At 40.3% G+C, this 59860-nt stretch overlaps 5 protein-coding genes and 1 long non-coding RNA gene across 10 annotated transcripts; 3 read left to right on the forward strand and 3 right to left on the reverse strand.

Annotated features, from left to right (window-relative positions):
• The first annotated feature begins 1954 nt into the window (after positions 1–1954).
• LOC104418131 (protein TRIGALACTOSYLDIACYLGLYCEROL 2, chloroplastic) lies at positions 1955–5447 on the forward strand. 2 transcript variants are annotated; one of them, XR_005546637.1, is made up of 5 exons: positions 1955–2832; positions 2981–3310; positions 3601–3727; positions 4854–4944; positions 5061–5447. XR_005546637.1 is itself a non-coding variant. In XM_010029374.3 (5 exons), exons 1-5 carry the CDS (start codon positions 2293–2295, stop codon positions 5151–5153), a joined length of 1170 nt encoding a protein of 389 aa, XP_010027676.2. In that variant the 5' UTR covers positions 1961–2292; the 3' UTR covers positions 5154–5447. The 2 variants fall into 2 exon arrangements, 1 of the variants encoding a protein (XP_010027676.2); XM_010029374.3 differs by having other exon boundaries at positions 1961–2832; positions 3612–3727.
• Positions 5448–7227: 1780 nt separating this feature from the next.
• Positions 7228–8960, reverse strand: LOC104418133 (chitinase 2). Its single transcript, XM_018862319.2, has 2 exons — positions 8762–8960; positions 7228–8183 (listed from the first exon to the last, which is right to left on the reverse strand). Exon 2 carries the CDS (start codon positions 8170–8172, stop codon positions 7360–7362), a length of 813 nt encoding a protein of 270 aa, XP_018717864.2. The 5' UTR covers positions 8173–8183; positions 8762–8960; the 3' UTR covers positions 7228–7359.
• A 175-nt stretch (positions 8961–9135) lies between these two features.
• Positions 9136–38982, reverse strand: LOC104418132 (anaphase-promoting complex subunit 2). Of its 2 annotated transcripts, XM_010029375.3 has the most exons (17): positions 19367–19640; positions 18181–18267; positions 17830–18061; positions 15188–15462; positions 14905–14976; positions 13953–14197; positions 12778–13194; positions 12426–12627; positions 12202–12316; positions 12019–12101; positions 11470–11589; positions 11156–11244; positions 11006–11087; positions 10304–10495; positions 9922–9990; positions 9642–9828; positions 9136–9550 (listed from the first exon to the last, which is right to left on the reverse strand). In XM_010029375.3, exons 1-16 carry the CDS (start codon positions 19583–19585, stop codon positions 9706–9708), a joined length of 2622 nt encoding a protein of 873 aa, XP_010027677.2. In that variant the 5' UTR covers positions 19586–19640; the 3' UTR covers positions 9136–9550; positions 9642–9705. The 2 variants fall into 2 exon arrangements, with proteins under 2 accessions (XP_010027677.2, XP_039157351.1); XM_039301417.1 differs by lacking the exons at positions 17830–18061; positions 18181–18267; positions 19367–19640 and adding an exon at positions 38944–38982.
• Positions 20401–23701, reverse strand: LOC104428706. 2 transcript variants are annotated; one of them, XR_005546339.1, is made up of 5 exons: positions 23550–23701; positions 23316–23458; positions 22635–22754; positions 21130–21231; positions 20401–20990 (listed from the first exon to the last, which is right to left on the reverse strand). It is a non-coding gene; the product is annotated as an uncharacterized LOC104428706 (long non-coding RNA). The 2 variants fall into 2 exon arrangements; XR_005546340.1 differs by having other exon boundaries at positions 23555–23697.
• On the forward strand, positions 30994–35698 carry LOC120288088 (UPF0481 protein At3g47200-like). Of its 2 annotated transcripts, none has more exons than XM_039301420.1 (2): positions 30994–31265; positions 34025–35698. In XM_039301420.1, the coding sequence occupies exon 2, from the start codon at positions 34103–34105 to the stop codon at positions 35552–35554; it is 1452 nt and encodes a 483-aa protein (XP_039157354.1). In that variant the 5' UTR covers positions 30994–31265; positions 34025–34102; the 3' UTR covers positions 35555–35698. The 2 variants fall into 2 exon arrangements, with proteins under 2 accessions (XP_039157354.1, XP_039157355.1); XM_039301421.1 differs by having other exon boundaries at positions 34030–35698.
• A 2157-nt stretch (positions 38983–41139) lies between the features above and the next one.
• Positions 41140–46012, forward strand: LOC120286256 (O-fucosyltransferase 38-like). Its single transcript, XM_039302288.1, has 10 exons — positions 41140–41196; positions 41293–41415; positions 41967–42045; positions 42900–42967; positions 43313–43401; positions 43491–43716; positions 44525–44653; positions 44971–45107; positions 45285–45498; positions 45641–46012. Exons 1-10 carry the CDS (start codon positions 41140–41142, stop codon positions 45875–45877), a joined length of 1359 nt encoding a protein of 452 aa, XP_039158222.1. The 3' UTR covers positions 45878–46012.
• The last annotated feature ends 13848 nt before the right edge of the window (positions 46013–59860 follow it).

The raw sequence follows: 59860 nt of genomic DNA on the forward strand, positions 1-59860 counted from the left end.
TGTTTCCTATTTCCCAAGAGACTTCCTGATTTTCCGCTGTGCAACTCCACCTACAGTGGCTATAATATTTTTGTCCAACGATCATCCTCACATGGCCATTGTTCAAATATTACCAATGACATGATATCTTCAGTATCGACATAAACATCATCGTTATTTAATCTTTAGGTCCGTTAGTGCTGCATATGTGGACGACTTGTGATCAATCATTTAATAATCCTCTAAAGTATCTTAGTTTCCAAATACATTGCCTTGATGAAAGATTGACCATGGCACCTTCACCCCATTATGAACACCTCATTACTTTTGACTTGTTCTGCTCCTTATGATGATCCTCATACTTCATACCTAGTCTTCGTTGAACTCACGTAAGTCACTAATATTATCACAATCTTCCATCTCATATATATAATATGCTGCTCCGACAACAATGCATTGTACCTGATAACGATAATGATCTTTTTGGTCATTTCAAGGATATTGGCAATTTCAACTCTACCAATTTATTCATCTACACAGTCCTTCCAAGTTTTATCAAACATTATTGTTTAATGCTTGTTCAACATTACCAAGTCCATCCAATCTGCTCGCTCGATCTTTGTACCTCCAAGTCATCATGAACATCAACGTTCTTTTTGGCTTATTTACATTTGATCAAGGTCCCTCCAGGTCCCTCCAGATGTTCATTTCATCTAAAGATTCTTCTAGCTTATAAACATCTTCATCTCCTAATATCCTATTCACCTTAAATATTGGTAGAGTAATATTGACAGTGGCAGAACACTCCTCACATTTGAATATTATGGGCCTGCATGTTTGTTTTTCTTTTTTTATGTTCATGAACAGATTTTTTGTTTTTTATTTATTTATTTCCGGAAACAAAAAAAGAACATAAACGCGTTTGTTGATGTTTTGTTCAAAATCCGTTTTTTTGTTCCGAAAACAAAATTAGAATAGAAATTAAAAACAAAAAAAAAGTCGTTTTTTTTGTTCCAAAAACACTTTTTGAAGAATTGAAAGAACAAAAACACAATAAACACTTTTATGTTCTTCTTTTTCTTCTTCTTTTCTTCTTCTTTTTTCTTTGGCTGGTCGCCAGCCTCGGCCATGGCCGGCGACCGGCCGTCGAGGGCCAGCGACCTCATCGAAGGGTCGCCGGCCCCGGCCAAAAGAAGAAAAAAAAAAAATAAAAATATTAAAAAATGAGAAGAAACAAAAAAAATATAAATTTACCAAACATGTTTTTATTTATTTATTTTATTATGGTAACAAGTTTACCAAACGCGTTTTTCGGTAAAAATTGTTCCTTGGAACATAAATAGTTTTTTATTTTTGTTTAGAACAATTTTGAACGAAATATAAACAAACACACCCTATCATATTATTTATGACAACATATGTATTTTGGTTTGTACATGTATCATCTATTATTACTTGACTAATACACATGTTAGTAACCTTTAATTGTCTTTATCATTGTAAAAACAATAGAGGGGTTTCCTTGTCACATTTGCTTTGGAATCATTCGCCACCTATGTCGATATGTATGTATTTTAAGGGGATGTAAGACGAAATGTAGATAGAGAGTGTAGTTTGGGTCATAAGTATCTATTTGGATTTTGTGAGATGAAAATTAATTTGAAATAAATATATCGTGCAATACCAATTAAACACTTTTTATATTATATCTACTACATCGAGTACAAAATTTCCCCTCTATAGTCCTATGCAAAAGTACTACTAACTATATTGCCCTTTGATTGACAGATGAAGCGTATAATTCGGCTCCATTTATTTCGCAAATGGTCAACAATTTCAAAAATATTTTCAGCATACGTTATATTTTCATTATTGACAATAATTATATTCAAATATTTTTTGTTCATTTATTTTTTTATAAGTGATTATTCTTTTTGCCAAATAAAATGAGTGTCGGGAATATTCTCAAACTGCCGTCCTCGCGTTGCCTTTCAGTCAAACCAATCACAAAAAGAAGAAGAAGAAGAAGAAAGTGTCCCTCCATTTCATCTCCATTGTTGCTGTAATTCCTTTACCTTTTGCCCTTTTCTTGCCTTTGTCTTCTTCTCCTTCGTCTCCTCCCTCGCGATTCCCGCCGGCGTCCCCCCCTAGGTTTCCGATGGGATTCCGGCGATGACGGGTTCCGGCGAGCCGGGGCTCCGATCTGAGGCGCGCGCGCGGCTCTCAAGTTCGCACTTTTGATCCTCCTCCGGCCGGCGCTCGCCGGGTTCTGATTTGGGTACCGAGGTTTTTCGCGGGTTTTTGAGGTAAAAGATGGCCGGACGCGCGCTGGTCCAGGTGTCGGCCGCCGGCGGCCCGGCGGTGCTGAGGCTGGACGCCCTCCCTCGCGGCGGCTCTCCGAATTGCCTGCCCTGCCTCCCCGCGAAACCCCAGGAGCGCGGGCGGCGGCGGGGTCTAATCCGGGCGGCGTCCGCCGACCCGGGGCACGCGCAGCAGTCCTCGTCGTCGGCGGCGGCCGAGAAGAAGAGCCCGATCGCGGTGGTGCTGGACGTGCCGCGCACTATCTGGCGGCAGACGCTGCGGCCGCTGGGTGATTACGGGTTCGGGCGGCGGAGCGTCTGGGAAGGCGGGGTCGGGCTGTTTCTGGTGTCGGGCGCCGTGCTCTTGGCGCTATCTCTGGCTTGGTTGAGGCAATTCCAAATGCGGTCCAAGTTCAGGAAGTATTTGGCCGTTTTCGAATTCGCGCAGGCTTCGGGAATCTGCACGGGAACGCCCGTGAGGATAAGAGGAGTGACTGTTGGAGAAATCATCCGGGTCAATCCATCATTGAGAAGTATTGAAGCAGTCGCCGAGGTAAATACGATATCTCATCCAATTGGCTTTATGTTCTGCTGAGCATTCTGAAGAAATCTATGCTGTAGACAGTGTAGGGGAAGGTCGAAATGTCTGTGGTGCCGTGATGTAATGTGTATATTGCTTATGTCTATATTCCACGTTGTAGGTTGATGATGAGAAGAAAATCATACCTCGAAATGCTCTTGTCGAGGTGAACCAGTCGGGTCTTCTGATGGAGACTATGATCGACATTACCCCTCGAGACCCCATTCCGACGCCGTCGGTAAGTCCTCTTCATCCAGAATGTGATAAAGAGGGTCTCATCATCTGTGACAGGCAAAAGATAAAGGGATATCAAGGTGTGAGTTTGGATGCTTTAGTGGGGATATTCACCCGGATTGGACGTGAAGTCGAGGAAATCGGTGTTGCTAGAAGCTATTCACTAGTCGAACGAGTTTCCGCAGTCATTGAAGAGGCAAAGCCACTCTTGGCCAAGGTGTGACATGCTTCTTCTGCTCTTTTGTTCGGTTAAAGTGTCTATGTAGTTTTTGGCTACTTTATCTACTATTTTCCCTTGTTGCAAATGCTTGAAGCCTGTTACTTGGGAAACTTATGCAATTGCTCGCGAAAGATCTACACATTAGTAATTGTCTTTATTACTAGACATGTTTCTCCACAGTTCAAAGTGTCATCCTTGCTGCTTGCTTCCTGCTGCTGTACCTATGGTTACTTTTATTTTATGTCTTAATGAAATTCTCATGCATATAATTAGCTTTTCCCACGTAGCAATATTTCAGATGGAAGCCATGGCCGAAGATGTCCAGCCTTTACTTGCTGAGGTTCGCAATAGTGGTTTGCTGAAGGAGGTGGAGAGTTTGACAAGAAGCCTTACACAAGCCTCTGACGATATGAGGTGGGAGCTCCCAGCTTACGACCCATTTGATTCATATGGATTCATTCGCCAGTTAAATGTGATTGACATCCTTGCAGATTTTAGCATTTTAACATTACAAGACCCCATCCAAGTTTTCTTTGATTTTATCTCAGCTTCTGTGGGCCCCAATTAGTGGAGTGAAGAAAACAGAATTGAATTTTTGATCTAGAATCTGGCTCAGTTTTCACAATTTTGTCTTGGTAGTCTTAGTCTCCTTTATCCTTTTAAGTTTATCCTCCGCTTGGCTTTGAGGGATATCGCTCAATTGATAGAGTTTGAGCACTTAGTTCAATGTTGTTATGGACTAGATGTCTTAGTTTTTTAGGGGGTAGTGATGGTATTTTGTGCCTAAATGAGCTGGCGTTACTTTTCCTGTAATTAACCTGCTGTAAGGCTTGTGGTAAAATATAAAATTCATTTTTATGGTATCTTTAAAGGACCTACGCAAAGAGAAAATCGTAGTTGGTGGTGTTCCATATAAAGGCATGGTTGGAACAAGTCGATGCAATTATCACTGACATGTTTCATGATTTGAGGACCTGAATATTCTTCAATTCTCTTCTGCCAGTGCAGCAGCCATTTACCACTGTCCCATGCCATCGCTATTTCATTTTTAACTTTTTCGTTCTTGTCCTCTGCCATGCTATTGTTATCTTGTTTAGTGGAACCTGACCAGATAACCTGTATTTAATGACCAAGAACACAGCTTTTGCACGCACCCATCTCTCTAATTTAAATGCTTGCAAAAAAATTCTTCAATATTTCTGTTGTCTGAGAAAGTGACCACCACTTGTCTAGGGATGAGGAAAAGCTGCTTTTGATAATGTGCTTGGTGGTTTGATTGAAAAAGTTGCATGATGCCCATTGCATGATGATCTTATGATTAGGATTGTAGGTTTAATATAAAAAGAAAAAGAAAACGCTTGGGGGTGTCATAAGCAAGATTTTACCTAGTTCACATATTTTCATGCTTGCAATTAGTCTTTAGAAATACCATAAGTGCTTACCCATGGTTGCAATTAGCATCTCCTTCTCTTAGACTGTCCTGTGTGTGTTCACCCACCAAGTTCTGGGAGCCTGAACTGTTTGTTTTTTCTCTCTACAGAAGGGTGCACTCGTCTATCATGACTCCAGAGAACACCGAACTGATTCAGAAATCCATCTACACTCTAATTTTCACGTTGAAGAATGTTGAGGTGAGTCTTGCTATGAGCTTTACAGAGCTGCAATCAAACCCCATGAAGTTCATTATAACTTCTCCTGGGCAAATATCTATACGGGAATTCACCTTTCTCCTCTGTGTATTGTGCAGAGTATAAGTTCCGATATTTTGGGGTTCACGGGCGATGAGGCTACAAGACGAAATTTGAAATTGCTTATCAAGTCCCTCAGCAGGCTACTGTGAAGACTTGCCTACAAGACAAAGTGATATTCTGAAGGTGGCAGACCTCGTACCATAATTTTTGGGTTCTGTTTCAGGTAATTAGGCGGGTCATGTGTCTGTATACTCTGTTTTTGAGGATGGATGGGAGGGATGGCTCAATTACTATTTTTTGGTGATCGTTTGGGAGCACGAGCAGAGTGTTAAGAAAATGTTATTCTGCTGCATCAATTACCTTATCGTGCTTTTGTTTGCTCGAATTCATTTTCCTCTATGACAGACAATTTAACATCATTTTGGCTGCATTTTTAACTGACATTCATCCTGAGCTTTTACAGCCTTTGTGGTCCACTTTTTGATGTTATAGATTGTGGAAGCACCTACCATGTTGACCTCCCTCGACTTGCATGGCATGCTGGTCTTTTTGTATGCATTAACTCGATAAACCCTATCAAATGATTCCCTAATCCTGATTTATTATTCTACATTTTGAAAAGTCTGCATCATGCGGGTTTGCGCCAAAGTCAATTCCCATATATCAAGTCAAATTGAAGGTGCTGAAATCGTGGATGTCATGAATTGTAGCTGGGAAAAGTCTAATCCTTTGTACAAGACTGATAGATTTGTTGGATTAATCTCGCATTGGTTACTTTCCTAGTGATTTACTGCAATTGGGAGTGACATTGATTTTGTCATTGATTCGTTCATTAGGGTGTGGTGACTTAACTGAAAAAAAGCTCAAAACCGCTTGAAAAGAAGCTGCTAGCCATAATCGAGTTTTGAAAGTACTGAAAATGTTTCTTAGGCTCCGTTCGTTTCGCGGAAAACAACTTCCAGGAAAATATTTTACGAAATTTCCAATGTTCGGGTGGACGGAAAATACACGGTTAAGGAAAACATTTTCCGGTCAACGGAAAATCCTCTCGACATTGTGGAAAATGATTTCCTCTTTTGAAAAGAGGAAATCATTTTCCTGGCCTCTCTCTCTCGCTCTCCCTGCTGTAATGGCTTGACGACGTCCTTCTCCGGGATTAGCCTCCGCCCTCCCCGGCCGCTCCTGCCCACTTGCTTCGGCCGAGCGCCGCCGCCGCCGCCGCCACCGCGCTCCGCTTCCCCGGCGGCTCAAAGCCGCTCGGGAGGATCTAGCTCAAGAGGGAGCACCGCAGCGGCGCCGGGAGGCTCGCGGGGAGCCCGCTGTCCAGGCCGCTCGTCGTGCGGTGCGTTGGATTTTTCTTGCCAAGTTGTCGTTTTTCGCCAAGCTCTGTCACCAGATTCGACGAGCTCGGGTGAGATCGGCCGAGCCTCAAGCTCGCCGGATCTGGCGGCGGAGCTCGCGGCTCGCCGGATCTAGCGGCAGAGCTCGGGCTCCCGATCCAGGCGAGCTCGGGTGAGATCGGCCGAGCCTCGAGCTCGCCGGATCTCGTGGCGGAGCTCGCGGCTTGTCGGATCTAGCGGCAGAGCTTGGGCTCCCGATCCGGGCGAGCTCGAGCTCGTCGCCAGATCCCGGCGAGCTCGGGTGAGATCGGCCGACCTCGAGCTCGCCGGATCTAGCCACTGGGTCTTGGTCGGCACGGCCGGGCGGCCGCCATCATCGAGCAGGAAGGAGGTTGAGGTGGCGGCGGCGAAAGGAGGAGGAAGGAGGTGACGGTGGAGGAGGAAGGAGGAAGGAGGAAGGAAAAGAAAAAGAAATGATAAATAATAAAAATTTCGATTTTTAAAAATATAAATAATTAAAAAATCATTTTTTTAAAATATAAATAAATAAAATAAATTTTTTGATCAATTAAAAATATTAAAATTCAATTTTTGATAATTTTTTCCCGAACTAACGAACGGCGGAAAATATTTTCCACTCAAATTTTAGATTTTGGTAGAACACCGGAAAATAGAGTCATTTTCCTGGAAAATAGAGTCATTTTCCTAGAAAATGACTTTCAGGAAAATATTTTCCGGAAACATGATATTTTCCACGAAACGAATGGAGCCTTAAATTTATCTTTTTTTTGTAGTTCTAGAGATTTGACTGGAAAAGAGATACCATTTCATTCTTTCAGATAGTTCATTTTGCTGAAGAGAAATAAACGTCTTCCCTCTTGGAGAAATGATTATTTTTAATGATGGGAATAGGAAGTACAATATGCTGAAATTATTACAACCTCAAATTGGTTGATAGTCACAGGATAGGAAGTACAATATGCTGATATTATTACAACCTCAAATTGGTTGATAGTCACACACTAGTCGTATTAAGTAGGAACTGCTGTGATTTTCTCTCGTAGAGAAAGCCATCCGACAACGACTCATCGGCTGAGAAGATCATGATCCCATTAATTTCGAACCCGTTCTCTTGCAGAAGATTCAGAGCGTCGAAAAACGCGTCCCCTTGAATCCCTCTCCCATTAACTTCATAGCTAGGGAGCAGCTTGTCCTTGTCGAACTGACTGGCCCGCAGCTGAAACGCCTCCAAGTACCCCTTCGGGGTGCTGACTTTATCGGTGTAGAATTGATGGTTAACATAGTCAATGACATCCTTGTATCCATTGAAGAGCTCGATGTAAGGACCGGTGGTGAGGTGATAGGGCGCGATGGTCGCGGTGCAGATGACGCTCTGGTTCTTGAGGAGGGTGATGAGCTCGCCGATGCAATAGGCAAAGCTCGTGTTGCCGTGCTTTGGGAAGTTCTCGTAGTCGATGTCGATCCCATTGAGATGGTATGTGGTGGCTAGAGACTGGAGAGATGAGAAGGCATTTGAAATCCAGGTTGCAGCATCTTCCGGGTCATACCAGCGGAGCACGTTGGGGCCTAGGCTCCATCCAGAGAGGCTGGCAAGCACCTTGACATTGGGATGCTTTTGCTTGATGGAGGCAACGGAGTCCGGGGTCAATGTGGATTCCCAATAGGGTGAGAAGACCCCATTTTGGGGATTGCCCGAGGCGTCGGCATCAATGGCAAAGCCAAGGATGAAGTTGAAGTCTAGGCCATCGTCGATGGGCACAGAGTCGAACTTCACGGGCGCCCCTGTGGCTCCAATGTACTCCATCATCACCTTCCCATCTGGAAGAGAAGGGGATTATAATGATGCATCACACAAATAGGAGGACAAAAAAGAATAAGGAGAAGGCGATGTCGATGTCGATCATCATTCATCTATTTAGCATATTCGCCTACAATGCGCGAATGTCAATCATTGGTTGTTGGGACAAACCTCGATATTGACAAAACCGGTGATCGACACACAACAAGATAAAAGGAAAAGATCGATATGACAATCTCCACGGAGAAGCAGGAGTACCCGAGAAATGCTGAATATTGAAAAGAAACAGGAGGAAGAACAGCAGACTCGACTCACCGCAACCGATTTGACTGACGAGAACCGACCCGAGAAGGCAGAAGATCAAGTGATGGAAGCTGACCATTCTTGATCCTTGTGTGATTCGGTATGTGCTTATACGTGATGACTGAATAACGAGATGCAGATTTATAGTTTCAAAAATCAGCAGGGATTTGCCGGCCTAGTCTTAGTAGTGGACTCGGAGATATCCGAATCCATCAAGGCACGCGAATGAAAACAACAACAATAGAAAAGCGGCAAAGAACCACGTCTTGAATAAACATTGATCCTAGGTAGTCACCTTGTTTCTTTCATGTGGAGTTGTCAACGTCACTTCTGATGCTGTCGACAGACTGCACGAAGCTAGCAATATGCGTTTGTTTTAGCTTGATTGAGGGCGGACCGGCCGGATTTTGAAGCAAGAATGCCACATAATCACCTATCCGACAAACAGAGTCGGGTTTAATCTAATCCTAAGGTGTTCTTGGAGGCTCCTTTAGATTAAGCACGATATTTCCCTATGTCCGCCTCTTCGAATCTTTGACTTTCGGCCACATCCTAGGCTCCTTTAGAATAAGCACGATATTTCCCTATGTCCGCCTCTTCGAATCTTTGACTTTCGGCCACATCCTAATTTCATGTGCGGACAATTTACAAATGAAAACTTGTTGGTCGTATTGTAATCACTTAGGAGGATTGTGTGTTATCAGACAAAGTCTCTTCTCTATTCTAGTAAAGGAATGCATTGGAATAATAAGCTTCTAGTACTTCTACATAATTAGGAGAGCTTAGCATGCTGCAGTGCATTCATAAAACAACTTGAAAAGGAAATGAAATAGCTCCACCGAGAGAAGAAATATCTGGGATCTCCTGTTGCTGCGCTTCATTTATGATTCTCTGTTATCTGAAGTCGCCAAACCAAAGTAGGACAGCACACTGATTGGAGCGATAATCAGAAAAGAGCAGTCCAGCATATCTCGGCCAATCTCATGAAAGGCCTCCGTGCACGATCCATTTCTAATCTTCCTCACAATTTGAAAATTCGAACACCATGCTGATTGAAGCAATCTCGCTCATCATTTCCTTCAACCTATAGGAGTGGAAAATGACTTTTCTCTGTCATGCATGCGAGGTAAGAAGTGAAGAGGCCATAGTGAAGGACAAACTCCAGGAAATCTCACCACTTATGTCGTTAATTGCCCCTTCACGAAAAGATTTCTTCAACGTTCTAGTTTCTGTTATACTTTACTTCTTCAGACAGAACATCCCGTCTCTAAGCTCTAATTTCTCTTCAACAACCAGACTGGACAAGAAGCTTTGCAGTTGCTGAAGTGACTTATCATATGGAGGATCAGCCACACAGAACATCTGCAGCAATGATTTCAGAATCTGAAATAAGCATCCATCCAATGCAAACTATACAAGTATTGAGACAAAAAGCATAAAATAAACTGCTCTTACCTTTAATGTATTGTGAATTCGATCCAATGCCATGCTGCCAAAATTTGTGAGCATGCCCACAATGTATTTCTAAAGGGGAGAAGGGAAAAAAGGAGAAGGATTACCATACTTGAGATACACAGGACATGCACAATCAAACTAAACCTTTTGCTCAACTCACACACTCACTTTTCAGTTGCTGTTAACCCAATCTACCTCAATCTCCCCTCCTTCCCCCTCCTCTATCCCCCCCCCAAAAGAAAGATATCAATTGAAAGAAAAACAATGAGACCTTGCCACTTAAGGTAAAGCTAGGGAACTTTGCCATAAGAGGCAAGCTTTTTAATAGCACCTTAACCTTACGATAGAAAGAAATTAGAAATTCCTGAGATTCACTGCTAACCTCATAAACAGTCATTTCCTTGCGAAGCTGATCCTCTGAAGAGGCCACAGCATTCTCTCCTTCCTCATCACCAGCTAAAGGCTCCTCGAAGCACTCAGTGTTACCGCCATTTCTGCTAGTGTCAGCCCCGCTTTCCAACAATGAGAATATGCGGTCATCAGAGTCCGATCCAACTGATTCTGTAATAATTCCCTGGTGACAGAATGGTAGATGAATCATGAAGCTTATTATTCACCAACAGATCATTTAATCATTATTACAAGAGCAAAAGTAAGACCGGAGAAAAGGAAAAATCAGTTCTCTGTTGAGTGGTGCAGAAATGAAGGCCAATTCCATGAAACCGCAAGAGTGAAATGGACAGAAAATGGCAATGCCGATGATTTAACTATCATTGGAGAATGAAACTGTTCTGCTAAAGGCGAATCAAAGAAGAGGCTCAAAGACATGCAAGGCTGCCAAATGCAACCAGTCAGCCAGGGTATCTTGTAAAATACATGTCAACAAAAGATTTGCCCACACGGCCATCTGGTACAGGTAGATATTCAAACTATCAATCAATTTAAATCATGAATGTGCACACTTAGCCTGTACACCCTCAATTCACATGTTTCCTTCACGGGTCACTAAAGCATCCCAGCAACATAGTAAGAAAGTGAAGAATAATACCAAAGAAAGGTGATGAAAAGAGCTTGGCCAATGTACCTTGCTTATCCAAAAACTTATCCTCCGATTGAGTACATCCACAGGAACCCCCATTGCAATTGCAAGATTCTTTGAGGTCCAACTGATAGCCAAAAAGTTAGTACACCACTATATGATAGAAGTGCTACATAATTTCACACTGGTGATTACCTTTTCTGATCTTGAAATTGCATAATAATTGCAGCATGCAAAGGAGCCACAGTAAACTGCATCTCTCTATCTTCAAACTGCAGCTCCAACTGAAAATAGCAGAAAATAGATGAGGAATCATATGGTGTCAAGCTGCATTAACATAGAAACTTAAGCATGTGAATAAACTAACTTACAGATACACAATAAAAAAGGCCAAATAAAATCCATTTGCTGCCTATCCCTTAGGAACAAGCAACATGGTTTATTGACCAGAATGGAAAGACAATAACATGTAATCAGTGGCACGCATATCATTTTGAGCGATTGATAACCTTGACTGTTCCGATATTTTTCTTCCACAAAAGCTTACGAGGGGTCTTGATTTCGTTGTATCTTCTTGCATAATCAGAAAGCAACTGATCAACAGGTTCTGGCAGATTAAAGGTCTCCTCCTGCAATATCTTCCTTATCAGTTGACAGCAGCCAAAGTTACCCCTTAAACAAATGAACTCTCAACTTAGTTAACGAATTATTGTAGAGCTGGTTTTCTTTGACACAAGAAAGGAAGGGGCATGGTCATGTATTATGTAGCTCCAGTTGGCACAGTTTGCAAATAACCTACATGGCACTAAAAGTTATCTGTAAAGCCTTTAAGCAGCATTGACAGATGAATCTGTTTTCGGAATAACTTTAGGCAGCATAATTCACAGGCTTATAAATAGTACTTGGCAGTCAGTGATGTTAGCCCCGTCTAGTGTAATGTTTGTAAGATGTACTAGCTTCTTGCATTGAGATATTGACATGTAGATTGTGAGAAATGTCCAAATTATCACTTCAGAGCAACAACTTTTTAATAGCAAAAGCAGAAGTCACTGCCATACCTGGATGGGAGGCCAAAAATTAGAAGATATGATTGTAGAATCAAGATTATCCAAAGAAAACCCATTGTCTTCCAAATCAGCACCTGAGGATCATTTAGGAAAAAGTATGTTTAGGAGCCAAAGAATACCATTGTATTAGAGAAGGATTAATGACATCTCTGAGGAGAAAAGTAGAAACTCAACTGGTTTGAGAATTCTTGTTTATCGTTGCCTTTATATTGCCATTTGTCCTCTTGGAATCAATTAGATCATTAAGCATTATTTCACACTTCAGCATGCTACTCTCACCAAAATGTATCTAGAGAGTTAAAGGAAAAGGGTGATTACAAGAAAATAAAATAATGCGGCACAACCAACACAATACACAGGCCAAATAGCATTTCCGCCCAGAAAACCAGATTACTTGCCTTGAGGAGTTCTAAAGTGCGTATCTCTGAGTCAATGTCATAATCTGACTTGTTGAGAAGCTTTTCAGCCAGCATGACGCGGTATTCGTTAACCAGTTGATCTTTGGAACCTATAATTCCAACAATCATTCCTAATATATCCACCTTCCTCTGGTTCCTGCTACCCTTAAGGGGGTCAGCCTCTACTGGATCAGGCTCCCAGCTGAAGGTAAAAAATTAACCAAAATGAATAGTCAACTCAGATAAAGTCGGTAGATGAACAATATGGCTAGCAGAAGTCAACAGTATTCATATGACATTGACAAGATAAGAAATCTCAGCGACATTCATAGTCGCGACTGAATAAACCTACCTTGCAGCGTTTTCCCAGGCTTGTTTGTCATCAGAATTGAAACCATCCTCAAAAACACTGTTCTCCTGACTTTCTTCATCCCTATTCAATTCTTCGAGAAGGCTATCCCCAGCATTTCCTGTCCCATCTGGACTGCCACCAGACCCATCCGTAAGCATTGTAACAATGCATTTGATAGTATCTTTCCTGCCCCTTAAATACTCCCTTATTGGTTCACCAACCGCCTCAAGGAAAACGCCTGCTGGATCAATTGTTCGGAGTGCTTTAATAGTTGAAACATACTGATGCAATATATCATTGGTTGATGCGCCTGCAGTGAGCAATCGATATTGTAGTGCAGATATAAATGACTTGACCAGCTTAGAGTGTTGTCCTGTGTACTCAAGACATTGTTTCAAGTCTTCAATTGCAGGGGCACTGCAGAATTAAGAAATTTATTAAGAATCCTAAAACGAGTTATAAAATACTTGGATAATGATATGACCAAGATCCAGAAAGTGATTCATTGCAGCTTCTCTGAGAAGGAGACTAGTCCAACAATTTTGTTTTTCACTGAATAAAGGCAAGCTCAAACCTTTTTTGAATCACGAGGTTATGCATATTTAGGGATACGATTACAAATACAAGTTCCTCAAAATTACGAACAAAATTAAGCAACCTGAAAAGCATGTCATTAGTGGCATGAGAATGGAAGGAATTGCCCCCGCTATATAAGGCAGCAAAAAAGAATTAATTGAATGATTGCTCCAACAAGAAGATGATGTATAACACTTTGGAATTCTGTTGATGTATATATAGCAATTGACTCATTTTGTCTCGTCTCCATTGGTACCCAATTTCTCTAGCCAATAATAACATATCATGTTAATATAAGCCAATACTGTAAGATAACACCATTGCACAAGTGATAAAAGTACAATTTAGTGACGCATAAACACATTGCTAGTTCAAATTTTATGAGTGTTGAATATCATGGAAACATTTTGTTCATCTCATCACATAGCACTGTTCATAGTTGTTTCCTAGAAAAGGTAATAAACTAAAGCATCATCTCTGATTGAGGAATAAAAATTTGAAACAATCACAAGTATTGTATATCTTATTTGGCAAAATCAAATTTCATAATTCATGTCTGCAACCTTGAATGAGAGAAAGGGCAAAGATTAGCAAAGTACCTATCGGGGTAATCCACTATAATCTCAAAAAGTTTGGCAATTCTTAAATCTTGTAAGGTTTCATAAGCAAAATACTCTAGCCGTAACTGCCATCGAACCAATCCTTCTGAGGGAGCATCAATTCCAGGATAGCATGAAGATGGTCGTGAAGCCAAGGGTGATTTGAGACCAGATGATGGACTATCATAATCATAAGAATCGCCAAGATAGGAGAGAAGGGCTTTGAAAAATCGAAGAGGCACAGCCTGCAATCATTTGCATCTAACTTTCATCAATACAGCTGGGTATACTCAGTTATGAGAGGAAAAGAGAATGTAAGACTCATAGTGATTCAGGAACTTGCATGAATTCTAGCATGAGAACACAAGTCAAATTGTGTGCACAGGGAGAGGAGGATCCTTCTTTTTGGCTATTAATAAGTATACATATTACAGACCACTACTCCTAAAGAAGTCATTTATCTGGTCAAATAACAAAATCTCCTCAACCATGTGCAGCATTCAAGCATAAATTCATCTGAAAAGACGAACATGGTTGGCAAAAACATATAATATGTTGGAAAATCTCCTATAATCTCTCCCAAATCATTTGGGATATTATGTGATATTATTTGATTTGATTTAATTATGTGATATGATTTTGTTAACTATAAATTGGCTACCCACAGAGATTAGGTCTTCTATTCTTGATTTTCTCAGTTAATTTAGATCCTCTATTCCTGTATATATATGCCGTGTAATCACTCGATGATGATATGAGAAAATACAGATTTTTTCTACATAATACAAGAGACAAATCACTTGGCTTTCTTCTAAACCATGTATATGGGAAGGGAATTAGAACAATGAAGGTTTACTCACGTACAAACAAGACACCACCACTAAGCCTTACCCACTAAGTGGATTTGACTACACAAATGGCACAAAAAGAAAAAAAAAAAATCAATACTCACCTGAATCCAGCCTTTAACGGCCCCCAATATTGAACTCCTGAAATCATCACCAGCTAGATTATGTACTTTAGCCTGCATGCAAACAAGGCATGTGACTTGTATGGCAACATATGCATAAATCATGCATAGAAGAATGCCGCATTCTTTGTGTGCAAAGAGGATGAGCCATCTGTGTTAACTCTACCAAGACAGTGATAAACAAGTATTGCCAAAAGGGAGATAAAATGTCAATTGAAGGTCTACACTGGACAAAAGCTTACAATGCTGAAACATACATACAAACCTTTAAAAGCAAGAAAATGGCGGAAGCATAAGCATCTTCTGTCATCGATGTAAACCCAAGACCTCTAAGATCACGGACAACCTTCCCAATATTCTTTACCACTTCATCAAGAAACTTTCCCTGGTGATAACCTTCATCTATATCCATCTCTCCAGCTTTAATACACATGCTTTTATCATCTAAATCCATGTCATCTTTATCCGGAGAATCAATACCGTCATCCATCATTGTGCTTATCTCTTCCAACCTTCTCTTGAAATACCAGTGAAGTATCTCTAAGAACACCAATAAAGTCAGAACAAGATTCCTATTCTGTCAGGTGATATAAAAAATGATTTTTTAACAAACAGGGTAAAAAAACAGATTAAGCGAGAGGATGCTACAATATTAGGTGAAACTTTGATGCACAAGCATAATTTTTTCCGTGGTAATTTTAAGTGCCCTTTCTTTTTCTAAGGCTTCTTCTCATCTCATAAGTTCTGATGTCCTGTGATATGGGTGTGAATTTTAATGAAGTTGGCTTGTTGAGATACTTGAGATACAAAGAATGTCCAAACAAGGTTCATATCTAGTTGAGTCTATGAGCCCAGTGTAAGAATGGTTTCTATGACACCTTGTCATCATCTGTCTTATTCTGAATAAACATATTTGTTGTTCTGTTCTGAACCCTTGAGTATCAATTTTTTACGCCAGCTTTTACTGTAGCCAATTTGGCCTTCATTTGGGTTCTTTTTGCAGTCTTTTACATCTGTATCCCACTTGATGACTTTAGTCTCTAAACCAAAGGGCCAACAAAAGTATAACGTCTTAAGTGACAATAGCTTTCTGAAAAGAGAAATTTCAGACAGAAATTGAGAAAACATTATGCAAGTTCTCCATCACACCAACAAACATTTTGTGAAATTAGGTAATAATAAAATGTCACTAGACAACCTAAGCAGCAACGCTTAGATAAGTGGATAACACGATGAATATCAAAAATACACTATCACATTTCTTCAGTATTTAAGAAATTTCAGTAAACATCCTAGCAAATAATGTAATTGCAGCCAAGGACAAAATAGCCACTACGCATAAACAAAAACCATTGGTGAAGAATCTATAATTGTGCCTAGAATCACTAAGGTCCTGAACTTAATTCTCTAGGATATCTTAAGCCGTTTTCCAAAATCTCCAAATCCACCTTAAGTTTATAAATTGTTATGATATTTAATTAATAAACTATGCCTTCATATAACAGCTTAAGCTTTTTGAATAGTTGGTAGTGGTTTCACAAAATCCCATTTGGTATCAGAGCGTGGGTTGCTAACAAGTCTAGACCTATCAGTCATATGGGAGAGTTATAGATTGTTGCACATCCGACCCAAGCCTGATGTGAGGGAGAGATTGTTGAAGTTGTCTCACATCGTTTGTGAAACGGGTTAATGGTTGGTTTGTAAGCGTGAGATAAGGCGCTAGCTTTTGGGGTGAGAGAAGCCCAAGACCCCCCAATACTAATCTTATTGTTGAGATTATCTAACATTGATTGTGAAAGGTGCTGGTGGTCAATTTATAAATGTGAGGGATAATCTTACCTTTGAGCTAGCTTTTGGGGTTAGAGAGGGCCAAGACCACCCAATACTGGTATCGGAGATAGAGATCTTGAGTTTGACTCTTTTTGGGCCCCATTTACCTCCCTTATCAAATTTCCATGCAACCAAACTAAAGTGTGAGTGGAAATGTCATAATATTTAAGTAATATAAACTATGCCTTCATCTATTAGCTTAAGTTTTTAGAACAGTTAGCAGTGGTCTCACAAATCTCACACAAACCAAGTTCACTTCAAATTGGGAATGACTTCCTAAATCTAAGCATGATTACAAAGTCTAGTCTTCTAGTCTTCCTTCTCTTTATAGTAGTATTAGAGCAAGTTCTTGGGTTAGAGGTTGCTTGACTAGCAGATTTTCACATTTTTTTTCTGCTAAAATATTTGATAGCAAATATGCGACGCCCAAGAGATATTAGTACTTCTTGAACAAACTAAAGTTAACACAAGGACACAATATCTAAAAGATTTGCTTTACAGGTGTCAGCAGAAGCAGCCGACTGGACATACCTCATAGCTTTCTATTTCTTAAACAACAAACATTAACTTACATCGATACCCTCTACGAATTGTACGATCCATGTTATTGCTGAATTTTCAAACACAAACTGCTGATAACCTATACAGACCTGCTCTTTCAAATTTTCAAAGATTCAAGTGAGTCCCATGTCATTGAAGCATCTAGTGCAAACACAATTTAATATATTTTGGAGTGGCTTGCTGAGTATTACAAACCCACTAAGACCCCCAAAAGAGCAAGCACATGACTTCTAAATATTCAAATAATAGCATCAAACAGGAGAGACCTGACACAATGTCCATAGTTCCAGTGCAAGAAGAGTAAGAATTATCCTGCATTAATTATTCATTATCCATTACCATAATATAGCATAAGTCCTGATAGCAGAACAATAAGAAAAATTAAAATTGGTGAAGGATCCATAGCACATCATGTCAATTTGACTAGAACACACAACATCAGACACATTTACATGATGAAAACACACTTCTTGAAAGATGAGATTAGATTTCTTAGGTCATTCCTCATGTACATACCAGGAAAACATTGGGGAAGAGATGCCATAAGTATTGAAGAGACTGCTAATTGATACTTGGAAAAGAGAAAAATCCGATCTGCTTCTGCATCATGTTTTCCCTGCGACGTGTCTCCCTCAAACGACTGTAAAGCATGAACCAATATCGACAAGCATTTCTCCTGATAATGTTTTTCTGAAGAAATCTCCTCCAGTGCATTGCACAATACTCGCTGAACTTCATCATCATGAATCTGCTTATACGCATGATAAAAATAGTGGTTCAGTTCATGAATTAGATTTATAGTTCAGAGCCTTCGGTCAGGAATTCTTATTGATACAATATATTGGGTGGTGGGTGATGTGTTCATACAAGAGACTTGCTTTCGAGGAGTGAAAACTCGCTATAAGGTTCAAAATGCCGCCAAAACTTCAATGAGCCATTTCTTTCAAAACTTTCCTGCAATTAAACCAATGAGCGGCTGCATCAAACAACAGACAAAGCACCAGCAGCCTTTAAGGCATAACACAGAACATATGACTGACAGCTAATTCCAAAGTGCTCCTATACTTAAAGCATTATTTGGCTACCAGAGAAAACTCCATCTCTCACTTACTCTGCATTATACTCACAGACAAATTATAGACTTAACGGAGCTTCACTTAAAGGAAGTCAGTTGAGACAAAATACTGTAAATTTCCAATGTAATAATGAAGGAAGCGGTGTTTCTATCAGCTTCAGTTTCCACACACCATTCATGAATTCTTGCTCTGTTTGGTAAAAATTGAGGAGAGGAAATGGAAGGAACATTACAAATTTCCCTCCTCTCCACCTCACAAAAGTTTTGAGGTTTACCCCACGTTCCTCACCCACCCCTCATTTTCCTTTCCCTCTCTTCCTTCCTGAAAAAAGCATAAATGGTGGAGCTGTAAAGTCAATTCATTAAGTTGAATTAAAAGGTAAGTTTTGGCAGTGATTAATTGGAATCGGGGAGCAGTTCGAGCCTAGTCTTGAACTTTCAGGAGTGCATGATGATCATCAAGCAGGTCCTGCCGTGACAAAACAACCACCCCCCACCACCCCCTCCCCGCCATGGGGCCTTTGTAGGCCTGCCGCCTAGAGTAGCCATTAGCAGTTACCCCAAAAGGGTATAATTCCTCTCAATCCTTCCAATTTTCGTTTTTGTCTGTTAGAAAAATGCACTTTCTATACCTTATTAGCCGGTAAAGCAGCCCTATTCTATGGAACGAACCCAATAATCCTCTGCACCATTCTCCTCTTCTCCCATCTGTTCTATTGCTTACCTTGCAAAACGGAAGCTAAAAAACACAGAAACCACCGCAGAATCTGCAGATATCTCAAGCGAACCAGACGAAACCCCCAGCAAACACAATCAAACGATCGATCAACCTCATCTAGAAAGACAAGTTCCTCAATCAAACCGCCAACGTAGTTCCACAGAGAACCTCCATTTCGATTCTCGCTCATCTCCACATGACAAAGTACCTCAACAACTAGACCGGAAGTTACGTTCCAGAGAAAAAGGTCGCCGGAATACCTCGAGCGCGCGGAGGAAGTGGTCCCGGACGAGAGACAGGAGGCCGTGCTTGCAGAGGGAGCAGGCGTGGGCGACGAGGTCGGTGCCGGCGGAGAGGTCGCCGGAGCCGGAGAGGAGGGCGTCGGTGGCGGAGCAGAAGCCGGCGTGGCCGCGGACGATCTCGTCGACGGCGGCGTCGCGGAGGTCCGCCTCCGCCGGCGCCGGCGCTGGCTCGGCCATCGGCGAGAGCGGCGCGGAGTGATTTCCTTGTTTTGCCGCCACTGGCGAGCAGATTGAAAATTGCGGACTCGGAGGAGAACGAGGGAGGTCTGTAGTGCTGAGTAAGTGACGACAGCGAAGAAATGCTTACGTCAGCATTCGAATTTTGAGCAATTAAATATATTAAGAGTTCTAAAAAAATACAATCAATTTCTAAAATTTATGATATTTATATAGTTAAGTCTTTTCATTAATATTTTGCTACATGAAATTTGCTGATGTGATTTTTATTTTTTCTATTCTATATGATTAAAATATGAAGACTTAAGACTAGAGTGGCACTGTTTTGATCAAAATATGATTTTTTATTCTAAATTTTATTTAAATTAAACTAAATAAAAAAAAAAAGGAATAGGCAAGAAGCCATAAGACGACGAATATTGGGCCCTCGCTGCCGTCGCCCCACCATTGCCCTAATGGTCCGATTAGTGGTGGCAAGGCCTTACAATGCCTTGCCTCTATTTGAAAAGGGTTGTTGAACCTCATCTAGATCTGGTTGAGGGTCACCAATGGCAGCCGACCCTCACCAACGAAAGCACTCGGCCAAATCTTGGCAAGGACCGAAAGAATTATCTCTCTTTTTGGCTGCTTATTTTGATAATAACCAAAAAAAAAAAAAAATCATACTAGAAATGTCCATTCGATCTTTTCATCATTCATTCCTTGTAACCAAAGAAAGAAATGCAATTAAGGGCCATTGCGCAGGTGCAAAAGCATGGGTGCTTTGTATCCCTTGAGCCAAGATAGATTGCACTTTGCATAGACATCGCTTGGGATGGCTTAAAGTGCTCGTGGCATCATTCCGATCAATGCCGTGAAAGCCGAATCATTTCTTCCAATAGCGGCAACGGCGGAGATGGGATTCAAATAATAGAGAAGGCTATCTAATTCAAAACAGTTCCTCAACCAAATCCTAATAATTCTATCCGGTTTCGTTCTTAAATCCAATCCCATCATAGCACATCCTTTCATGTATAGGTAGAGTGGTATAAGCATGACTATGACAAAAAGATCTTCAAAGAGAACCTTTTCTCTCTTATTGAGATGCAACGGCAATGTCATTATGCTGTGAGGCTCCAAAAGCAAGCCAAGAACTCTTCACTTTGAACCACTTCAAACTCTAGTAGCCACCTCCTCCCATTCTGTACTGAGCTTCAGCTGCCTTCTCTTCTTTCATCTTCTGGATTATTTTGCGAATTTCGGGATTATGGAAACGATCCCAAACATACTTTCTCTCTTCTGCTTGTATCTCTTTGATAGCACTTGGGTAAGGATTAGGAGGAGGCCTCTTGCCTTGGAGCTTCGCAATCTTCTTCAGCTGAACATATGCCTGCTTCTTTGCCTTCTTCTCTAGTCGGTATTCCATCTAAAAATCCAGCAGTGATGCCGTCATTTAAGGATCAATAACAAGCAAAATGAAAGATGAATAATTGAATAAACAAAGGAAGGAAGATCAAATTATCTACTGTGAGGGCAGACTGTAACCCAAGAAGGCAACAACTTACATCTGCCACGGCCATAGCCTCTTCCTCACTAACTCCTGTTTCCTTCAACTCAAGGACTCGTTGACCGAAAACACGGGCTGGAGGGGGTCGAAACCACATATCCTATTTCGACAGAAGGTCTCAAAGGAGTTAACACTTCTACAGAATTAAATGTGAATAAACCATGTGCCTCAACAGCCATAAGAAACAGACATATAAAGCATTTGTTAGAAAGTGATGCATAAGTATCATTCTATTTTATTTACTGCCTTGTTTATACAATTTCTCTCAGTTCCAATGCCATAGTGCTTTATTTAGTGACATGCGATTTTAAAATCCTTTATATCACGGTCCTTATTTAGAGTTAAGATAGATATGAGTTTACTTTTCTTTGAATATGACTGAATAGACAATTTAGCCAAAAAACCATGCTAGTTACAGAGTAAATTACATGGAGAGACTCGTGAAGGCTCCTCAAGCTCAGAGGCGCAACATGAAGTTGTTATGTCTGGTTAGCTCAATGACAGAAAATATGTTCTTGTAGCTGAAAATGTGTGAGCTATCATTTATGTTGTGCAATATATTCTTGTAGTGGGAAACATGTGAGCTATCAATTTAGTTGTTAAAGTGCAAGTAGAACTGTAAAGCATTAACAAGATGAAAAAAGGTAGTCTGAATCAAATTACAGCCACAACAGGTCTCACAGCAGTAGCAGACATATCAACCAAACTGTTCTATAAGTATGTTGTACTGAATGGACAATTTATCGAAGAAACCATACAGTTGTGGAGTAAATCACTTGGAAAGACACGAAAATAAGGCTCCTCAAGCTCAGTAGCACAACATGAAGCCTTGATGTCTGATTGGCTCAATGATAGGCAAGATGTATTTGCAGCCAGAAATATGTGAGCTATCAGTTAAGTTGTCATTAAGGTGCAAATAGAACCCAAAATCTTAAAGCATTGACAAGATGAACAAAGTAGTCTGAGTCCAATTACAGACATCATAAGGTCTCACAGCTGTGGCAGACATATCACCAACCCTTCGGCTACATTGATGCTTTAATGCCGATACATTTTGTTATGTCAAAACGACACTAGAAAAGTAACCAATTTAGGCTATTGCTAAAACAACATATTCCTTTCCTCAAAATCTTTCAGCAACTTTAGTCGTGTCCATAAAAGTGAAAATGGTCTCTCGAGACTATCTATATAAAAATATGTATACACAAGAATAGCACATGGAAGGAAGAAGGATGATTGCAGAAAGCAAGGACCGCCATCACAAACGACACATGTTTACCATTCCAAGGCTCAATACACAATCTTATCATTCACCAAGCTCATGAAGGCAGGCCTAAAGTACTCAGTCAATTGGCTCTTCCTTAGACATGGCCAGTGCTACTTTCTCACATCCACAACATAACAAAGATAGAAATGGAAAAGGAAATGTCATACTTTAGCAACAAATTCAGAAAGAAAAATAAAAGCTATGGAAAAATACATAAAATAAGGAAAGAGATATACTTGATTGCATCCTCATGTTTTGAGTCCGGATATTTCTGGAAAAACTTTTTAACGTAAACATCCTCAGGGAGAGTGATCTTCTTGATTTCATCGGCACGAGGGAAAACTGCAGGTGGCGCCCTGCATAATGCCATAATCACCAAATAAGCGATGCCATTGGATTCTAAGGCACTTGACGGGTTCAAAAAACTCATAAATGTCTATGACTACTGCACAAAAAATCATTCGATAGCCAATGCTTTTGCAGTAGTCCAACAATGAGAAAGAGTATTGAGCAGTACAAGTGCGCTCATCATGGTACCATCACATTCCTAAACCAGGTTTTCCAAACTTCTCGACAGAAATTCTTGCGAAATCAAGCTACACCGGTTGACAAATTGGCAAAACAGGGATCCCCACCACGACATCACTCTTTGACTACACCGCCAAACAAGAACCTCCCACCATCTCCGCCGGCATAGCTAATCTCAATCCCAAGAAACAAAACGCAGAATCATCAATGCAACAGCAAAGTGCATCGAGTTCCAAAACTCTCCCACCAACCTAATCCAATCAATGGTGGCAAAGATTGAAACTTTCACAGAACAAGCAAGTACCCTCTACTCCAGCATTAAGTAGGCCATTACAGCACTACGAAAAGCACACGGCAAAGGGGCGAAAAAGAGATAAAAATTGACTAACTGCTGCATGGCCTTGAGCCAAACAGGCTCCGCCTTGGCCAATCCCTTGACGAGCTTCGTCGTTCTGGTGAGCAGATCTCCCTTCATGAACGACATCCTCTCGCCCTTCCGACCTTCTCTCCTGCTGCTGAATTCGGCTTCAACCTGACGGAACCGAACCGGCGAGACGGTGAAGCATTAAGCCGGAGAACGATTGCTCGCGAACATCGAATGAAGAGCGAAAAATCAACCAGACCTCACCGGCGGTGCCGAATCTGCGACGCCGGAGAGAGAGATAGAGAGAGAGCCGCCGCCGCCCGGAACTGAGCAATAGCTCGCTGCTGGTGATGGCGTCGGGAGGATTAAGCAAATGTAAAAACCCGAATTTTCAGCGTCGTTTCGATTCCTATAGCTTGGAATTTAACAAGCGCATTATATTTTCTTTTCGAAATCTGAAAATTAAAACCATCTTAAAAATTGCAAATATTTAAATAAGATTATATATCAATAGATACGTTACGGTGTAAATACATTGTTTTTTGTGTGTGGGGGGGGGCAAATATAAATTATTTTGTTCACATGTCCTTGAACTTTTCCAAAATCTCGAGTGAGCTCTCTCTCGAATTCTTTTTGGCACAAATTTTTGTAATGTAAATGCTGACACGAATCAACACATTGATGCTATATTATTCATCAAACGAACACATTCATGGTAACATGATTTTTTTTTTTGTCAACTTGATTAAATTATTATAAGTTAGAGAAAAGAAACTTGAAAACCTAACATAATTTAAAATACTTAGTCATAATTACAAAATTATTAGTTGGATATTTGATTTTGTGAGGTCATAACGAAAAATTTGATATTTGACTCAATAAATCTGCTTCGTTTATAATTTTGAAAAGTTAAGATGCACAATATAACTTAATTAATGGCCAATGGTATAAATATCAAATTGATATTTCTTTGAAGGGTGCCAATTTTATATTCGATAATACTTTTTAGTATCTTTATAAATTATCGAAATTTTCAATTGTCATTTCAAACACTAGCAAAAAGAATCCCATAAATATATAAATTGGAAAAATAAATTAGAAAAGATTAATATTGGATTATTTTTTAAATAAGATTAAATTAATTTACAAAATGAGAATATTTAATTTTCAATTAATAATATGTAAAAAATTATTATTATAAGAAAAATTCCAAATAAGTGTTTAAAGTGCTCTCAATTTTTCAAATAAGGGTCTAAAATAGATATTATTTCAAAAATGACTTAAAATAATTATATCAATCTCAAAAAAAAAAAAAATTAAAGTAATTATACTATTTTAAATAAGGGCCTAGGGCTCACCAACTAGCAAAATATTCTATCAAATCAAGGGATATCTTTGTATGAGCACAAGTTAAATTAGATTAAAATTAAAAATTAAAACTTAAAAGAAAGGAGAACACCGACGAGAGGGAACACCCCCTCGCTTGTGGTTGCCGCCCCGTCGGCGATGACGAAGGCCGACAAGGGTGGTGACGAAGGCCCCTAGGCAAGAGCTAGTGACCCTTGCCAACCATAGTAGGTCCTTGCTGGAAGTGGGAGGGTGGCAACCCTCTCCTAAATCTAGGCAAGGGTTGCTCCTCCTCACGAAGGCTTGGTGCCTTGACCCGGTTGACCTTTGTTGCCTCCCTACTAGCAATGGGGCGGCCCTGTGTTTTCTTTTTCTTTTTAAGTTTTTTTAATCGAAAACAGAAGAAAAAAATGAAAAATTAAAAAGACGAAATTGCCCTCCATAAGCGATGAGTTTAGGCCTTTTGGATATTGATACGATTACTTCCACTTCTTATTTGAAACAAAATATATTTTAGGATTTCTAGGGTGATCTTGTAATATATACATAATTGGAGATTGTTAAACCTGCTCTTTATTTAGTGAAGCGAACTCTCTGAAAGTCTGATCGGAATTACATGTTACAAAAAGAGGCTCTTTAAGTCATATCAATTTTTGGACAAAAAAAAAAAGTCATATCAATTCATCAAATTATTGGTGTGAGGATTAATGGTGTCCCTTGCAGGTAATACATGTTGCAAAATCGGATTCTCAACCACCAAACAACGATCTGCTTCTTGACATCCAGAGATTGAGGTGCCGTGCAATGTATAACGCACTTTGTTTCTCTCCCCCAATTGAGATCCTGGCAAAGGTGGGTATTGATGTATAACGCACTTCGTTTCGCTTTTTTGTTCTTTGAGAAGTTTTGATCTTCATGGATACCGATAAGTCTAATGTGCCGTAGAAAGTGATTAATAATTCGGGACGAAACTACATTAGAAAGCAGCATATGAGATCAACGAATAGTCATTTTGATCAGGTCAATAACGGGGCTGGATAAGCAGCCCCTAGATAAATATGAGCTGTAGATCCTGTTTTATTCTTATGTTAGATTAATGCATTTAAGAGGTCTCCTACGGGGCTTCCTGTTAAAATAGGTACTAAGCATGCATGGCAGTGAAACCACAGAAGCTGATGGAGCGGCTAAGGAGTCGTGATGGACGATATGTTGCTCTTCATCTTAGATATGAGAAAAACATGCTGTCTTTTACGGGCTGTACTTACGGCCTGACTGAAGCAGAATCAAAAGAGTTGACGATAATGAGGTGAGAGTTTCACAAGCTCTCATATACTTGTCTCTCTAGTACAGTTACATACACGTGAGATGTCAATTGGGCGAATGCCTGTGTTGCTAATGGCTTTCCACCTAATCCAATTCAATGAGCGATTTGTTCCTAGCTTTGCATTTTAATATCCTTATATGCTTCAATTTGTTTGTACAGGGAGAACACTATTCATTGGAAGGTAAAAAAGATTAACTCCACAGAACAGAGATTAGGATGGAATTGCCCTTTGACCGCAAAAGAGGTGGGGATTTTCCTCCGAGCTCTTGGTTATCCTCCCGCAACATTAATCTATATTGCTGCTGGAGAAATTTATGGTGGTAATGCTCGCTTGTCCATGCTCTCATGGCGCTTCCCTAATCTTGTTTTTAAGGTTTGTAATGATTATGCTACCTTTTCATATTCATAAATTAATCACTAGTGAACTTCAATCTGACAGGGAAAAAAAGAAGAAAAATCGTGAATTTATAACAATCTGTTTATCACATACAAAAGTGAACCGGTTCTGGTTCTATGACAGGAAACTCTTGGCACGAAGGAGGAATTGGAAGGGTTGTCTCTTATCTCGCGCCCTGCTAGCCCCCTCTTCTTTCTTTTGTTCTTTTTAAAAATTCAAATTTTAATTATTTTCTTTTTTCTCTTTTTTTTTTTCTTTTTTTTCTTCTTTCTAGGCCAATTGCTAGCCACAGGCAAGCACAACCCTTTGGCGAGGCTCGAGAACAGCAAGCTTTAGCTAGCCACTCGTCAAATCGGCAAGGCCTAAGGCTCGAGCCTTTTCAAGGTAGGTTAGCTTGAGCATGCCTTTGGTCAGTGATCAACCAACGAAGGAGAAGGAGAAACTGAAAAAATAATATGGTAAAAGTAAAATAAAAATAAAAATAATTAAAAATTTGATTTTAAAAAATAAAAAAAGTAAAAGAAATGAGTGCATAGAAGAAAATCGAATTGAATTTTTTATAACGAGCGGTGGAAAACTTTTCTAGTTCATTTTCATCTTTCAAATAAATATTAGAAAATATTGTCATTTTTCAGGAAAATGGTTTTGTAGAGAATATTTTCCAAAAAAGCTACATTTTCATGAAATAAAGAGTATACTCAATTTCCTTTGTTTTTAATCATGGATGAGCTAAGCGAATAGGACAAAGAGTTCCATGTCATGAACTTTGTGCTGCGTGCTTAATTTACACGCGCGCTAAAAGGCCATGCAGGAGAATGAATAAATAAAATATGAAAAGAAGAAGAAGATACTAACAAGAAATGAAAGGGATTGAATTCCAATTCGTACCATATCTCATATTCGTCTTTGCTTCTTGAGACTAGATTAGACCTTTTGCTTGGTCTTTCAACTAATTAATTGAACTTTTCATATATGTATGGAGTATTATCGAGAGGAGAGATAGCATGAAATGAAAAAAAAAAGAAATAAAAAAGAAATAAAAAAGAATAGAAAAGACGATCTAATTTGGATATTTTACGTATAGATATTTTTCATATTTTTTTTAGGAATTTTTTCAGTTTTAAAATAAAGGAATATAAATTCCAAATAGGTAGATGGATAAAGATGTATTGCCATCTTTACTGTTAATGAATATGTATGTCGATAGAAGAGATTAGTTAATTGAAAGCTGTGAGAAATTGGCACCGATTAATATTATTGAGTTAATGGGACACATTTGTTAATGTCGAGCATTCTTCACCTAAGAAGCACCGACTCTCTTTGAGAGTCTTTATGTCGTGTCCGACATTCGTTTAACGAGTATCGAAAAATTTGACATGTGGTCGATTCTCCCCAACACGCTCCAACATGCAAGTTTTGACACGCTTCAATGGTTTCAAACCTGCCAAACCAAAAATAGAAAATGAAAGGAACAACTCAAGGAAGGGGTTGCAGGAGAACAATGATGGGCTCCGAAATTGTAACTCGCGGCTCTAGGATCATGTCCCATTTCAATTCCAACAGCAAGCAAGCCAAAAAAACTTGAGCTTTAGTAAGGGAGCCAAACCTTGGAGGAAACCCTAGTGGGCCATTGGGGTGTTAGACCACGAAGGAAGCAAGGAGCATGAAGGGAATCCAATGCAAGAAAAGAAGGAATCAATGCAAGAAAAGGGGGCTTAGAGAATCGAGGGGAACCCAGTCAAAGGACAAGAAATAGAGAATCGCCCATCGAGGAGGAGGAGGAGGAGCAGCGATGACAGATCATTGCCTTGACTCTTTCCTAAACCAAAACCCGGGGGGGTGAGAGGAAAAGGGGCTCAAAACGTCCCATCAATAAAGTGAGGGCTTTTCGGACCTCCCCCATCCCCTTTCCATTCTTCCTTCCCCCTCACCTCCCATTTTTTCAATAAAGAAACCCTGCTCCCTAAGGGCCCCTCTCTGATAAGAAAGGAAAGGAAAGAATCTCATATTATGATAAATCCGATCTAATGGTTGTTCTCCACTAACCACAAGGATATAGGGACTCTATATCACATCTTCGGTGCCATTGTTGGACGATCTAGAGGAGGAAGAATATGGAAAGATGAAGAAGAAGGTAGTGGGCAGAGAGACCAGGGCAAAGGGAGGGTGGGGGCCCCACTAGATGGATGCACACACACGGAGATGATTGGATCGAGATTTGAGATAATATTAAGGGTGAGGGTCAAATTTGGGGAGAGAGAGGGGGGAGAGAAATTGAGGGGAAGGGAGATATAAAAAAAGTCATTATTGGAGTGAAAATCAGTTAATGTAGTTTAATCATTATTTCATTCATCACACCCCTCTTGTCCACACAAAGAGATAGAGACTAGTAGGAGTGATCGGGTCCAGGGTGAGTAGGGTCTAAACTTGGACCCTGTACCCGACTCTATTATAGCCGGTTCTCCTTTTTTTGACCTTGTACCCGACTCTGTTTGTATTAGACTTTGTACTCGATCCACTTTGTTTTTCCGATCCGGTTCCAAGATCAACCACGTTTCCACTAAAACCTATTTTGTAACCGCCCGATATTCTATATGGTTTCAAATTTTACATCAATACGAGAGAAAATAACGTAATCCTTATAATTTGTATTGAAACATTAAGCACTTATAATGAACAATTAAAGATCCACAAGGCTAATTATCATAAATAAAATCAAAATGCAAAGAAAAAATCATAACATTGCATAAACATTAGCAACAAACATGAGTTTAATATTAGTCTCATCCACATAATTATTACATGAAGCTGTTCATTTATCTAAAACAGTTAATAAATCTCTACTACAAGCATAACTCCTTCTCCAAAAAAGAAATTAGGTGAGCCAATCCACGTGGTATATAGGAATTTGGCGGCAATGGACGTTGTTTGTCTATTGGATGGTGCGAGAGGAAGCTAGTGAGGGAGGGAAGTGAGCAAGGAAGAGGAACGACGAGGGAGGAGTGTTGTGCATGTCTGAGAGAGCCAAGAAGAAAAATGATGTGCAATTGCGGGAATAAGAATAGAAATCAGGGAAAAAATAGGGTCTTGGACCTCTTCTTACAAAACCGGTTCGGGAACCGGTTTCAAGTAGGTAATCACTTGGACTTGATTCTGGACCGGTTCAAACCGGTTCAATTTGGGAACCGGTTCCCGGACTGGTTTCAATGGAAACCGGTTCCCGACCCTATTTTTCGGGTGAGCCGGTCCAGTTCCCGAGTATACCTGGTCTGGTTGCACACCCCTAAAGACTGGAAGGAAGCTGACGTGGATACGTAAGGTGTGCACTGCACATCCTCCCTCCTTTATTATTTCGCTAATAATAAAAATTATTAAAATGAAAAATAGTTAAATTTGTCAAATTAAGATAACAAATGATATTAATAAATAATAAATTAATATTTTAGTGTAAATTATTTTAACTTCTTTTATTATTATTTATTTATTTGTGAATTTAAATTAAATACATTTAATCGAAATAATCATAAAATGATAATTTATTATGTATATATAAAAATATATATTTAATATATAATGTGTTTCAACGTATCGGAATTCTCTATTTTTTAAGAAATAACATGTCGTCGTATCATGTCGTGTGTCACATATCTGTGTTAGTGCTACTTAATTCTTCACAAACTCAATCGGTTAATCCTTTGAAAGTGCGAACGAGGTCCAATCGCAATCCTTTCTTACCTCTTTGCACTTGCAATTGGAGTTTGATCTATCACATTAGACCAACCCCAAACTCTAACTAACATCTTTAAAAAGTGGAGTATGCTTCTCGCCTCTCTTTTGATCAGGAGATTTTCAGGTGCTCATGGTATGGATAAGCATTTCAAAGAGAAATTTCAAGAGGTCAAAGATGTTGAAATTTGATTCATAATCTGATTGCCGAATGAGCAAGTTGGGTTGGGTTGACTACCTACCGCGGCATTCGAATCTACTACCCTTTATTTAGGATATTCCAACTAATTAGGAGTGATTGGTTTCCGGTCCCACCTTAAAATTAGGAATTAGATTGGAGAAAGCAGTTCCCAAATTTCGAAATTGGGGTCTGGACGAAGGTCCTTAGAACCCAACCGGATTGGACAGTTTAGTGAAATTGATTATGTTCAAAGGAAAGAATGGAGGGGTGCATGTGGCATTTAAAAAATAATTAAAAAAACAATTAGGTTGAGCGGTTTTATTCTTCACTTGGAATTGGACCATTTGGATATTGATCCCACTTTTAGGAATCGAACCGGTTTTCTTAAAAATTTGACCGATCCTGACGATTTCTGATTTAATCGATCCATCTTACTCATCCCTACAACTAATCATATTACCAAAATAACATCTTTGTCACATCAAATATATTTTGTATATTTATTTACGTCTATCGAACGAAACATTACGAGAGAGTGAGAGAGAGGGCGCGTGACGCTTCGTGACATCCAATGAACGAAACGTATGAACGAGCGGTCGACTTCGAAATAGGAAAAGACAGAGAAACATTGGTGAAAACCAGAAACCGCGACACCGCCGTGGATTTGCCACCGATTAGGTTTCTCCCCACCTCATGCTTTTCCCGAAGTACCCCCGAAAAAGGTCAAAAACAAAGAAAAGTTAAAACTGAGCCACTCGAACTTGTTCAAACTGAGCCGCTCGAACTCCTCTCCTCTCCCGACCGAAAAGAGAGAAAAAAAAAGAACTCTCCTCTCCTCGATTCGGTGAGCTTCAGCGCCCAGACCCATTTCCTTGCATCTGCGCAAAGGACGCTTGAGGTTAGAGAGATCAGAGAAAACAAGCAGTTTCAGAATTCGGGTGGTGGGATATCGCTGAGGCTGAGATGGGGAGCACCAATGGTCTGGTCATTCTCTGCAAAGGTACGTTTTTTACGGTGATCGTCTTCGATTCTTGACATGAATTTGCGTCGGTTTTTTAATCTTTCTCGAGTTGATGATGATGTTGTCTCAGCCCCGTTTGGTTCAGCTTTACCCCCAAAGCCCCTTAAGGAATATATTTTGCACAAACATTTTTTAAAGTTAATTAAGCAAATGTCAATATTAGGAATACCGAAAGTTCAATGCAGTATTTGCTTTGAATATTCGACATTTGGGAAATGCAAATTTACTGTTCATCTGCGTCATTATTCATCTTCTTTCCCGTTCATCTTCGTCTTCCCCACTCGAGAGCCAGGCTTCTCTAGTAGCCACCACTGCCGCTTGGGGTCGTGCGTCCCTGGTGACCACTGCTTGGGGTGGCGCAACTCACGCCACAAGCGGTGTCGCCTGGCGCACACGAACAAGGCGACGCCGACGCCGCCTGACCACTGCCATCTTAGGCTGTCAGATCTGGCCTCAGCGACCGACGGCATTGCCTGAGGTCGCGATCTCAGATGGCCAAATCTGGTCGTTCAGCCGTCCCGCAGTTGGCCGGTGGTTAGCCGGCCGCAATTTGATTTTCAGACTAAATAAAAAATAAAAATAATAAAAGCTCATTACAAATGTAAATTTTGCCGAACGGTATTTATATTAATGCTACTTTTCAATACTATTTAAAATTACAATCTTTCAAACGGTGTAGCATTTTAAAAAAAATTCTTTACCTAAAAGATATTTGCATTTTTCCAACCTAAACCAAAAGGGTCCTCAGTCTTTTTACTGGATGAGAAAGCTCACGTGAACCACCACTTGGACAAACTATATATTGGGCCACCTCATAAATATTTTGAAATTTCTGTGTGAGATCCATAGACAATTAATATCAACCGACTCTTATGGGAAAATTAAACTAAATGCTCCATTTGAATATTCGGAGGAGTAATGATAGAGTTGGAGGGATAAAAAGGTCAAGACTTCTCACATTTTTAACTAATTTCTTTTACCAGACATGTTTATCTTAAGAGAGATGATATCAGGGAGAAATAATTAAAGAGAGTAACGGTTTGTTCTAACATTTTAAGTCGATGGATCTTGTAATGTTCAAATTTTTAAGAACTCATTATTTATTTTTTATTTGTGACTAATTTCCACACTCGGCTGTTATTATGCTTGAGAGAGTGCTCGCATATTAAATAAATTTATGGTACTAGTTTGTATGATGCGTGAGCAATTAAAAACAAACAGCAAAGCAATTTGTCCTTTAGTGTCAAGAAAAAAGAGAAAATATAAATGAGACTGATTAATTGGTTATTCTTTATGGACATTGTAAGAATTGATCTAAAAGAAAAAACTTTTTGTTGTTTGTTTATTTGAAGATTTCTAGGACTGATTAATTGGAATTCTCTATAAAAAGAATGTGAATTGATCTAAACAAAGGCTTTATGGTCTTTGTTTATTTCAAGATTTCAATTATGATAGTGGTCCGGTAATTAGGCTTTCATGAACCTCCATATGAATTAATCTAGAAAAAGACTTCTTAATCTTTGTTTACTCCAAAATTTCAAGTTCGGATAGCTGCCCTGTTGATCTAGGAAAAGACTTTTTGGTCTTGTTTATTCTAAGATTTCATGTTCCAACAATTGTCTCGTTGCTCTAGAAAAAAACATTATGGTCTTTATTTATTCCAAGTTCTGACTGTTGATCTAGAAAAATTTATGGTTGTGTTACTAAGCTTAAGTGAACCATCACCACAACAAACTATTTCTTGAGCCACTTTTGTTGAAAACTTTGTTTGAGATTCAAGGACAATTAAGAGACAAATATCTTTTTCTACTACCATCGGCCGTGGTGGCTCTGCTGGGTAGGCTTCAGTCCTTTGAGGGAAGGTCAGGAATTGAAACTCCTGCAACGCAAGTTGCGAGGGAGGTGTCGGGACTATTAGGTGATTGACGCGTGGCGCTGGGGTGGTGGTTTCCCGCTGAGTGTCACCTGGAGGTTTACGTGGCGGGCATCGGCCAGGCGGTTCCTCCAAAAAAAAAAAAAAAAATATATATATATATATATATATATATATATATATATATATCTTTTGTTACTATTAAAACTAGTAAAAGTGTACACACACAAGGTGTGTCTGGGAAAAGTTAACATTTAAAAGATTTCATAAAATCATCTTGGCATGAAACATTTAAATCATTAGTTAATAGAACCAACTTTTCAACATAATTGAAGCGATTACACACATATGTACTGAAAAAGGAAAATATGACTATATTTTTGTTAGGTTGTTTATGAGATTATAAAGATTCAATATTTAAAATTGAAATATTTTAGAGATGAGATAAAGTTGTTAATCAATGCATTTATCCATTGATGGATTTTTACAAAATAACTCATGAAAAATAAGAAGCCTTATTTGTTTTACATGGATAATTATTTTTGCTTCAAAAAACGTAATTGACTTGCCCACGGTGGAAATGATGCCACGTGAGTGCAGCAAATTGTCCATTCAATGTAATGTCGATGTCAGGGGCGTCTTGTCAATGTCTATCACGCTTTCGGTGTATTAATATGATGACAGAATTGACGTACTACCCGTCTGTCATAAAAGCTTAAACAATTTCTTTGTCATTCCAATATCCCAAGACATTAAAATCATCCTTTTTTTTTAAAAATAAAATGTTTGAATGGTGATGTTGGAAAAATTTATCCTTTGTTCCAAATATTCCTAAACATTAAAATCCGTGCATTTTTTTCTTTAGCTTAGAAAGTATCACTTAAGATATCAAGACTCTACAAAGGCAAAGGCAAGAGAAACATAAACCCATTCTACACGAGAAATGGCTTTAATTTCCAACGAAGAGCTCAACCAAACCGTAGCTCACGAGCCTCAGCAAGAAACATCCAAGGATGGCCAAATTGAGGTTGAGACCGACGAGGGTGAAAACCTCTGTGAAGATGAGTCGAGGCCGCCCGAGTCCGATTGGATCATCTCCATCAATAAGAACCTCGACAAAGCTGAGGAGGACCACATGGCATGCTCATGGAAAAAGCGCTCCATTTATCGGATCCCGCACTATCTCAAGGATGGCAAGGAGAAGGCCTGCGTCCCCCAGATTGTCTCCATCGGTCCGTTCCATCATGGTGACGAGCGCCTCTGCGAGAAGGACAAGGACAAGTGGCGCGGCCTCGTGTGCATGCTCAAGCGCAACAATCAGAGAATAGAGGAGTATCTAGACGCGGTGACAAAGGTCGAGGAGAAAGCCCGCGCTTGCTATGAGGCAACGATAGACATGTGCAACGAAAAGTTCATAGAGATGATGGTTCTCGATGGGTGCTTTGTGATCGAGTTGTTCTGGGGATTCTTTTACGGGTTTGATAAACTTGGCTACACTCACGATGACCCCGTCTTCTCCTCGTCGCGGAGTTCAATGGACATTATCCGGCGGGACATGATCTTGCTCGAGAATCAGATCCCGCTCTTCATTCTCGATCTGCTGTTTTGCCTCCAGCTCGGCCAACCTGACCGGATTGGGCTTTTGGCCAAGCTGGCGCTCCAGTTCTTCTACTCTCTGAAGCCGACAGACTGCCCCCTTTATTGCCTCAGCTGGACAAGGTTGGAGTTTGACCCGTTACCCCTTGAGGGCGAGCTCCATTGCCTCGAATTGTTTCGGCGGAGCCTCCTGTACCCACGCCCGAAGCCGGTAGCAACCCAGCAGTCGTCACAAACTGGGCTACAATTCATCCACTGCGTGACGGAGCTTCGGAAAAAAGGGATCAAGTTCAGAAACGGGGAAGTGGAGGGTTTCTGGAACATCCGGTTCAAGGACGGGATCCTTGAGATTCCCCGGCTTGTGATTGGGGATGAGACGCCGCCGCTTTTCCTCAACTTGATAGCCTTCGAGCAGTGTCACTTCAATTGCGGCAACGACATCACCTCGTACCTGATATTCATGGACAACTTGATTAACTCTGCCGAGGACGTGGGGCACCTCCACGATTGCGGGATCATGGAGCACTGGCTCGGGAGTGACACCGAGGTCGCTGACCTCTTCAACAAGCTATGCAAAGAGGTGGTATTGGTTGGCGGCCACAGTTATCTCTCTGGACTGTCTAAGGATGTGAACACTTACTCTGGCAACAAGTGTAATGGCTATATAGCCAGTCTCAAGCTTAAGTACTTCAGTAATCCCTGGTCAATCATTTCCTTAATTGCTGCTATCATTTTGCTTGTGCTTACTTTGGCACAGACCTTGTATGCAGTCTTTGGCTACTATAGGCCAGGTTTTTGATTTCTCATAGAGTGGAGATTATTTGATGAGCGTTTTATGAGTGATAAAGCTCTGGTGAAAATTTGGAATTAGGATTGTGGCTAATAGATTATAAAAGTGCGTTTGATAATTTTTCTGTTTCTATTAGAATACGTGGTGGTGTACGAATCATAAATTTTTTTGTGCCATAGAATTTTTTTAATATTCTAATAATTTGTTATATTTTTCTTTTCTTTTTCTCCTCCTCTAACCGCCGGCAGTGGCCGGTGATCGACATTTCACCAGGTAGGCCCTTAGCAACCAATTTGCAGATGAATGTGTTGGTCTCACCTCTATACAAATGGCACAAAAGACAAAAAATAATCAATATTCACCTGGACCAGCCTTTAACAGCCCCGATATTGAACTCCTGAAATCATCACTGGCTAGACTATGTACTTTAGCCTGCATGCAAATAAGGCATGTGACTTGTATAGCAACATATGCATAGAAGAAGGCCACATTCTTTATGTGCAAAGAGGATAAGCCATCTGTGTTATCTCTACCAAGACTGTGATAAACGAGTACTGCCAAAAGGGAGATAAAATGTCAATTGAAGGTCTACACTACGACCCAAAAAAAAAATAAAAAAATGAAGGTTTACACCGGACAAAAAAGCTTACATTGCTAAAACATATATACAAACCTTTAAAAGCAAGAAAATGGCGGAAGCATAAGCATCTTTTGTCATCAATGTAAACCCAAGACCTCTAAGATCACGGACAACCTTCCCAATATTATTTACCACTTCATCAAGAAACTTTCCCTGGTGATGACCTTCATCTATATCCATCTCTCCGGCTTTAACACAGGTGCTTTTATGATCTAAATCCATGTCATCTTTGTCCGGAGAATCAATACCGTCATCCATCATTGTGCTTATCTCTTCCAACTTTCTCTTGAAATTCCAGTGAAGTATATCTAAGAACACCAATAAAGTCAGAACAAGATCACTTATTCTGTCAGATGATATAAAAATAATTTTTTTAACAAACAAGGTGAAACAAACAGATCAAGCCAGAGGATGCTACAATATTAGGTGAAACTTTGATGCACAAGCATAACTTTTCCGTGGTAATTTTAAGTGCCCTTTCTTTTTCTCAGGCTTCTTTTCCATGTCATGAGTTCCGATGTCCCGTGATATGGATGTGAATTTTAATGAAGTTGGCTTGTTGAGATACAAAGAATGTCCAAACAAGGATTCATATCTAGTTGAGTCTATAAACCCAGTATACGAATGGTCTTTATGACACTTTATCATCATCCGTCTTACTCCGAATAAACATATCTATAGTTCTGAACCCTTGAGTATCAATTTTTTACTCCAGCTTTTACTGTAGCCGATTTGGCCTTCATTTTGGTTCTTTTTGCTGTCTTTTACATCTGTATCCTACTTGATGACCTTAGGCTCTAAGCTAAAGGGCCAACAAAAGTACAAAGCCTTAAGTGATAATAGGGACGCGTTTGGTAATGATTACTGTTCCTGAGGGCGATTCGACTAGAAATGATTATTTTTTATTCTATTCCTGGAACCGATTACGAGTTAAAAACGCGTTTGGTAACTGTCCAAAATTTTTGATTACGGAATAGAATTGCGTTTGATACCGTGCTAATTGATTGTGTTCCAAATTAATTTCTTTTGATTTTTAAATATTTTTTTCCCCTTTTTCCTATTCTTCTTCTTCTTCATATGGCCGGCGACGCTCATCGGAGCGTCGCCGGCCCTCGTCGGCCAAGCCTCGTTGGCGGTGGGCGAGGTCGGCTTGGCCACGGCGAGGCCGGGCCTCGCTAGATCTGGGCGAGGCCGAGCCTCGTCGGTGGCCGGGCTTGCCTGCGGCGAGCTCGCCGACCTCACCCCGGCTCGGCGAGCTCGCCGGGACCGGGGACCGCCGGCGGCGGCGGCGGGCGGCGACGGGCGTAGTGGGCGATGGTGGACGGCAATCGTGGGATGATGGAAAGGAAAAATGAGAGTTTCATTGTTTTGATTCTTTTTTTGATTCTCAGACGAAGAATCATATTTTTTTTTTATTCTCAATTCTCTTCCCAATCTATTCCCGGAAACAAAAATTTTACCAAACGAGATTCTCGTCCCAAACCGATTTTGGGAACAAAAATCAGAATTAGGCACTTGTTTGGCACGTTGCTAAACAGGCCCTAGCTTTTTGAAAAAGAAATTTCAGGAAGAAATTGAGAAAACATTATGCAAGTTCTCCGTCACACCAACAAACATATTGTGAAATTAGGTAATAACAAAATGTCACTAGACAACCTAAGCACCAATGCTCAGAAAAGTGGATGAAGGGATGAATATCAAAGATACGCTATCACATATCTTCAGTATTTAAGAGAAATTTCAGTAAACATCCTAGCAAATAATGTGATTGCAGCCAAGGACAAAATAGCCACTATGCATAAACAAAAACCATTGGTGAAGATTCTATAATTGTGCCTAGAATTACTAAGGTCCTGGATTTGATTCTCTAGGATACCTTAAGCCCTTTTCCAAAATCTCCAAGTCCACCTTAAGTTTACAAACCAAGTTCACTTCAAAAATGGGAATGACATCCTAAATCTCAGCATCCACGATCAGATAATCTGGTCCTCCAGTCTTCCTTCTCCTTACAGCAGTATCAGAGCACGTTCTTGGTTAGAGGTTACTTGACTAGCAGATATGCGATGCCCAGGAGATATTAGTACTTCTTGAACAAACTAAAGTTAACGTAAGTTCACGTATCTAAAAGATTTGCTTTACAGGTGTCAGCAGAAGCGGCCAACTGTACATATCTCATAGCTTTCTGTTTCTCAAACAACAAACATTGACGTACATCGATACCCTCTACGAATTGTACAATCCATGACATTACTGAAATTTCAAACACAAACTGCCAATAACCTACACAAACCCGCTCTTTCAAATTCTCAATATATTTCATTATTGCCAATGAAGTCCAGTTTAAGAAAGACTCAAATTAGTCCCATGTCATTGAAGCATCTAGTGCAAACGCAACGTGACATACTCTAGAGCTGCTTGCTGGGAATTACAAACCCACTAAGACCCCCAGAAGAACAAGCACATAACTTCCATATATTCAAATAATAGCATCAGACAGGAGAGACTTGACACAATGTCCATAGTGCAGTGCAAGAAGAGTAAGAATTATCCTGCATCAATTATTCATTATCTATTACCATAATATAGTATAAGTGCTGATAGCAGAACAGTAAGAAAAATTAAAATTGATGAAGGTTTCATAGAACATTATGTCAATTTGACTGGAACACACAACATCAGACACATTTACATGATGAACAGAAAACACACTTCTTGAAAGATAAGATTAGACTTGTATGGTTATTCCTTATGTACATACCGGGAAAACATTGGGGAAGAGATGCCATAAGTATTGAAGAGACCGTTGATTGACACTTAGAAAAGAGAAAAATCCGATCTGCTTCTACATCATGTTTTCCCTGCGACGTGTCTCCCTCAAACGACTGTAAAGCATGAACCAATATTGACAAGCATTTCTCCTGATAAAGTTTTTCTGAAGAAATGTCCTCCAGTGCATTGCACAATACTTGCTGAACTTCATCATCCTGAATCTGCTTTTATGCATGATAAATTTATAAGGTTTAGTTCATGGGTTAGATTTACAGTTAAGAGCTTTAGGTCAGGAATTCTTATTGATAAAATATATAGGGTGGTAGGTGATATGTACATACAAGAGACTTGCTTTCGAGGAGCGAAAAATCGCTATAAGGTTCAAAATGCTGCCAAAACTTCAACGAACCATTTCTTTCAAAACTTTCCTGCAATTAAACCAATGAGCGGCTGCATCAAACAATAGGCAAAGCACCAGCAGCCTTTAAGGCAGAACGCAGAACATATGACTTATAGCTAATTCCAAAGCGCTCCTATACTTAAAGCATTATTTTGCTACCAGAGAAAACTCCACCTCTTACTTTCTCTGCATTATGCACACAAACAAATTATAGACTTAACGGAGCTTCGCTAAAAGGAAGTCAATGAAACAATATACTGTAAATTTCCAAGGTAATGAAGGAAGTGGTCTTTCTATCAGCTTCAGTTTCCACATACCATTCATGAATTCTTGCTCTGTTTAGTAAACAAGAAGGAAAGGAAAATGGAAGGAACATTACAAATTTCCCTCCTCTCCTCCTCACAAAAGTTTTGAGATTTACCCCACACTCCTCACCCACCCCTCATTTTCCTTTCCCTCTCTTCCTTCCCAAACAAAGCATAAATGGTGGAGCTGTGAAGTCAATTCACTAAGTTGAATTAAAAGGTAAGTTTTGGCAGTGATTAATTGGAATCGGGAAGCAGTTTGAGCCTACTCTTGAAATTTTATGAGTGCTTGATGATCTTTCAGGAAGTCCTGCTGTGATGCCGCTACGTGACAAAACAGTAGCCATTAGCGGTTACCCCAAAAGGGCATAATTCCTCTCGTTTAGGTGAGCTACTTCGTTCCTCTCCATCCTTCCAACTTTCGTTTTTGTCTGTTAGAAAACTGCACTTTCTATACCTTATTAGCCGGTAAAAAAGATTAATATTGGTTATTTTAGAAAATAAGATTAAATTAATTTACAAAATGAAGAATATTTAATTTCCAATTAGTAATATGTAAGAAAATCATCATTATTATTATTATTAGGAAAAATTTCAAATAAGCATTCAAAGTGCTCTTATTTTCTTAAATAAGAGCCCATAGTGGATATTATTTTAAATAAAGATTTGAAGTAGTCATATCAATTTCAAAAAATGGTTTAAAGTAGTCATATTGTTTTAAATAAGGGCCTAGGCCTCACCAGCGAGTAAAATATTCTAACCATCGGAATATCTTCGTATAAGCACAAATTAAATTTAAATTAAATAAAAAATAAAAAAATAAAACTTAAGAAAAAAAGGAAAACATTGACGAGAGGGAGCACCCTCTTGCCTGTGGTTGTCGCCTCGTCGCAACAACGAAGGCCAGCGAGGGTGGCGACAAAGGCCAATAGGGTCATTGACGCCTAGACGAGGGCCAGCAACCTGCCCTTGCTAGAAGCTAGAGAAGGAGGCGACCCTCTCTTAAATCTGGGCAAGGGTTGCCGCACCTCGTGTAGGCTTGGTGCCTCAACCCAATCAACCTTTGCCGCCTCCTCACCAGCAATGGGGCGGCCCTGTGTTTTTTTTTTTTTTTTTTAATAGAAAAATAGAAAAAGGAAACAAATTTTAAATGATGAAATTGAGTTCAAGGCCTTTTTTGAAGAAAACTGATAGCATTCCATGTTCTTATTTGAAATAATATATATTTTAGGTTTTTATTTAAAAAATGAGTACTTTTTAAATTTTTATTTAAAATAATATTCACTTCATATCTCTATTTGAAAAAATGAGAATACCTTAACCTCTTATTTGGAGTTTTTCCTTGTTATCGTGCTGTTTAACCACATTCTTACGGGAAAAAGAACAGAGAGAGTAAAAAAAAGGACCGGAGGAAGAGCCGTGCATAGTTAGTTACAGAGCAGACGAACCGCATCGAAGAGCGCACGGAATCCCACCGCCGATGCCGATCGGAAACGGCGAAGGAGATCGATATCGCGCCGGCGGAGCGAGAGATCCGGTGAGCCGGCAGCTCTGAGAGAGAATGGCGAGGAGCAGAGGGGGGAGGAGGTTCCGGTTCCGGTTCCACCGGAGGAACCTCTGCGCCGCCGCCTAGTACGTCGCCGTCCTCCTCATCGCTGTCTCCTCCTTCTTCACGTTGATACACCTGTCGAGGAAGGAGGGCTTCGAGGACCGCCGGGAGCGCGTCTCGTCGGAGGAGGAGCATCCATCCGAGCCGGTGCGTGCGTCGCTCTGTTTCGAATCTTTCGCCTTAGGTAGCGGCGGTCGTCTCCGTGATTTGGCGTGGGGCTCCGCTTCCGTTCGTTTCGATTTTGAAGGTCTTGGTTGATTCTTACGCGTGCGGATGGTCGATGATGGTGTAGGTGCGACCGCGTTTGGGTCGGCTGAGCTGTTTTGCTGGATAGATGTTTGCGTGGTTGTTTTCGTTGTAGTTTCTGATGGTGGTCATGGGATCTAGCATTCGAATACTGATTAGAAATTAGCTCCTTTCGAGGTATCTGTGGACGAATTAGCTGTTGCTTGAGGCTTAAGGTTACTCTTGAATCTACTTGGGAGATACCGTTATGCGTGTTCGATTGTTCGTTGAGTAAGAATGAGATCTGAGCATGCTTTTGCGATGGATGTTGGTGATATACAGCGAGCGAGCGTCTATTTTCCTGGCTTAGCTTTTTAGGCATATATAATCAGTGGAACGTTGCACGTTTCGTGATTACATAGAGCACATGCGTATGGCTGGTCTCTCAGTGGAGGATAATTTTCTATTTGCAGATTCCAGACCGAGAACTTTGGGATGCTCCTTTCAGTTTCGGTTTACACACCTGCATCAAGCCCACTGCTAGATACAAAGGTCAGATAAACTCTGAATCCGTGTTTCTTTTCTGTCTTTCATTGTTTTTACGACTACAAGTTTTCCTGCATCTGCGAATGACTGATTCTATTTTTCTGTACTTCTCTTTCTTCGTTTTTTATTGATCTTCTCTCGTGTGCTTTGTGTGCTGGTCTAAAATGGATGGCACTCCAATATTGAAAATTAGTCATGGTAAAAGTATGAATAGATTTAGAGACCTACTGAAAAATGAAAAGAGAATATTATCGTCAATCTCCCTCTAAGAAAAAAAAAAAACCCACTTACATGAGTAAATCCTAGCCGTGAAACACCCTGTTGACCTCATGAATCAGATAGACTTGAGCTGAACCCTGTCGGATAGCTGAAATATGAGATTGCTTATACTAGGTGGTGTGAGGAATCGAGGCACGCACATGTCCGTGATCACTGTAGCTTCATGGGGTTTAATATCACTCTTGTTCAAGAGGTCTTGCTTTTTTTAGGACTTTGTTTTCAAATAAAATGCTTGGACGTCTCATATGTGACCAAATTCCACTTTGTGCACAACTACAGTAAATTTAAAATCTAAACTAGCATAATTTGAGTTTAAATATCTGACAAGATAAATTTTAGGATTTAATTTTAAACTCAATATGCGTAAAAACTCAAGTCATTTTGTATCAAGTCACCATCAGTACTCCAAAAATTAAAAGAGCTAAGTTTCCATGATGGCCATATAGACGCAAATGTTTTCATTAAATGCCTTCTTAAGAGTATTTTGCAATGCTAATGATGGTATTTGCCTTTCGTAAATGCCAGTCTGGTATCGGAGATTCTCTCTCTCTAAATCTGTATCTGCATATCTGCTATGTTAGGAGCACGAGAATCGGATCGATATATAACCGTGAGAAGCAATGGAGGATTAAATCAGATGCGGACTGGTGTAAGTTGATCACTCTGTTGTAAATTAGCTCTCTGGTCTTGACCAGAATTCAAGCTTTTGTAATATTGTTGAGAAATTTTGAAACTGAAATATTGTAGTGGCATTTTTTAGAACTCTGAATTATGAGCTCTTTCTTTCAGTTTTATATTATTTTTCTAAAATTGGAAGTACAGTAAATTGGAGCACACATAATGGCATCATTCCAGTCCCTAAGTTAGAACCAATTCCATTCTGCGATTTGTTTTCCTCTTTTGTTTTTGTTCAGTGATGAGTTAACGAGCTATGCTTTATAGTGGTGTTAATCAATTTCCTATGGTCTTATCCATAATTATGTTCATCACCCAGATTGCGGATATGGTAGCTGTGGCGCACATAATGAATGCCACTTTAGTTATTCCTCAACTGGATAGACGATCATTCTGGAAAGACACAAGGTATTCGTCGGCATTCCAACATTCTTTTGTAGGTGCACAATTGTTGTCTTACGCAATTATGCATTCTGACATTGCTGTCATATTCATAGTACCTTTTCAGATATATTCGATGAGACTCATTTTATAGAAGCCTTGAAAGGAGATATTAGAGTTGCCACGGAGCTCCGAAAGGAGTTGGAATCAGTTCCTCATGCTCGGAAGCACTTCAGTTCTTGGGCTAGCATGGGATACTTCAAAGAGTTGACAAGGTTATGGAATGAGTATCAGATCTGCATAAGTCATGCTATTTTTTTAATGAAGTCTATTCAATTTTGGGTAAATTCTCCATGTGAAAAATTTACTTGGATACCTTGTCAGTAGCTGTTGGACTCTAGCGATTAGAATATTGTGGATGTCCTTTGAATTCATATAGATTGAGATTGCTTATACTTAATAATTTCAACATTATAGATGTATTTTCTAATAAATAACTAACAATTTAATAAATTGAGATCACTCATAGTACATTAGAACTAGATTTTTCTTGCATCTAAGAGCTAAAGATTCTAACCTAAATGCTACTTCTGATATTATTGGAAATGCTTAATTAAGATGATGTCTGCAGTAATTATTGATAAGCATCATTAACGGAGCCATGAATTTCTAGCACAGAACGTAATCAGAAACTAAATAAGTTGTAATTGAATTTAAGGTAAGAAAACAAAAGAGTTTTTCATCATTAAAAAATTTGGAAGTGAGAGTCACTTGTCTCTACATTGCATTGAATAGCAATAACTTCCATAAGAGTGTATAAAAAATATGATTGCGTTCTTCAAATAGCAATAACTTTCAAGAGAGTTGACCATTATCATCTCCTTAGATATTGCATTGAAACTTGTTCCAATATACATAAATATCCACATGTTGAACTATCATAAAATAAATGCGGTGTCATTGCAATTTTTTGGATTTCTAGGGATGATCTTGTAATATATACGTAATTGGAGATTGTTAAACCTGTTCTTTATTTAATGAAGCAAACTCTCTGAAAGTTTGATTGGAATTACATGTTACAAAAAGAGGCTCTTTAAGTCATATCAATTCATCAAATTATTGGTGTGAGGATTAATGGTGTCCCTTGCAGGTAATTCATGTTGCAAAATCGGATTCTCGACCACCAAACAACGATCTGCCTCTTGACATCCAGAGATTGAGGTGCCGTGCAATGTATAACGCACTTCGTTTCTCTCCCCCAATTGAGATCCTAGCAAAGGTGGGTATTGATGTATAACGCACTTCGTTTCGCTTTTTTGTTCTTTTGGAAGTTTTGATCTTCATGGATACCGATAAGTCTAATGCGTCGTAGAAAGTGATTAAGAATTCGGGACGAAACTACATTAGAAAGCAGCATATGAGATCAACGAATAGTTATTTTGATCAGGTCAATAACGAGGCTGGATAAGCAGCCCCTAGATAAATATGAGCTGTAGATCCTGTTTTATTCTTATGTTAGATTAATGCATTTAAGAGGTCTCCTACGGGGCTTCCTGTTAAAATAGGTACTGAGCATGCGTGATGGTGAAACCACAGAAGCTGATGGAGCGGCTAAGGAGTCGTGATGGACGATATGTTGCTCTTCATCTTAGATATGAGAAAAACATGCTGTCTTTTACGGGCTGTACTTACGGCCTGACTGAAGCAGAATCAAAAGAGCTGACGATAATGAGGTGAGAGTTTCACAAGCTCTCATATACTTGTCTCTCTAGTACAGTTACATACACGTGAGATGTCAATAGGGCGAATGCCTGTGTTGCTAATGGCTTTCCACCTAATCCAATTCAATGAGCGATTTGTTCCTAGCTTTGCATTTTAATATCCTTATATGCTTCAATTTGTTTGTACAGGGAGAACACTATTCATTGGAAGGTAAACAAGATTAATTCCACAGAACAGAGATTAGGAGGGAATTGCCCTTTGACCGCAAAAGAAGTGGGGATTTTCCTCCGAGCTCTTGGTTATCCTCCCGCAACATTAATCTATATTGCTGCTGGAGAAATTTATGGTGGTAATGCTCGCTTGTCCACGCTCTCATGGCGCTTCCCTAATCTTGTTTTTAAGGTTTGTAATGATTATGCTACCTTTTCATATTCATAAATTAATCACTAGTGAACTTCAATCTGACAGGGAAAAAAAAAAATCTTGAATTTATAACAATCTGTTTATCACATACAAAAGTGAACCGGTTCTGGTTCTATGGCAGGAAACTCTTGGCACGAAGGAGGAATTGGAAGGGTTGTCTCTTATCTCACGCCCTGCTAGCCCCCTATTCTTTCTTTTGTTCTTTTTAAAATATTCAAATTTTAATTATTTTATTTTTAAATTTTTCTTTCTCTTTTTCTTTCTTTCTTTCCTCTTTTTATTTTCCTTCTTTCCGGGCCAATTGCCGGCCATTCGCAAGCACAAGCCTCTGGCGAGGCTCGAGAACAGCAAGCTTTAGCTAGCCACTCGTCAAATTGGCAAGGCTTAAGGCTCGAGCCTTTTCGAGGTAGGTTAGCTTGAGTATACCTTTGGCCGGTGATTGACCGAAGAAGGAGAAGGAGAAAACGAAAAATAATAAAGTAAAAGTAAAAGATAAAAAGTAGAAAAAATAAAAATAAAAATAATTAAAATTAAAATTTTGATTTTAAAAAATAAGAAAGTAAAAGAAATGAGTGCACATAAGAAAATCGAATTGAATTTTTATACTGAGCGTGGAAAATTTTTCTAGTTAATTTTCATATTTTAGATAAATATTGAAAAATATTGTCATTTTCTTGGAAAATGATTTCGTAGAGAATATTTTTCAAAAAAGCTACATTTTTCATGAAATAAAGAGTATACTCAATTTCCTTTGTTTTCATTCATGGATGAGCTAAGCGAATAGGACAAAGAGTTCCCCGTCATGAACTTTGTACTGCGCGCTTAATTTACACGCGCGCTAAAAGGCCATGTAGGAGAATGAATAAATAAAATATGAAAAGAAGAAGAAGAAACTAACGAGAAATGAAAGGGATCGAACCTTTTGCTTGGTCTTTCAACTAATTAATTGAACTTTTCATATATGTATGGAGTATTATCGAGAGGAGATATAGTATGAAATGAAAAACAGAAATAAAAAAGAATAGAAAAGCTGATCTAATTTGGATATTTTACGTATAGATATTTTTCATACCTTTTTTAGGAATTCTTTTCATTTATAAAATAAAGGAATATAATTCCAAATAGGTAGATGGATAAAGATGTATTGCCATCTATATTGTTAAGGAATATGTATATGGATAGAAAAGATTAGTTAATTGAAAGCTGTGAGAAATTTGCACTGATTAATATTATTGAGTTAATGGGACACATTTGTTGACGTGGGGTATTTTTCATCTAAGAAGTATCGACCCTCTTTCGAGAGCTTTTGTGTCGTGTTCGACATGCGGTCAACAAGTGTTGAAAAAAGAAAATGAAAGGAAAAACTCAAAGGAGGGGTTGCAGGAGAATAGTGATAGGCTCTGAAATCGTAACTTGCAGCACTAGGATCACATTCGATTTCAGTTCCAGCAAAGCAAGCCAAAAAACCTTGAGCTTTAGGAAGGAACTAAACCTTGGACGGAAACCCTAATGGCCCATTGGGGTGTTAGACCTAGAAGGAAGCAAGGAACATGGGGGAATCCATTGCAAAAGAAGGTTTAGAGAATCGAGGGGAACCTAGTCAAAGGACAAGAAGCGGAGAACCGCCTGTCGAGGGAGAGGAGGAGGAGGAGGAGGAGGAGGAGGAGGAGGAGAGACACCGGATCCAGAGGAGGAAGATGATGGAAGATGAAAAGATGAAGAAGAAGGTAGGGTGCGGGGAAAGTCTTTAGGAAAATGCAAAGACCTTTGACTTAAAAGTGCTTTAAAAAATGCAAACCGTGTTTGATAAATTGTAGTTTGAAAACCCTTTGTGAAGTACATTTGAGCAAAATGGTGTTTGGGGGACAAATGACTTTTGTGAAAAAAAAATATTAAAAAAATAAAAATAAATTTGACCAAAGAAGGGTAGGCAGCCACCGGCGACCTCCAGGCGACCCCGGATCTGGGCGGCGAGGTCGTGCGACGCCATCACGACTTCCTAAGGCAATCTCATATCTAGGGCGGCGAGGTCGCGCGACACCGTGGCAACTTCCGACGACCCGGATCTAGGGCGGCAAGGTTGTGTGACGCCCGACCTTCGGCAACCCCGAATGCAGGGTAGTGAGGTCGCACGACGCCGCCTCGACCTTTGGCGACCTAGATCCGGGCGTTGAGGTCGTAGGAGGACCTCACCGCCTTGGATTTGGGTCGCAATGCGACCGTTGCGACCTCGCCGCCCCATTTGGGGCGGCGAGGTTGCGGGAGGTCGTGCGATGCCACCGCGACCAAGATCCGGGCGGCAAGGTCCTCCCGCGACCCTCGCCGCCCCAAATGGGTTGCGGCGACCTGCACTCGTCGCGACCCAAATGGCGCGGCGGTCGCGCCACCCCCTAGCGTCGGTTGTGCCACCCCCCAACGACAGTCGTTTGGGCGGCGACTGCTTACCCTTCGCCGGCAACCACTCATGGAAGAAGAAAAAGAAGACGATGAATAGTGAAGGCAAAACCGGAAAAATGAAAAATCAATGAGGATAATTTGGGAAGAAAAAAAAATTAGCCCAAATTTGCTCAAAAAAATAAAATAAAAACTCAGCATAAGCTGAGAGCCCAAGCTCCCAACCTACCTTGGGCTTTCAGCCTTGTGAAGATAGCATTTGGGGAATGTAAACCTAAAAGTAAATATCAAACACACTTGCATTTGTCCAAGGGCCTTTAGAGGCCTGAAGGGATTTGTAAAGTGGTTTCCAAACATAGCCGTAGTGGGCAGAGATATTAAGGCAAAAGCGGGTGGGGGCCCCACTGGGTGGATACACTGCACACACGTGGAGGTGATTGGATTGAGACTTGATGTGATCTTAAGGGTGAAGGTCAAATTTGGCGGGAGAGAGAAAGAGAAAGAGAAATTGAGGGGAAGGGGATATATCGTTCGTCGTACCCCTCTTGTCCACACAGAGAGACAGGGAGGAAGTCGACATGGATACGTACGGTGCGCATTGCGCATCCTCCCTCCTTTATTATTTCCCTAATAATAAATTATTAAAATAAAATATAGTAGGATATGTCAAATTAAAATAACAAATGATATTAATAAATAATAAATTAATATTTTTAGTGTCAATAATTTTAAGTTCTTTTATTATATTTATTTATTTATGAATTTAAATTAAATAAATTTTAATTGAAATAATCATAAAATGATAATTTATTATGTATATATAAAAATATATATTTAATATGTAACGTGTTTCAATGTATTAGAATTCTCTATTTTTCAAGAGATGACATGTCGTAGTGTTGTGTTACGTGTTGCGTATCTATGTCGGTGTTACTTAATTCTTCACAAACACAATTGGTCAATCCTTCGAAAGCGCAAATGAGGTCCAATCGTGATCCTTTCTTACACCCCTTTGCACTCACAGTCGGAGTTTGATCTATCACACTAGACCAACCCCAAACTCTAACTAACATCTTAAAAAAAGTGGAGTATGCTTCTCACCCCTCTTTTGATTAGGAGATTTTTAGGTGCTCATGGTATGGATCAACATTTCAAAGCGAAATTTCAAGAGGTCAAAGATGTCGAAATTTGATTCATAATCTGACTGCCGAATGGGCAGGTCGGGTTGGGTTGACCGCCTACCATGGCATTTGAATCTACTACCCTTTACTTAGGATATTCCAACTAATTAGGAGTAATCGGTTTCCGGTCCCACCTCGAAACTAGGAATTAGATTGGAGAAAGCAGTTCCCAAATTCCGAAATTGGGGTTTGGATCGAAGGTCCTTAGAACCTAACTGGATTGGATAGTTTAGTGGAATCGATTATGTTCAAAGGAAAGATTATAGGAGTGCAAGGGGCATTTAAAAAAAAATTAAAATTGGTTTGAGTGGTTTTATTCTTCCCTTAGAATTGGACCGTTTGGATATTGATCCCACTTTTAGGAATCGGACCGGCTTTCTTAAAAATTTGACCGATCCTAACGATTTCCGATTCAATGGATCCGTCTTACACATCCTTACAACTAATCATATTACCAAAATAACATCTTTGTCAAATCAAATATATTTTGTATATTTATTTACGTCTATCGAATGAAACATCATGAGAGAGAGAGAGAGAGAGAGAGAGAGAGAGAGAGGGCGTGTGACGCTTCGTGACATCCAATGAACGAACGTGTGAACGAGCGGTCGACTTCGAAATAGGAAAGGACAGAGAAACATTGGTGAAAACCAGAAACCGCAACACCGCCGTGGATTTGCCACGCGAACTCCTTAAAACAAAGAAAAGTCAAAATTGATCCACTCGAACTCCTCTCCTTCTCTCCTCGATTCGGTGAGCTTTTGTATAAATACCAAACCACCGCACCCCCCAGGGGAGCGCCCCATTTCCTTGCATCTGCGCAAGGGACGGTCTTGAGGCCAGAGAGATAAGAGAGAACAAGCAATTCAGGTGGTGGGATATCGCTGAGGTTGAGATGGGGAGCACCAATGGTCAGGTCATTCGCTGCAAAGGTACCTTTTTTACGGTGATCGTCTTCGATTCTTGACATGGGTTTGCATCAGTTTTTTAATCATTCCCGAGTTGATGATGATGATGTTCCCTCTTAGTCCTTTTTATCGGATGAGAAAGCTCACGTAAACCACCACGTGGACAAACTATATATTGGGCCACCTCATAAATATTTTGAAATTTCTGTGTGAGATCCATGGACAATTAATCTCAACCGACTCTTATGGGAAAATCAAACTAAATGCTTCAATTGAATATTCAGAGGAGTAATAATAGAGTTAAAGGGATAATAAGGTTAAAACTTCTCACATGTTTAACTAATTTCTTTTGCCAGACATGTTTATCTTAAGAGAGATGATATTGGGGAGAAATAATTAAAGAGAGTAACGGTTGGTTCCAACATTTTAAGTCGATAGATCTTGTAATGTTCAAATTTTTAAAAACTCATTATTTATTTTTTATTTGTGACTAATTTCCACACTCGGCTGTTATTATGCTTGAGAGAGTGCTCGCATATTAAATAAATCTATGGTTGCTAGTTTGTATGATGGTTGAGCAATTAATAACAAACGGCAAAGCAATTTGTCCTTTAGTGTCAAGAAAAAAAGAGAAAATATAAATGAGACTGATTAATCGGTTATTCTTTATGGACATTGTAAGAATTGATCTTAAAAAAAAAAAAAAAAAATTTTGTTGATTGTTTATTCCAAGATTCCTAGGATTGATTAATTGGAATTCTTTATAAAAAGAATATGAATTGATCTACACAAAGGCTTTATGGTCTTTGTTTATTTCAAGATTTCAATTCGACGGCAGTCCGGTAATTAGGCTTTCATGAACCTCCGTATGAATTGATCTAGAAAAAGACTTCCTAGTCTTTGTTTACTCCAAAATTTCAAGTTCGGATAGCTGCCCCGTTGATCTAGGAAAAAACTTTTTGGTCTTTTTTATTCTAAGATTTCAAGTTCCGACGATTGTCACGTTGATCTAGAAAAAAACATTAGGGTCTTTACTTATTCCAAGTTTTGACTATTCATCTAAAAAACTTTATGGTCGTGTTACTAAGCTTAAGTGAATCATCACCACGACAAACTATTTCTTGAGCCACTTTAGTTGAAAACTTTGTTTGAGATTCAAAGACAATTAAGAGACAAATATCTTTTGTTACTATTATAACTAGCAAAAGTGTACACACACAAGGTGTGTCTTTGAAAAGTTGACTTTTAAAAGAATTTATAAAATCGTCTTGGCATGAAACATTTGAATCATTAGTTAATAGAACTGACTTTTCAACATAATTGAAGCGATTACACGTATGTATGGAAAAAGGAAAATATGACTATAGTTTTGTTAGGTCATTTATGAAATTACAAAGATTCAATATTTAAAATTGAAATACGCTAGAGATGAGATAAAGTTGTTAATCAATACATTTATGCATTGAAGGTTTTTTTACAAAATAACTCACGAAAATAAGAAGTCTCGTTTATTTTACATGAATAATTATTTTTTGCTTCAAAAGACGTAATTGACTTGCCCACATTGTAAACGATGCCACATGATTGCAGCAGATTGCCCATTCATTGTAATGGCGATGTTGGGGGCGTCTTGTCTATCACGCTTTTGGCTTATTAATATGACGACAAAATTGACCTAAAGTTATAAAGGCATAAACATTTTAAAGCTTGTTTTGAATCTCCATGTTGATCAATTTCTTCATCGTTCCAATATCCCTAGACATTAAAATCATCCTTTCTGTTTTTTTTAGTGTATAAATGGTGATGTTGGAAAAATTTATCCTTTGTTCCAAAAATCCCTAAACATTAAAATCCTTGCATTTTTTTCTTTAGCTTAGAAAGTATCAATTCAAATATCAAGGGTTTGCATGACAACGTTTCTGTTTCTTCCTATTTCTGTTCTTTTGTTCCCCGAAACAAAAAAAGAATAGAAATCCGTCTGGTAACGCCAATTTATTTTTCTATTCCCCAGAATAGAAAAGTAGCCGGGAATAGATTTGGAAAGAAAACAAGAAACAAAAAAAAAAAGTAACTTCATGTTCCCGAGAACAATTTCTAGAAATAAATCCATTTTTTCTTTTGTTCTTCTTCCTTGTTGGAGCCACCGCTGGCTCCCCTGCCAATCGCCAACCACCTCGGCTGTTGTCGCAATCATCGGCTGACCGCCGCCGCCGCTTGTCGACCACCAGCTACCGTTGTCGTTGCCACTGCTACACCAATCGCTGCCCAACTGCCGCCCACAGCCCATTAACTGCCAACCGCACGATAGCCGCACAATAGCCACACGACAACTGCCTGTCCGCCGCACGACAGCCGCTCGTCCGCAGCACGATAGCCGCACGACCGCCTCACGATTGCTACCCGACAACCGACCGCCGACCATTGTCGCCGACCGGCACCCACAACCCACCGACCGCCGTCATGTAATTTAAATACTTAATAGAATTATAAAAAGGTTGAAAGATTTTTTTCTCTTTTACATATGTCTATCGGTCCGATGTCAAAATCTTTTGCCAATTGGCTTATCCAATTGTAGAACGATGACAGCCGAAGGTTTACTTAATTTAGCTAGATGAGGATTTTTGGTTATTTACTCAGATCTGGCTCTGAGCTTGTCTTCTTGTCTATGATCATGCACATGCCGTGGGTTACCACCTTCCATGGAAAGCACGAATGAGGAAAAATCAGAAACCATAGGTAGTTCTGTTCTTGAATCCCCGGTTTCTCTCCACCTCCTGCTTTTTCCATGTTGCCCCCGTAAAAGGTAAAACAGAAAGCAAACAAAACAATGAGCCGCAGGAACTCCTCTCCCTCTCTCCTCGATACGGCGAGCTTAACGGGTATAAATACCACCCCGAGCCCGACCCACTTCCTCACATCTGCGCAAGAACGGTTCTTGAGGTCAGAGAGATCAGAGAAATCAAGCAGTTTGAGAATTCGGGTTGTGGGATATTGCTGAGGTTGAGATGGCGGGCAAAACTGGTCTGGTCATTCGCTGCGAAGGTACGTTTTTTTATCACGATCGTCCTCGATTCTTGACTTAGGTTTGCGTCGGTTTTGTTTTTCTTTCCTGAGTTGGTGATGATGGTGATGATCTCTCAGTCCTTTTTAACTTGATGAGTTTTTGACTATGCGTTACTGGGTATTCGTTGAGGAGACATATTTTCATATCTTGATCATGTTCACCTAACGAAAGGGCAAGTTTTCTTTTTGTTCTTTTTCCTTATTTGGACTTTGATGACGTCGAGCTGTTTAAATTTGGCTTGAGTGATGTTTTTGTAATTTGGGTTGCTAAATCTTTTCAATAGCTAAATATCTGTACTTTTTAAGCGTGGGATTCGACTTGCCTTTTTTAAGTGAAACACATTTGGGCCAATTGTAATTCATAACTAGGCCAACTTGAGTGCGATTTATGTGGACATATTTATTATGAAAATGCTTCTAATAAGCAAATCAAGAATACGCAAAAATTTAGATAACAACAAAGCATTTTTCCTTGAGTTTGACAACTTAGACTTGGTCAATGCTTTAAGGAGTCTAGATCAATTCCCTCGGGAAGCTCAGACTCTTATCATGAAATACAAGGATTTGTTACTTTCCTTCTTAAATATCTAGGTAGCCCATCGTTTTAGAGAGGCCAACTGAGTGGCGGATTGGGTTGCCAAAACCTATAGGAGAAACACTTTCCCTTTAAATAGGGCATTGTCTCCTCCCCAAGCCCTTTGGGAGGTTTTATGTACTAAAGCCCATTTATCAAGCCCTACTATAATTCCTTACTTTAATGAAATATTTAATTTTTTTTTAAAAATGCCTCCAAATAAATTAATCTTTATCTCATGTTTGCTACATGTTAAGGGCATACATGTTGTTGTTTTACAATTAGAGGCACCTCCCAATATATGCTCAATTTGACTAAGTTATAAAAATTTGTTATAATCATAACATAGATGAGTAGCAAGTGGATTCAATTTGGCATACCAAATAGATGGCTTGTTACTTGGATACTTTCCAAATTGGAATATTTAATTATTTGGCACGATAGTTGCACAATAGCCGCACGACAGCCGCCCATTCGCCACACGATAACCGCACGACTGCTACCTGATAGTTGACCGTTGACCATCGTTGCTGACTGCCGCCCACAACCCACCGACCGCCATCACGTAATTTAAACAATTAATAGAATTACAAAAAGGTTGAAAGATTTTTTTTTTCTCTTTTACATATGTCTATCAGTCCGACGTCACAATCTTTTGCTATATGGCTTATCCAGTTGTAGAACGATGACAGCTGAAGGTTTACTTGATTTAGCTAGATGAGGATTTTTGGTTATTTACTCAGATCTGGCTCTGAGTTTGTCTTCTTGTCTATGATCATGCACATGCCGTGGGTTGCCACCTTCCATGGAAAGCACGAATGAGTGAAAATCAGAAACCGTAGGTAGTTCTGTTCTTGAATCCTCGGTTTCTCTCCACCTCCTGTTTTTTCCATGTTGCCCTCGAAAAAGGTAAAACAGAAAGCAAACAAAACAATGAGCCGCAGGAACTCCTCTCCCTCTCTCCACGATACGACGAGCTTAACGGGTATAAATACCACCCCGAGCCCGACCCACTTCCTCACATCTGCGCAAGAACGGTTCTTGAGGTCAAAGAGATCAGAGAAATCAAGCAGTTTGAGAATTCGGGTTGTGGGATATTGCTGAGGTTGAGATGGCAGGCACAGCTGGTCTGGTCATTCGCTGCAAAGGTACGTTTTTTATGGCGATCGTCCTCGATTCTTGACTTGGGTTTGCGTTGGTTTTGTTTTTCTTTCTTGAGTTGGTGATGATGGTGATGATCTCTCAGTCCTTTTTAACTTGACGAGTTGACGAGTTTTTGACTATGCGTTACTGGGTGTTCGTTGAGGAGACATATTTGTCTATCTTGATCGTGTTCACCTAACGGAAGGGCAACTTTTCTTTTCATTCTTTTTCCTTATTTGGACTTTGATGACATCAGGCTGTTTAAATTTGACTTGAGTGATGTCATTTGTAATTTGGGTTGCGAAATCTTTTCCATAGCTAAAGATCTGTACTTTTTTAGCGTGGGATTCGACTTGCCTCTCTTGAAGTGAAACACATTTGGGCCAATTGTAATTCATAACTTGACCAACTTGAGTGCGATTTATGTGGACATATTTATTATGAAAATGCTCCAATTGTTCTGGCGGAGCCTTCTCTACCCAGGCTTGAAGCTGGCAACAACCTAGCAGTCGTCACAAACTTGTCTATAGTTCCTCTACTGCGTGACGGAGCTTCGGAAAAAAGGCATCAAGTTCAGAAAGAGGGAGGTTGAGAGTTTCCAGAACATCTAGTTCAAGGACGGGACCCTCGAGATTCCCCAACTTACGATCCTGTATACAGCGAGGTCACGTTTCCTCAACTTTGTAGCCTTCGAGGAATGTCACTTCAATTGCAGCAACGACATCACCACGTACCTGTTCTTCATGGACGACTTGATTGACTCCGCCGAGGACGTGAGGCACCTCCTCAATTGCGGGATCATGAGGCACGGACGCGGAAGCGAAACCGAGGTCGCTGACCTTGTCAAGCAGATTTGCAAGGAGGTGGTATCGTCGACAGCCGCGGTTATCTCTCTGATCTGTCTATGGATGTGGACACTTACTCCAGCAATAAGTGGAATGCTTGGATAGTCATTCTCGAGCTTAAGTACTTCAGTAATCCCTGATCAATCATTTCCTTAATTGCTGCTTTCATTTTGCCTCTGCTTACTTTGACACAGGACCTTATACGGAGTCTTTGGCTACTACAGGCCAGGCTCTTGATTTCTCATAAAGTGGAGATTATCTTATGAGCATTTGGTGTACCAATCATATATGCCACTTGCCGCCACCAATTGCCGCACGACAGCCGCACGACCGCCGCACGATCACCGCATGACATTCGCACAACCGCCGCACGACAGCTGCTCGATCTTGCTCGAGAATCGATCCCGCTCTTCATTCTCAACCGTGCCAACAAGCGACACAAGATCCTCCTCCACAACAAGAACAAGAAGAAGTTATTGAAGATGTTAAACCTATAAGGACTCAAAACCCCAATTTATCTACAGACTGTATTCTAACTTGAAGAGGGGTGGTTCTACCATGAATTTGATCGATGAGTTCTTAAAAGCGCACGGTTACAAAAATGAGACTTTTTTCTTGAACACTATGGAAAGAATAGGAGTTGTGCCTCAGGGTTTGGCCTCGATGGTCGTTTGAGAATTTTCCTAGTGATTCGAGTGTCGGTCAACCAGAGGAGAAAGACGACGATGAAAAGATGTTTATTCATTTTTAGCCCACGATGGGCGTTGCTGCAAAGGTTCGTGGTGAATGAACGAATTTATTTCGATCCAATGACCATAAGAAGACTTACTCGAGTTTACTGAAAAAAAAAGGGTTATGAATCCTAGGAGCGTGGATTTCGACTTTCTTGATTCTTTAAAGATTAATTTGAGAGAAAAGCTTGGTTTGCTTCAACTTGAACGTTTTTGCACCGAGACGACTGTCACATATCCCGAACTCACTGCCTACTTTTATTTAAATCTGTCATTTATAGATGCAAATAAATTTAGTTTTACTGTGAGGGATAAAGAGTTTGTAGTTGATGTAGACACTTTGGCTTACATAATTGGTGTGGAAAGAGGAAGATTCCAACCAATTGGTGTGTTTTATGCCCATGCTACCTTGTCCATAGTGAATGGCAGAATGGTCGAAGGCAAGATTTCTTATTTAAGGATGAATGCCCCCAATATCCTTCTTCACAAGGTGATGATTAACTGCATCAAGCCGAAGTCTACCTCAAAGGCAGACGTTTCTCGTTCTGAAGCGAAACTAATGTACACGATCAACATTGGTTGTAAGTTCTCTCTGCCTCACACAATTCTTATGCACATGTATAGAACTGTGGTGAAAGACAAGGGACAACTCCCTTACTCTGCGCTTATCTCACAACTATTCAAGCATTTCAAGATCAAACTCGCTGCTCCTCTTTGTGTTAGAACCATTCCTCCAATGGTTATTGGTCTCAAAATGGTTTCTAAGAGGCTGAAGGAACTGAGCAAAAAACTGGAGCGCTTTAAGGAGAAGTCCCCTTTGAAGGCGAAGCAAGACTCTGCTGCAAAGAAAAGGAAGGGAAAGGAGCCTATGACAGAAGCTGTGAAGAAAAGGAGATCTCTCATCTTAGAAGACGAAGAAGAAGATGATGATGATCTCACTATCTCAACTCTTGCGCTGTGGAATCTACAGAGTTACGTAAGCCATACAAGAAACAAAGATCGAGAAGAAACAGAGGAAAGAGAAGAAGAAAGAAGAAAAGAAGAAGAAGGAGGAGGAGAAAGAGAAGAACAAGAAGGAAGAAGACGTGAAGAAGGAAGGAGTCGCGATGACTCCTTTGAACCAACACTGGCTGCAACCGATGATTCGGAGAAGACAAGGAGTGAGAAGACTAGAGAACAACATCATTAGAAGACAAGACTAGTGAGAAGATAGTCACACGACTGCCACATGACAGTCGCATGACCGCCGCACGACAGCTTCTCGATCTTGCTCGAGAATCAGATCCCGCTCTTTATTCTCAACTCCGCTATTCGCCTTCAAGACGACCGACCCGACCACCAGCACGGGGTCTTGGCCAAGCTGGTGCTCCGGTTGTTCTCCTCTCTGAGGCCGACAAACTGCCCCTTTAATTGCCTTGGAAGGATAAGGATGGAGTTTAACCCATTCCCCTTTGAGGGCGAGCTCCATTGCCTCCAATTGTTCCGATGGAGCCTCCTGTACCTACGCCCGAAGCCGGCAGCAACCTAGCAGTCGTCGCAAACTAGGCTACAGTTCCTCCACTGCGTGACGGAGCATCGGAAAAAGGCATCAAGTTCAGAAAGAGGGAGGTTGAGAGTTTCCAGAACATCTAGTTCAAAGATGGGACCCTCAAGATTCCCCAACTTGTGATCCTGGATACAGCGAGGTCACTTTTCCTCAACTTGATAGTCTTCGAGGAGTGTGACTTCAAATGCAGCAACGACATCACCACGTACCTGTTGTTTATGGACGACTTGATTGTCTCCCTCGAAGACGTGAGGAACCTCCTCGATTGCTTGATCATGAGGCACAAGCTTGGAGGCGATGTCGAGGTCGTTGACCTTCTCAAGCAGATTTGCAAGGAGGTGGTATTAGTCGGTAGCCGCTGTTATCTCCCTGATCTATCTAAGGATATGGACACTTACTCTAGCAACAAGTGGATTGCTTGGACGGCCATTCTCGAGCTTAAGTGCTTCAGTAATCCCTGGTCAATCATTTCCTTAATTGATGCTTTCATTTTGCTTCTGCTTACTTTGACACAGACCTTGTATGCAACCTTTGGCTTCTACAGGCTAAGCTCTTGATTTCTCGTGGAGTGGAGATTATCTTATGAGCATTTGGTGTACGAATCATATATTCTGCTTGCCGCCACCGACCGCCGCACGACAGCTGCTCAATCTTGCTCGAGAATCAAATCCCGCTCTTCATTCTCGACATACTATTCTCCCTTTAGCACGGCCGACCCGACTAGCACAAGGTCCTGGCCAAGCTAGCGCTCCGGTTCTTCTCCTCTTTGACGCTGATAGACTGCCCCCTTAAATGCCTTGACAGGTTGAGGTTGGAGTTTAACCCGTTACCCCTTGAAATCGAGCTCCATTGCCTCCAATTGTTCCGGCAGAGCCTCCTGTACCCAGGCCCAAAGCCGGCAGCAACCCAGCAGTCGTCAAAAATTTGGCTACACTTCCTCCACTACGTGACGGAGCTTCGAAAAAAAGGCATCAAGTTCAGAAAGAGGGAGGTTGAGTGTTTCCAAAACATCCAGTTCAAGGAAGAGACCCTTGAGATTCCCCCGCTTGTGATCCTGGATACGACGATGTCACTTTCCTCAACTTGGTAGCCTTCGAGGAGTGTCACTTCAATTGCGGCAACGACATCACCACGTACCTATTCTAGATGGACGACTTGATTGACTCTGCTGAGGATGTGAGGCACCTCCTCGATTGCGGGATCATGAGGCATGGGCTTGGAAGCAATGCCGAGGTCGCTGACCTTGTTAAGCAGATTTGCAAGGAGGTGGTATTAGTCGGCAACCGTGGTTATCTCTCTGATCTGTCTTAGGATGTGGACACTTACTCTGGCAACAAGTGGAATGCTTGGATAACCATTCTCGAGTTTAAGTACTTCAGTAATCCCTGGTCAATTATTTCCTTAATTGCTACTTTCATTTTGCTTTTGTGTACTTTGACACAGACCTTGTACTTGAGTCTTTGACTACTATAGGCCAGACTCTTGATTTCTCATAAAGTGGAGATTGTCTTATGAGCGTTTGGTGTACGAATCATATGTTTCGCTTGTCGAACCCGACAGTCGCCCGACCGCCGCACGACCGTCGCACGACCGTCGCACGTCAGCTGCTCAATCTTGCTCGTGAATCAAATCCCGCTCTTCTTTCTCAACCTACTATTCTACCTTCAGCGCGGCCGACCCGACCAGCACGGTGTCTTGGCCAAGCTAGCGCTTCGGTTCTTCTCCTCTCTAACGTTGACAAACTGCCCCTTAATTGCCTCGGCAGGACAAGGCTGGAGTTTAACCCATTACCCTTTGAAGGCGAGCTTCATTGCCTCCAATTGTTTCGGTGGAGCCTCCCGTACCTAGGCCCGAACCCGGCAACAACCCAATAGTCGTCACAAACTTGGCTACAGTTCCTGCATTGCGTGACGGAGCTTCGGAAAAATGGCATCAAGTTCAAAAATAGGGAGTTTG

Source organism: Eucalyptus grandis, chromosome 9, assembly GCF_016545825.1.
Source record: "Eucalyptus grandis isolate ANBG69807.140 chromosome 9, ASM1654582v1, whole genome shotgun sequence".
NCBI classification, from domain to species: domain Eukaryota; kingdom Viridiplantae; phylum Streptophyta; class Magnoliopsida; order Myrtales; family Myrtaceae; genus Eucalyptus; species Eucalyptus grandis.

Excerpts from the sequence above, each read along its gene's own strand:
- LOC120286256 (XM_039302288.1), top strand. The coding sequence starts at position 41,140 with ATGCCGATCGGAAACGGCGAAGGAGATCGATATCGCGCCGGCGGAGCG. Across the intron at positions 42,968-43,312 it reads TAAATCAGATGCGGACTGGT|ATTGCGGATATGGTAGCTGT; the intron begins GTAAGTTGATCA and ends TTCATCACCCAG. Across the intron at positions 45,499-45,640 it reads TCCCTAATCTTGTTTTTAAG|GAAACTCTTGGCACGAAGGA; the intron begins GTTTGTAATGAT and ends GTTCTATGGCAG.
- LOC104418131 (XM_010029374.3), top strand. The coding sequence starts at position 2,293 with ATGGCCGGACGCGCGCTGGTCCAGGTGTCGGCCGCCGGCGGCCCGGCG. Across the intron at positions 2,833-2,980 it reads GTATTGAAGCAGTCGCCGAG|GTTGATGATGAGAAGAAAAT; the intron begins GTAAATACGATA and ends TCCACGTTGTAG. Across the intron at positions 3,728-4,853 it reads CAAGCCTCTGACGATATGAG|AAGGGTGCACTCGTCTATCA; the intron begins GTGGGAGCTCCC and ends TTCTCTCTACAG.
- LOC120288088 (XM_039301420.1), top strand. The coding sequence starts at position 34,103 with ATGGCTTTAATTTCCAACGAAGAGCTCAACCAAACCGTAGCTCACGAG.
- LOC104418132 (XM_010029375.3), bottom strand. The coding sequence starts at position 19,585 with ATGGCCGAGCCAGCGCCGGCGCCGGCGGAGGCGGACCTCCGCGACGCC. Across the intron at positions 15,463-17,829 it reads TCTTCCCCAATGTTTTCCTG|AGATACTTCACTGGTATTTC; the intron begins GTATGTACATGA and ends TGGTGTTCTTAG. Across the intron at positions 12,317-12,425 it reads GCACTTTAGAACTCCTCAAG|ATACATTTTGGTGAGAGTAG; the intron begins GCAAGTAATCTG and ends TTAACTCTCTAG.
- LOC104418133 (XM_018862319.2), bottom strand. The coding sequence starts at position 8,172 with ATGATGGAGTACATTGGAGCCACAGGGGCGCCCGTGAAGTTCGACTCT.